The sequence below is a fragment of the Arachis hypogaea genome, chromosome 16, assembly GCF_003086295.3.
Source record: "Arachis hypogaea cultivar Tifrunner chromosome 16, arahy.Tifrunner.gnm2.J5K5, whole genome shotgun sequence".
In the NCBI taxonomy this organism is placed as follows: domain Eukaryota; kingdom Viridiplantae; phylum Streptophyta; class Magnoliopsida; order Fabales; family Fabaceae; genus Arachis; species Arachis hypogaea.
Genome location: NC_092051.1, coordinates 62,735,792 through 62,807,880, shown reverse-complemented (window position 1 = coordinate 62,807,880; position 72,089 = coordinate 62,735,792). Strand labels below are relative to the sequence as shown.

At 36.9% G+C, this 72,089-nt stretch overlaps 1 protein-coding gene across 14 annotated transcripts; it reads left to right on the top strand.

Moving 5' to 3' along the window:
* Positions 1-41,988: 41,988 nt before the first annotated feature.
* On the top strand, positions 41,989-67,472 carry LOC112754296 (protein SHOOT GRAVITROPISM 6). 14 transcript variants are annotated; one of them, XR_011874306.1, is made up of 52 exons: positions 42,022-42,202; positions 42,317-42,407; positions 42,484-42,538; positions 42,681-42,812; positions 45,353-45,424; positions 46,015-46,105; positions 46,229-46,324; positions 46,604-46,682; positions 46,780-46,843; positions 47,342-47,445; positions 47,598-47,703; positions 49,901-49,990; positions 50,101-50,178; positions 50,545-50,612; positions 50,995-51,094; positions 51,199-51,333; positions 51,493-51,582; positions 51,713-51,778; positions 51,891-51,986; positions 52,127-52,201; positions 52,731-52,790; positions 53,057-53,146; positions 53,504-53,625; positions 54,530-54,659; positions 54,753-54,832; positions 55,209-55,344; positions 55,703-55,784; positions 56,545-56,687; positions 56,796-56,876; positions 56,955-57,055; positions 57,414-57,652; positions 57,740-57,849; positions 58,223-58,354; positions 58,467-58,541; positions 58,624-58,757; positions 58,864-58,936; positions 59,117-59,248; positions 59,724-59,899; positions 59,979-60,101; positions 61,148-61,208; positions 61,295-61,390; positions 62,006-62,106; positions 62,826-62,931; positions 63,352-63,465; positions 63,541-63,615; positions 64,388-64,509; positions 65,153-65,251; positions 66,101-66,172; positions 66,270-66,355; positions 66,444-66,537; positions 66,624-66,731; positions 66,819-67,472. XR_011874306.1 is itself a non-coding variant. In XM_025801896.3 (51 exons), the coding sequence occupies exons 1-51, from the start codon at positions 42,172-42,174 to the stop codon at positions 67,017-67,019; spliced, it is 5,151 nt and encodes a 1,716-aa protein (XP_025657681.1). In that variant the 5' UTR covers positions 41,989-42,171; the 3' UTR covers positions 67,020-67,472. The 14 variants fall into 14 exon arrangements, 5 of the variants coding, with proteins under 5 accessions (XP_025657681.1, XP_025657683.1, XP_025657684.1 ...); XM_025801896.3 differs by lacking the exon at positions 64,388-64,509 and having other exon boundaries at positions 41,989-42,202; XR_011874309.1 differs by lacking the exon at positions 64,388-64,509 and having other exon boundaries at positions 62,826-62,920.
* The last annotated feature ends 4,617 nt before the right edge of the window (positions 67,473-72,089 follow it).

Genomic DNA, 72,089 nt, shown 5'->3' with positions numbered 1-72,089 from the left:
CAATGAAATAACATGGTTTTATAACTTCTCCTTTAATTGTGCTTAAGAGTGAAAACATGCTTTTTAGGTCTTAAAATAGCTAAATCTAATTCTCCTTGATTCCATTAGATGCCTTGATATGTTTGTTAAGTGATTTAAGGTTTAGGAGGCAAAGATTGGATCAAGGGAATGAAGAAAGAAAGCATGAAAAGTTGGAGAACTCATGAAGAAATGGAAGAACCGGAAAGCTGTCAAGCCGACCTCTTCGCACTTAATTGACCATAACTTGAGCTACAGAGGTCCAAATGATGCGGTTCTAGTTGGGTTGGAAAGCTAACATCCGGGGCTTCGAAACGATATAAGATTTGCCATAGTTGCTACACGTATGGTGGCGCGCACGCGCAAAGTACGCGCACGCGCCGTTGCTGCCACCTAGTCACTTAAAGCAAAACGTGGCCAACGAATTCTAAAGCCTTGTGGGCCCAATCCAACTCATTTCTGATGCTATTTAACCCAAGGAGTGAAGAGGGAAACATGTGTTAGTTACCAATTAGTTTAGTTTTAGCTTTGTAATTAGTTTCTAGAGAGAGAAGCTCTCACTTCTCTCTAGAATTAGGATTAGGTTTAGTTCTTAGATCTAGATTTTAATTCATCTTCTTCTTCTCAATTCCTTGTTGTTACATTCATTCTTCTTCCATTCTTTTATTGTAATTTTCTTTATGTTGTTCTTATACTTTGTTGTAGATCTACTATTGTTCCTTCCATTTTCTTTCAATTCAATAAGAGGTAATTCATAATAATTGTTCTTCTTTGCTTTTCTATTGTTGATCTCTTGCCTTTGTAGTTAGATCTCTCTTTAATTCTTGCAATTTATGTTGTTTACTTTTATTGCCTTTTATGTGTTTGTTGAAATGCCTCTTCTAGATATAGTATAGATTTTGTTCCTCTTGGCCTAGGTAGAGTAATTAGTGACACTTGAGTTATCTAATTCCTTTGTTGATTGATAATTGGAGAGATTGCTAATTGGTTTGGAGTGCACTAAAGCTAGTCTTTCCTTGGGAGTTGGCTAGGACTTGTGGCTCAAGTCAATTCATCCACTTGACTTTCCTTTAATTAGTAAAGGTTAACTAAGTGGTAGCAATGAACAATTCTCATCACAATTGAGAAGGATAACTAGGATAGGACTTCTAGTTCTCACACCTTTCCAAGAGCCTTTTATAGTTTTTAGTTTATTTTCATTGCCATTTACTTTTCATGTCTCTTATCCCAAAACCCCAAAATACAATCCATAACCAATAACAAGACACTTCATTGTAATTCCTAGGGAGAACGACCCGAGGTTTAAATACTTCGGTTTATAGAATTTAGGGGTTTGTTACTTGTGACAAACAAATTTTTGTATGAAAGGATTATTGTTGGTTTAGAAACTATACTTTACAACGAGATTTCAATTGTGAATTCTAAGCCACACAAAAATCCAATCGTCACTCATCCCATGCAAAACCCCATCCGTCCATCACACAACCACCCCATCAATCCACACCTTTCGTTTACTCATCATTTTCCTATATAAGTGATTCCTAGTCCGTACTTCCCTTCACATTCCAGCAACCACTACTTCAAGCTTCTCACTCTCGAAGTACAATTCTTCAAGCTACATCCTATCCAAACCTAACCAAATTTCGCCACTTATCCACAACCCCTCAACATTTTCACACATCAACTCTTACTCATGGCATCATCAAGCTCTAAAAGAAGAAAGGGGAAGGAGCCTATGGAGCAACGCCCCTTTGATGAAAAGAAGTTTAGAACTTTTTACCATGCACTTCAATTTGGATGGATGGCTGATAAGGAGATCATATATGAGCTAGGCTTTCAAGTCAAGAAAACTGAGTGTCCCGAAATCACAGAGAAGGTAGAAAAAAGAAGATGGGAGCTCCTCACCGATCCAATCACCGCGAGGATAAATGCAATGCTCGTAAGAGAGTTTTACGCAAACGCAGTGAGGTATGATAGGAAAGAGGAATCTTTTATAAGCTTTGTGAGAGGAGTAACTGTGAATTTTAGTCCCATGAGCATCATGAGGGTGTTGAAGTTAAGAACCATACCATTCGAGGAAGAAAGCTATCAATCCTGAATAGATGGTAGTCCTAATTATGACCAAATTGTGAAAGATATCTGCGTACAAAGAGCGGATTGGGTGAGAGATCCCAATGGGAAGCCCAAATTCATAAAAAGAGGTGATCTCACCCCTGAAGCAAAGGGGTGGTTCAAAATTGTAAGGAGATCCATCCTCCCTGCCGGAAATAATTCAGAGGTGAATCTTAAGAGAGCAACAATGGTGCAATGTATACTTTAGGGGGGAGAGATCAAGGTGCATGAACTCATAGCCCAAGGCATTAGAAAGATAGCTGAGAAAAGTGATTCTGGGGGAAAGTTAGGCTATCCCAGCACCATTTTCCGCCTGTGGGACAAGGCAGGGGTGGTGTTCGAAGATGAAAACCCCGAATGGATAAAAGTTGGTATCCCAATTACTGTCCGGCGTATGCATGCTGTTGCATCTCCCCTACCCCAACGAAGGATAAGAAAGAGGCCAGTGCACCAAGTGGTAGAAGGACAGAACCTAGAAGAGCAAGCCCCTTTGGACATGCACCGACTACAGGAAGCCATTGATGGCTTATTTAGACAATACTTGGAAAATTAAGGGGCACAGAAAGAGCTTCACCTACAGTTGATAAACCGTCAAGAAGAATCACTATCTAGATGGATGAATCAACAAGGGGAGTGGCAAAGACAATTGATGGAGCAGCAACTGGAGCAAGGAAAACAATGGGGAGAATCCTTCCACAGGTTGGAAAAAAGGCAGAATCAACAACAAGAAGCCATCCAAAAGCTAATCAACATCCAAGCACATCAAGGTGCACACATACATGAAATGCATCGAAAACAATTAGAACAGGCAGAACTCTTCGACGAACACAGGGCATTTTCAGAAGGAGTTTACATGAGCCAGACTGGACACCAGGTGAACACTCAGGCCAGGCTCAGATACTTAGTCGGACAACTGCCTATACTACATCCGGGAATCATAAGCTATGAAGAAGTGAAGGATGAATTAGCACGAGAAGAAAGAGAGAGGGTAGAAAACAGTCATGAATCAGTAAGGAAGGCACTTGAAGATTGGAAAAAAGCTAGACTGGCACGTATGCAAGGAAGCACAAGTGGACACAAAGAGGACAAACAAGAAGGAGAGCGCGAACAACCCCATGAGTAAAAGGTGGTGGCGTTCCCTCATTGTTCCATCTTTCTTTTTCAAGTTTTTTTAAATAAGAAAAATCATGTATGAAATAGAACATGCTTCCATAGTAGCTTAGGAATTTTCAATTCTGTCTTTAAGTTTGCTTTTGCCTAGGTCTATGCTTGCTAGTCAAATTGCCTGCCTTCATTTTCATCTTGCTTATTGTATGCTTGTCCTTTTAAGTCCAATAAAAAGAGATGTTATGAAAGACCAGAGTGATGTTCAAGTTGTGGAGTAGGTCCTTAAATTTGTGGTGTAGTAATCACTTAGCTAAGTTGGTTCACCAACAAGGTGGGAAGGTAACTATCTGTCCTGAATCATATACTTGAAACACACCCCATGAGACTAGCTAAATAATAAGATCCTAATAAGAAAAAGGAAAAGAACAATAAGGGTCGAAAAAGAAAGAAAAGTTAATAAAGAATAACGCTAGGCACCAAGGGCTTGAAACTTGAGGGATGTGTCTGTGGTGCTCTTGTACTAAGGATCTGCTTGGATGAATAAGTTCTTAGGAGTGCTTCATCACTTGGTAACTTGGGTTAACTAACCCGGGATTATCAACTGAAAATCCACTATCAAGAGCAACCTTGCTATAGAACATCTAGTAACCCAAAGAGGTGCTGGACACCAAGACCTCAAGGAAAGAAAATAACAAACCATGTGCCTGTGGTGTGCATGTATGGGGGAGAGAGACTTGAGGGAGTAAGTCCTTAGGGGTGTTTCAACACCTAGCACCTTGAACCAACTGGTTCGGGAGTGTTGGCTGAAAGCTTATCTTAAAGAGTCGCCCCCTCACAGAACACTTAGCCTAAGGAAGAAATAAACCTTGGAAAGACAAAGGGATCAATAAATAAAATTCTCAAAGGGTGCAATCAAGTGAGTATTCCAAGGAATGATAAAGGTCTGAAAGCCAGTAAAGGAATGAACCTAAGTTGCTATGCATGAAACCCCCATAAAACCAAGAACATGACTTCCATAATAATAATTCATTCCTCTTGTCATTTCATTCATCATTCTCTTGTTCCAGTACTTGCTTAGGGACAAGCAAGCTTTAAGTTTGGTGTTGTGATGCCAGGGCATTTTGGCCAGTTTCACTGACCTTTTCTTTATGGTTTTAAGGTAGTTTCATGTATTTTCTTAAGAAATAAGCAAGTTTTGGGTAAATAATCACTTACATCTTGATTCAAGCAAACATTGTGAATTTTACATGATTTCATGAGAATTATGCATGAATTAAAGGACAAATTGAATGATGCATGTCTCAAAACTTGGATAAGAGTTTTGATGCACTTTATTGCTTGATTTCAGGATAAAGGAAGCAAGGAAGAACCACGTTAGCAGCCACGTTAGTCTAGCTAACGTGACCACTAACGTGGAATGAAGGCTAGTTTGCAACGTTAATGAGAAAAGTGATTGCCAATAACGCCTTCGTGAGCCATCATAGCCCACGTTAGTTGCCACGTTAACTATGTTAACGTGGAAGCTAACGTGGAAGAGAAGAAGAACTCCAACGTTAGTGGTAAAAGTAAGTGCCACTAACATTCCAAAAGGGGCAATTGGCCACGTTAAGAGCCATGTTAACTTAGTTAACGTGAGCTCTAACGTGGAAGAAGAAGATGATGCCAACGTTAGTGACACTCACCTTTGTCACTAACGTTGGACTAAGCCCATATTGGCTACGTTAAAAGCCACGTTAACCTAGTTAACGTGGACTCTAACTTGGAGGGAGCAAGAATCACCAACGTTAGTGACACTCACCTTTGTCACTAACGTTGGATTGAGCCACTATGAGCCACGTTAGTTGCCACGTTAATTACATTAACGTGGAAGCTAACGTGGAGAAGAGGGATGATGAGCCAACGTTAGTGACACTCACCTTTGTCACTAACGTTGAAGATGGCTATCAATACCACGTTAGAAGTCACGTTAACATAGTTAACGTGAACTCTAACGTGGGAAGTAGGGGCATTCTGAAGCGTTAGTGACAAAGGTAAGTGTCACTAACGCTCTCGAAGATTTGGCAAGCCTACATTAAAAGCCACGTTAACTATTCTAACGTGAACTCTAATGTAGGGAGAAAGGGGTACTCTCAACGTTATTGAAAAAGGTAAACCCCAGTAACGTTTGCAAAGGGCCAAGGGTCAAAGTTAGTGGTCACGTTAGTTCCACTAACGTTGAAGTTAACGTGGACCACTTTGGGTTAGGAACGTTAGTGAAAAAGGTGACTATCACTAACGTTCTCAACCCCACATTTTCACTTAACGTTAACACCACTAACGCCCTAAGCTAAATTCCCTGCCTACTTCACACTTTCTCTGCAAGTAAAGCTGAGCCCACTGAAGAAGATAACTGCTTCAACTCAAGATCCAAAGGCCCATATCCAAGACTTGAAGAGCCAACTAGAAGATCAGAAGAGTAGTATAAATAGGGAGAGCTTTGAACTAGAAAAGGAGCTTTTGGGCATTATTAGAATTACTCTCTGTATTTTACTTTCTCTGCACTTCTAGTTTAACTTTGAGAATGTACTCTCCATCTTTGCTTTCCATTCCCAGAGCTATGAACAACTAAACCCCTTTCATTGGGTTAGGGAGCTCTGTTGTAATTTGATGGATCAATAATAGTTTTCATAATCCTTCTTCTTTCTTTTCTCTTGATTTTACTAGAAAGCTTTCAATCTTCATCCAATTGAGTAGTTATCTTGGAAAAGAAGCTATTCATACTTGGATCTCTTCTGAACCTTGGAAAAGGGATGAAGAGATCATGCTAGAAATGTTTTCTCATGTTGGACCAAATTAGGGTTTGGACGGATATGGTGACATATAATTCTCCCAATACTTTGATTTGGAAATACATGTGGTATAATCAGTGACCACACTTCATCTCTTCTCATGAGCAATTAGACCAAGGAATTGGCTATTAATCTGATTTGAGAGATTGAATTACCAAGGAATTGGAATTCAATCACTTAAGATTGCCAAGGAGATCAATGAATGCATTGATTGAGGAAGAGATGAAAACGAACTTGATCCGGAGAATGCAACATCTCCTAAGCCCAATGAATTCCCCATTTCTGATCTTACCCATTCTCTTTACTTATTTCCATTTACTTTCATGCTAAACTTCCCTTCCCTATTTAAGATTCTGCAATTTACTTCCCGTCATTTATTTTCTGCTATTTACTTTCCCGCCATTTAATTTCCTGCAATTCTCAACTCACTTTCTGCTTAGCTCAACTAGAACGTTCTTCCAATTAAAGTTGCTTGACCAATCAATCCCTGTGGGATTCGACCTCACTCTACTGTGAGTTTTTACTTGACGACAATTCGGTATACTTGCCGAAGGAAATTTGTTAAGAGACAAGTTTCCGTTCATCAGAAGCTTCTGAGCAGCTTCAACAGATTGTCAGGCTCCTAGGTTGACGAATGTCAGCATAGATTCTAGGATCCCAAACTTTGCTTTTAAATCTGCTTTCGTCTTGATCTATACTTTTCCATCCGGGCGGTTTAGAAATTAGATTCTCACCAGGATAACCAAACGTTTTCTGAGATCCATCTGATTGATTATGGTGCCAATCCGTGCACTTCGAGTTGAAGCGTGGAACCTTATTGAACCTTGTGCACCAGCTCTGAGTACGAGTCATTTCCCGCTTACTCTTAGAGCCACAGAGAGCTCTAAGCTGGCCATCTGTTTCAAGCAAACCATATTCAAGTGGAAAAATACAGTTAAAGGTTAAGGATTGTACCCACTTGAAGCTTGTATTGGGTGGTAATGGCCTTGGGATAGGTGGTTCCAGTGGTTCTGTGAGTTCTACTCCCTTGTGCTCTTCTGTGAAAGTCTCCACTTCCTTGCAAGATTCTTCTAATGTATCCATGTCCTGATCAAAGCCATCTATGTCTTCCTCATCACTTAAGTCATAGACTGGAGGTTGAGAGAAATCTACCTCCGTATCATCTTCGTATTCACTTGGGGAAGATTCTTCAATCTCAGAGAATTCGCTTGCGGATGCAAGTTCATTCTTAGGAGAACTTGACTTGTGACTATCATCATCAAGGAAATTTGCTTCTTGGGTTATTCTGTCTAGTTCTTCATGAAAGACTTGCTCTGGGGATTGCGCACAATCCTCTTTAGCATCAATTGTAACATCCTTGACAGAATGCTCCACAACTTTGGATTCCCATGGAGGTTCAGCGTCTCCTAAGTCTTCAACCAACTCTTCTTCTTCAATAATGACAGCTTCCTCTACTTGTTCCAATACGAAACCATGCTCTGTCTTATCCATTGGAGTTTCTAGTATCTCCTTCATACTACGCTCTTCGTTAGATTGTCCACATGGGGCTGTGGGATGTCCTTGAATGTTCAAACGTCTAGAAGATAATTGACTTACTGCTTGCTCCAGTTGATGAAGGGTTGTTTTAAGTCGATTTACTGTTTCCTTGAGGCGAACCTCTAATTCTTGGGGTGATAGATTTGGATATGGTACAGGGGGAAGTGGTGGTGTTTGGGAGTGATTGGATTGGAACTGGGGTAAATGAGAATCATACGGTGGTGAATGGTGAAAAGGAGCTTGTGAGTGTGGTGGTTCGAAGTTACGTTGAGAGGATGGCCTATAAGCACAGGGTGGGGCTTGTTGGTGATTACAAGGTTGTCCACCGTGTCTATTTGCTTGGTATGCATTGTAGAATGGTCTTTGTCCATGATATCTTGGAGGGTGTTATTGCCTAAAGGGTTGATCAGATCCTCTTGGCTACATCCATCTTTGGTTGCTCTGACCTTGATGCATGTTCCTATTATAACTTCCATTCCTTTCAATAACATTAGAACCAAACTCAAAGCGGAAGGGGTGAGAATTCATAGTAGCTAAAAAGAAATAAAGAGGGGAAAAATAAAGACAAATAAACAAGTAAAAGAAAAATATTTACAATAACCAATAATAAGGCACACGATTACAGTTCCCCGGCAACGGCGCCATTTTGAAAAAGAGCTAGAAGATTGATGGTTTAGAGGTCATAATAAACTCTCGTTGTAAGTATAGTTACTAAACCAAGAAATCAACCTATCTTACAAACATTTTGGTTGTCACAAGTAACAAACCCCTAAATAAATTGATAACTGAAGTATTCAAACCTCGGGTCGTCTTCTCAAGGAACTGCAGGGAAGTATGTTCTTATTATTGGTTATGGAGATTGTAAATTGGGGTTTTGAGAATGAGGAGTGAATAGTTTAATTAGCAATTAAAGTAAATGAAGAACAAGTAATTTAAATGACAAGTAAAATAAATAAATGACTGTAAATGAACTTTTGGCAAGGTATGAGAAATTAGAGGTCCTATCCTAGTTATCCTTATAATTGATGATGAGAATTGAATCTTAATTCCACTTTGTTAACCTTTACTAAGATAAAGGAAGGTCAAGGGATTAATTGGTTTGATCTTCGAATCCTATTTATTTCCTAAGAAAAGATTGGGATTATTGAAGTTCAATTTAATTAACAAAGATAACAATTATCAATCATGTTTGAGTTTGATAACTCCTGAGTTACTGATTTCTTAACCAAGACCAAAAGGAGAAAAGTAAAGCTACTGGAATAAAAATGTCTTCAGATGGGAATAACAATAATGTAAATAAAATAAAGCAAGATTAAACTGAAATACCTCAAATAACATTAATTCAAAAGAGTAATCTGTAACATGGAAGAATTCATAAATTAAATTGCAAAAGTAAATAAAAGGAAATATTGAACCTGATAAAGAGATAATCCGGAAAGCGAATAAAATCCTAATTCTAAATCCTAATCCTAAAGAGAGAAGAGAGAGGAGAGAGAACCTCTCTCCAAACTAAATCTAAATCATGAAAACTAACTAAAGTGGAGACTCTCCCTTGAATGGATGCATTCCTCCACTTCATAACCTCTGGTCTATGCCTTCTGGACTTGGATTTGGGCCAAAAAGGGCTTCAGAATTTGCTGGGAGCGTTTTCTACAATTTCTGGTGCGTGGCCTCTGTCACACGTCCGCATGGGTCACGCGGTCGCGTCATTCGGAGTTTTCCTTGGTACGCGGTCGCGTCAGTCATGCGACCACGTCATATGTGTTTTGCTTAAGGCGCGCGGTCACGTCGCTACTTCTTTGCGCTTGGCATGCGTCCACGTTGCCCATGTGATCACGTGGCTGCCAGTTTCTTCAAAAACTCCGTTTTGTGTTTTCCTTCCATTTTTGTATGTTTTCTTTCCATCCTTTAAGTCATTCCTGCCTTAAAAGATCTGAAACTACTCAACACACGAATCACAGCATCGAATGGAAATAAAGGTAATTAAAATAATTAATTTTAAAGCTTAGGAAACATGTTTTTCACATACATCACATAATAAGGAAGGAAAAGTAAAACCATGCAATTAATATGAATAAGTGGGTGAAAGATTGAATAAATCACTCAAACTAAGCACAAAAATATATCATAAAATATGGGTTTATCAGTCGCATCTGCTCTTTTGTGACATACAGTCTTTTAGAACTTTTTCTTTATCCTTTTTCTCTACTCTCCTGTGGCAGAGATCTCTTTAGTTAATACATTCTTTTATTTCCGTTCTCTGCTCTCCTGTGGCAGAGATTCTTTAGATTCTTTTAATATTTGTTCTCTACTCTCCTGTGGCAGAGGTTCTTTAATATTTTTCTTTCTTTTTCTCTTTTTCCCTATCATTCGATAATATAATTTATCTTCACATTATTCCCTCGCCTTTTCCTAAGTGTCTTATGGAAAAGAATTATAAAGTACTTTAATTAAATTTACGTTCTCTAAAGCTTTTAAGATTACTGTGCTTGCTTGCTTTATCATTAATAATACACATTAAGATATTCTTACAAGATAATATCTTTGATAAATAATAATTATAATGATAATTTATTTTAATATAAATGAATAATTTTAAGAAGTATTTAAAATAATATTTATAATCTTCTTTTAAAACTTGTTTATAAAACCTTATTTTTAAACTTTTATTAATTACTTTCTAAACCACAAACTTCTTAATATTTTATTTTAACCTCAATATTTTATAAAATTATATTTGAACATCTCTTATTTTCATATTTATAAAAATAATCTTAAACTTTTATAAAATATCCGGTTTACGCCGAAACTTTTACTTTTTACTCAAAATACCCCCCGAAACTTATATAATTACTATTTTTAATCCCGATATTTTATCAAATTACATTTTCAAAAATAATATTTGTGTTGGTGACAAATATTCTTTTCAAAAATAAAACCTTTTCTTGTGATCTTTCAAAATATATACTTGATTCTAAATCCTTTTTCGAGTTTTTTCGGTTACCGATCTTTCACAACTTTTAATTTAATCTTTCTACCACCAAATCTCATTAATTTTTTCAATATTCAAGCTTAACAACAGCCCTCAAATACATCAAAAACAATTCAGTTATTATCATATCTATAATGGCCGAACTCAAGAAAAAGTGGAGTTACGTCATCGTCAACTTCTACCGAACAAAAGTGATGCCAACGTATAAAAAAAAGGTACAAATACTTTTAACATATTGGATTTTTTATTGGAATTATGAATTGCAAAAAATTAGAGTCGAAAACCTCACGGTCATAGAGGTTCTCTCTTCCTCACTCTCAGTTCCTTTCTTTTTTTTCCAAGTTCAGTGACAAATGAAGAGAAGTGAAAATGAATAATAATGATTCTTGATTAAGTGACATTAATTAAATAAAAGGGCATGTGTCATAAGTATATATATAAAAGCATGTAAGTCATGTTTTCATTCTTCCTTTTGTTTTTTTATGGCTTTGGTGGCTTTCTTTCTTTTTTTTTTTTGAATAATAATAATAATAATATTTATTATTATTATTATTATTATTATTATTATTATTATTATTATTATTATTATTATTATTATTTAGAAAGTCTAATGAATTTTAAATTTAAAGTATCATAAAATTTAATTTAATTATTTTTGAGAAAAAATAATTTTTTGAAATAAAATTATCAATAAATATAATAAATCGTAAATTACTCATTATTTAATTTTCAAACAGTCGGGTTGTTATAGTTGCTGCCATTGTACTAGTTAACTTCTGGGCTAGAGAGTACATCGGAAAACCTTCAATGGTTAGCTCCCAAACATCTTTTACAATCTTCTTTATCTCCTCCTTTCTACACCATCTATCCTAGAACTTGAACTTTCTTTTGGTCTTCTAGGTTAGGGGGGTTTGAATCTAGGATTAAAGGAGCATGGTCTGAACCATTTTCTACTTGTCTTCTAACCACAGTCGCCCTATACTACTCTCTCCAAGTCAAACCAGGCAACGATCTAATCTTTTCTTTATTAACTCTTTACTAGCTCGTCTCTTTGACCATGTGAACTCATGACCTATCATTCCAAGGTCTACTAATTGATTGTCATTAATAAAATTATTAAAATTATCAATTGAAAATTAGCAGATCAAAAGATACCTCCCTGTTTCTCTTCATAGCTCTTGATTGCATTGAGGTCTCCAACCACCACCACCCTCCTTTCAAATTGTGACAGACAAGAAGATATTTCATTGAATTGATCAAGTTTTTCTATTTTATTTGTATTGAGATAAACTCCTACTGGTCCCCATTCCACGTTGTAACCCAGGTCTTTAAGGTTATGAATTGTCAGGGGTCTCTCCAAACCTAGGCAGTTCCATGAAAAGACTCTCATGGCGAATTAGGTGCCACTGGACAACTGTTCTATTCAAAGTGCTGCATTCTGATGTGATTTCAACCATGCAGAGAAGAAGTTGAAGAAAATAAAGAAAAAAGGGAAAAAAGAAGTTTGAGTATTTGAGAAAAAGAATTGACAAAAGATCAACGTTGACTTAAACGGTACAGAAATTCTGTTTTAGAAAAAAAATTCTAACAGAAAATGTAACACCCTAATTACCCTAAGCCTTACCTCGCATCGTAAAGCAAAGGTTAATTAAAGGTTACGATAGTTCTAAGCTCATACATATAATATATAGAAGAAATAATATATTCTAGAAGCCCGATGAAGGATATAGCTCAAAAACGGGATTTGAAAAGTGCAAAACGTACTCACGAAGCTACAAACTTAACGCACAAGATATAGATGTAATATAACAAAATAGAAGAGTATAATAATATAAAGATCTAGCCACGGCTCGTGGAGTTTAAGCCGGCTAGCTATAAACAGACCATACAGAAATTTGAATGTTAAAACAGCTTATACAAGTTTTTCTCTCAAAGTAAGCCTCTAGGCCAAAGTAAGATACAAAAGTGAGAGATATAAACAAAATAAGCCTACTAACAACAAAATAGAATAAGATCCTCCACTCCGCTACCATCAAGCAACTCACTGAAGTGGGTTGCGACCTGCATCTGAAAAATAACAATAACGTATGAAATGAGAACGAGAGGTTCTCAGTATGGTAACAGTACCCAGTAATGTAAGATGTAAGATCCCGGGATGCCAGAGGCAATCCTAGAGCTTCATACCAAACAGATATTCAAGCTTAGCGAAAATAAATAACTTAAACCGCAAATAATAAACAAGGTATCTAATCTCAGGGAATTTCTAACTAAAACTAGTCACCGCTGTCCCACAGCCTTCACCGACCTACCCTCCGTGCGATCCCTTCGCCACCGCCTACCTAACCTCCTCAACACTAGAAAAACACAGATAATGCAAGTAAGTAAAACACAGATAGTATTTAGATATATAACAAGTAATTCAAGAAGCAAGTAGGCATGTTATACAATTAGGCAAACTCAAGTAATCAAAGCAAGCAAGCATATAGAAGATGCATATAATGAATGTCTGTCCTATTGGCTATGATATCACAAGTCGGTTATAGTGCCAAACCCAACACAAAATCTGGATGGCAACTCCTGGATTAGTCTCTCTGTTGCGCATACTCAGGAGGAATAATTCCGAGGGATAAGTGCCTTACCACCTTCTCCTTTCAGAGGGAAACGTTCCGAGGAAGAGTACCCTACCACCTTTCTCTGGATGCCTCATGATTCCGTGGGTTAGTGCCCTACCACCTTGCAACCAGAGAGAAACCCATGCTCAGGAGAAAAAATTTCAAGGGATGAGTGCCTTACCACCTTCTCCTTTCAGAGAAAAACATTCCGAGGGAGAGTGCCCTACCAACTTTCTCTTGAGCAAAAAATATGAGTAAGAAGTCCAGCTTCAAGCTTCACATCCGAACGAAGGCGGGAGACTGCCATAGCCCCTCCAACAGAGAACAATACATATCATAATCACATATTCAATCTCAGAGGCCACTCCTCATAGCATATTTCCGCTCATAATCATTCCATTAACCATATTCATTCATTTCAAAGTTCTCATCTCATCACAATCATCATCAATTCATAACTATCCATTCCGAACTCATTAGTTCATCAGTTCTTCAATTCGTTGTCAGTAATCACCAAGCTCACTACTCTTCTTTCTCTCTCAACCCAACTCATCATCAATACATCAGAAACCTAAACCTCTATTCTCTAACTTTTCAAAGTAAAGCCCAACTTAAATCTCCTAGGACCTTTCCATATTTTTGGTACCCGAAAATAAGCCAAAGATTCTTAAATAGGTATCACAGAAGATTACAAGCTTGTTGGAAAGGTGAAACAGTTAAAAACAAGATTTTGGGTGAAAACAGGGCATGTGCGTACGCACAGGGGACTGCGTGCGCACGCCCAAGAAGATTTTAAAAAGTGTGCATACGCATAGAGGTGTGTGTACGTACAAGTGCAAAATTTTGTAATTCTTTTCGCTCACACAAGGCGTGCTAGCGCCCTCTACAGAATGTCCTTCCCAACGTGTGTGTGCGCACAGCTTGCAGAACTTCGTTGGTTATGTGCGTGCATAGAGTGTGCTAACGCTCTCATTGGTAGCCATGTCCCCGAGTATATGTGTGCACAAGTTTAAAAATTCACGGGGTGTGCATGCGCACACAAACCAGAAATCATAAAATTCTGCAACATTGCAGAATTCAGATTTTGACACCAAACTTTGAATAATCATAACTTCCTCTACAAAAATCGAAATTTTACAAACTTTATATCAATTTGAATATTTTTCAATGAACTTTAATTCTAAGCAATTTTCAACAAATTTTGAAAACTGAGGCACAAGTTACGATCTGTCAAAGTTCACTAAAAATATGTTTTTACCAAAAACCTCAAAACCTCTATTTTAACCAATTCTCAATTCAAAACCAAAACAAAACCTGCTCAATCATCATAAAACACTACCACATCCAACATCTTACCATTTCATATCATTCTCCTCAATTTCACACCTAAATTACTCAACCATTACACCATATCTCACAACCAATCCATAATTTTCCATTTAATCATAAGTCCACACTCATAATCATATCAATCAACAACAACCTCAACAACCAAAATAAATCCTCATCAATTTTAATAATCATTACCAAAAAATATCTAACATTAACCAAATCCATCATAAAACTCATCAACACCAATAATACTCAGTAATTATCATCAACCACAATAACAAACAATAAAAAATCATCATCAATATCCATCTTCAAATCTCAACACCCACCAACACAATTCATCAATATTCATCATCTAACAATATGTATATCATCACATTCAAACCCATTCATCCTACATCCAAACCATCATTAAGCATACATTTGTATACAATTAGTCATACAATCACATCTTTCAACCTAACTGAAGGTCAACTAGCCTAAGTGTCCAGTGATATTACATATTACATAGAGGAGACCGAAACCATACTTTGGCCGCTCCCCAAAATGCACCACAAGCTTTCGATTCACCAATAAGCCACCAAAGCTCAAACTAACATCATATGTATATCAAAATCAAAATCTAAAATACACAAAATAACTAAACACAAGGGTTTAGTGAAACCTTACCTTATCCAATGGGAATAGGGGTAAAATCCAATAATTACCCGCTACTAGAGATCACCTAAACAAGCAAAACCACAAAATCTACTCAAAACTATAACCCTAAAAATATAGAATTCTAGGGCTGGAAACGGGAGATTGAGACACTATTTCTTACCAAGTTTGCTTAGATAGAAATGTAGAGCTCGACAAGAGCTTCACGTGATTGCAAACGGTACGTCAATCGGAGTTCCGTAGCTCAAGTTATGGTCAAAAGAAGGAGGAGGTGAATAGTGTCATCCCTCTTCTCCTCTCTTCACCCTATCCGAACTCTCTCTCTCTCTCTCTCTTTGTGCTGAAATGAGCTTCTTTGGCTCATTTACTCACTTATATATGTTGGGCTTTAGGTCTGGTCCAATCTGTTAGCGTTTTTGGTCCGTTTAGCCCACTTTGGGTCAAAACCTCTAAGATTAGTACCCGGTTTTCGATTCTAAATTATTTTTATCCTTTCAAAATAATAAATCAACTTTCAAAATCTTATTTTCCGAAATACACGGTACTGGACAGACTAGAGCCGGTACTGCCAGCTTAAGCAGTACGTATTTTTACAAAAACTTTTCGAAAAAGATACATTTTCCAACTCAGAAAAATTTATTGAAATCAAATTTCACCTTTTTATTTTCAAATTAAAACTTCTAAATTTTGAATCTATTCTGGGCACTAAAATTATTATTTTTATTAAAACGGTTTTACGTAAAAAATCTGGTTCTTACATCCTCCCTGTTCATACCCTAGGTCGAGCTATCCGACTTGGGCTGATTGAAGACAAAGCGATCGACCTCTTCAGATGGGTCTTCCCGACCTCCTCTCAAAAGAGGTCGGCCAAACTGCCACGAGAGGCCCAAACAGGCCCAAACGAAGGGACACAGCCCAATCTAGAGGCAGCTAAAGCCTAAAAAAATAAGGGCGGTTCCCCTTAAAGATAAGATGACTTCACTAGAAGATAAGATAAGATAACTAACTTATCTTATCCAGAAAGGTCAGCTTACACCACTATAAATACACTGGAGCACCCAGGTATAAATCATACTCTGATTCTACAAAAAACCTGCTTAAAGCCCATGCTAACTTAAGTATCGGAGTCTCTTGCAGGTACCACCACCCTTCGGTGATAAAGGATCAGCAGCATCTCCAGCTCCACCAGATCCAACAAGTCGGACACGACAGCTCCGGCCACCACAGCAGATCTCGTCCAAGATCGACCTTTAGTTTCAGGTAACCCTCGGAACATTGGCGCCGTTGCCAGGGATCCTGGAAGTCATCCCATCATCATGGTGGACAACATTGACAACGATCGCGAGTCTGATCTGGAAAACAGGACGCCGCACAAGAACGCGGACATCACCCCGAAGGATATACCTCAACAGAACGGAGAAAAGCACTCTCCAAATATCGAAATTTTAGATGCTCTCCGAGAACAGCAGGATCGCCTCAAACAACTCAAAAAAGATGCCAAGCATCAACGAGAAGCTGAGAGAAACCTCCGGAGAGAAACTAGGCAACGACGAGAGCTAGAGGACAAGCTCCTAAAGCTCGAAGCAGATCTCAAAAACAAAACTACTCATTCCAACCAGGAAGATAACTCCCACAAGGACCAAGATCCCTTCATCAAAGAGATCATGAAAGCTAAAGTTCCAAAAGATTTTAAAGCTCCCAACATGACTTCATATGACGGTACCTCGGATCCAAGCCATCATCTTAGTAATTTTTGAAGCAGAATGTATCTCACCGACGCCTCGGACGCCGTTCATTGCAAAGCCTTCCCAACTACCCTAACAAAGACGGCAATAAAGTGGTTCGACAGTTTACCTCCCAGATCCATCACAAGTTTTGACGACCTAGCCAAAAAATTCCTTGCCAGATTCTCCATCCAGAAGGACAAAGCCAAACACGCCCCGAGCCTACTAGGAATCAAGCAAGAAGATCGGGAGAGTCTTCGCAGCTTCATGAAAAGATTCAACAAAGCATGTCTGGACATACAAAGTCTGCCAACAGAAGCAGCCATCATGGGTCTCATCAATATCCTAAGAGAAGGACCTTTTAGCCACTCCATATCGAAAAAGCATCCAACATCCATGAACGAGGTACAAGAACGGGCAGAGAAGTATATCAACATGGAAGAGAATTCTCGATTAGGGGAAACATCAAAACTTGGACCCTCCTACCCCTCTCGGGACAAGGATAAAGAGTCCAGGAAAAAAGAAGATCAACTCAAGGAGAAGCCCTGAAAATACCACAATTACACCCCTCTTCGGGTGTCTCTTGTAGATGTTTTTTGAGAAATATGTAACACTGAGAAGATCCCACCACCTCGCCCAATCAAAAGCAAAAAAGGAGGGAGAAGTCGGACAGAGTACTGTAAGTACCATCGAATTTATGGACATCCCACCAATAAATGCTTCGACCTAAAAGATGTCATAGAGAAGTTGGCAAGAGAAGGGCGACTAGATCGATACTTAGCCAACAAAATGGAAGAACCAAGGAAAAGAAGAAGGGACGAAGAGGTCGGACGAGCAGAGCGACCACCTCACACTCCTGAGAGACATGTTCACATGATAAATAGAGGATTCGCAGGAGGAGGGATCTCTAAGTCATATCGCAAAAGACACCTTAAAGAAGTATATCATGTAGGGGAAGGAAAGAGGTCATCCGACCTCCCCACTATTACTTTTACACAAGAAAATGCAACAGGCGTCATCCCAGAACATGATGATCCCAGGGTCCTCACCATCATATTAGCTAACGCTAACCCCCACAGAACATTAATCGACCAGGGAAGTTCCGCGGACATCTTATTTAAAACCGCCTTCGACAAACTCATCCTGGAAGAAAAAGAGCTCAGAGCATATCCGAATAGCTTGTTCGGACTAGGAGATACTCTAATCCAACCACTAGGGTATATCTTACTACACATAACCTTTGGAAAGGGAACCCGGTTAAGGACACTTAACATAGACTACATTGTAGTCGACGTGAGCTCAGCTTACAACACTGAACCAGCTTGCCGCAATGGTTTCAACCCACATCTATGCATGAAGTTCCCAACTCCAGAAGGGATCGCCATGATAAAAGGAAACCAAAAAACTGCACGTCGCTGTTATAATGAAATTCTAAACCTTAAAGGCAACCCAAAGGGGGAGGAAGTCCACACTATAGAACTCGAAGGAATCCGAGCTCACAAAGAACTCCGCTCTCAACCAGAAAGTGAGACTCAAGAAGTTTAAATTGGAGACGATCCAAGCAAAACAACAAATATAGGGACACATCTGAGAGAAGACTTAAAGGAAATACTAATAAAGCTCCTAAAGACAACTTCGACCACTTTGCATGGAAGGCCGCCGACATGCCTGGTATCAATCCCGGACTAATGTGCCACAAGTTAGCCATCTACCGAGGGTCTCGGCCAGTACAGCAAAAGCGAAAGAAGCTCGGCCCAGAAAGGTTGCAAGCTGTAGAGGAGCAGGTACAGGCCTTGTTGGAGGCAGGGTTCATAAGGGATGTAAAATACCCATTATGGCTAGCCAATGTGGTGTTGGTCAAAAAATCAAATGGGAAGTGGTGGATGTGCACCGATTACACCGACCTCAATAAAGCCTGCCCAAAAGATCCCTACCCGCTCCCAAATATTGACACACTAGTTGATGCTTCGTCAGGCTATCAGTACCTCTCCTTCATGGACGCTTACTCAGGATACAACCAGATCCCAATGTATCAACCTGACCAAGAGAAGACATCATTCTTGACCCCAAGAGCAAATTATTGCTACATAGTTATGCCCTTCGGACTCAAGAACGCAGGGGCTACATACCAAAGATTGATGAACAAAGTCTTTGCAGACCAAATTGGGAAGTCGATGGAGGTTTACGTAGACGATATGCTGGTAAAAACACAAAGTGAGGAATCCTTGTTGCCCAACCTCGCCAAAGTGTTCGACACCATCAGAAAGCATGGAATGCAACTTAATCCCACAAAATGCACCTTTGCAGTAGAAGCTGGCAAATTTTTGGGCTTCATGCTCACACAAAGAGGAATTGAGGCGAACCCAGATAAGTGTCAGGCCATACTCAACATGAAAAGTCCGACCTACGTTAAAGAAGTACAACAGCTCAACGAAAGACTCGCAGCCCTGTCCAGGTTTCTAACCGGATCAGCCATCAGATTTATCCCCTTTTACGCCACATTAAGGAAAGAAAAGAGGTTTGAATGGACCATAGAGTGCAAGCAAGATTTCCAAGATTTCAAAAAATTCTTGGGGAAACCACCCATTCTTACTCGACCACGGGAAGGAGAAGCGCTCATATTATACCTCGTAGTAGGAAATCGGGCAATAGCCTCCGCACTAGTCAGAAAAGATGAAAGTGGGCAACAACCCATCTACTTCATCAGCAAAGCCTTACAAGGGGACGAAACGGACCTATCAAAAGATAGAAAAGTTTGCCTACGCACTCATACTCACCTCTCGCCGACTTCATCCGTACTTTCAAGCGGACACTATCAAGGTTCGGACCAACCAGCCCATAAAAAGCATTCTACAGAAGACAGACTTAGCGGGAAGAATCCTACAGTGGGCAATTCAGTTATCTAAATTCGATCTTCTATATGAAACTCGGACAGCCATCAAGTCACAGTAAATAGCTCGGACAACTCGGGGAATATGAGATCCAACATATACCTCGGGAACAGAATGCTCAAGCTGATGCACTCTCAAAACTAGCCAGCACCAAACCAGAGGGCAATAATAGAAGTCTCATCCAGGAAACATTGCAAATCTCATCAATCTTAGAGGAAGAAAAAGTCCTAACCATAGCAGGTCAGGATTAAGGGTGGATGACCCCCATAATCAACTACCTCAAGACAGAGGCACTCCCCACAGATAAGAAGGAGGCAAAGAGGTTGATACGAGAAGCACAGCACTATACTATAGTAGGCAACATCTTATAAAGAAGGGGATCTCAACACCCTCCTAAAATGCGTACCGACCTCCAACACCAGGGAAGTCATGGAAGAAGTACACAGTGGCATGTGTGGCAACCACTTGGGGACACGAGCTCTTTCCAAAAAGGTACTACGAGCTGGATTCTTCTGGCCAACCTTACAAAAAGAAGTGACAGAATTCGTTAAAACATGCCCACCATGTCAGAAGCATGCTAACTTCCACATCGCCCCACCAGAAGAGCTCATCAGTGTAACGTCACCCTGGCCGTTCGCAAAATGAGGGCTAGACCTCCTCGGACCCTTTCCCCAAGGATCGGGACAAGTCAAATTCCTTATTGTAGGAGTAGACTATTTCACAAAATGGATTGAGGCAGAGCCCCTAGCCAATGCCACTGCTCAAAGAAGTCAAAAATTTCTATACAGGAATATTATTACAAGGTTTGGAGTCCCTTGCTCCAGTACCACAGATAATGGTACTCAATTTACTGATACAGGCTTTAGGAACTTGGTAGCCGACTTGAAAATAAAGCACCAATTCGCATCCGTAGAACACCCACAAGCTAACGGACAGGCAGAAGCCGCCAACAAAGTCATACTAGCCAGGTTAAAACGGAGACTATAGGACGCAAAGGGAGCTTGGGCAGAAGAGCTTCCACAAGTCCTATGGGTATATCAGACAACTCTGCACTCCACCACAGGAGAATCACCCTTCCGACTTACTTACGGAATGGAGGCAATGATCCCAGTGGAGATAGAGGAAGGATCCCCAAGAATAATCCTCTACCATGAAAAAGCCAACTCCCAAAATCAAAGGGAAGAGCTCGATCTACTACCCGAGGTCCGAGAAAGAGCTCGGATTATAGAGGAAGCGCTAAAATGTGGAATGACTTCAAGGTATAATCAGAGGGTAATCCAGCAAAGCTTCACCAACAACGATCTCGTCCTAATCCAAAATTACATCGGAGCAGGTCGATCAAGAAAGGGAAAGCTAGCAGCAAACTGGAAAGGACCTTACCGAGTTATAGAGGTACTGAGAAAAGGCTACTACAAGGTGTCCGATCTTGAGGGGCGAGAGCTACCAAGGTCATGGCATGCCTGTAACCTAAGAAGGTACTATAGTTAGAAGTGATAAAGATCTTAGGTCAAGGTGCACTCTTTTTCCTGAAAAGGTTTTTTAATGAGGCGCCAAGCCAAGATCTACAAAATTACCCGACAAGGTAAGCACTTATATGTATATATTCTTGTCTATTTTATATATCCTACTTGAATAAAGTTTTTCAGATTTCATAAAAAAGTTACCGACCAAGACGCATTAATCTGAGTGTAAGAATTCATCGCCCGATTACAAAAAGGTCGGCAAGGTGAAAGCAACAAAAACATATTAATGCAAGAAGTTATAAAAAGTAATCCATAAAAAGTGGCATGACGAGGTCTTACTAAAAATGGACTACTAAAAATAACTTAAGAAGGACTGACAAAGAAGAAGTCGGACCAAATCGATCAACGCAAAAAGTTATCAAAAGTAACCCATAAAAAGCGGCCTGACGAGGTCTTACTAAAAATGGATTACTAAAAATAACTTAGGAAAGGACCAACAAGAGAAGTCGAACCAACAAAGCTATAGCTCAGACCGACAAGAGAAGTTGGACCAATGAAAAGCGTGCGCTAAAAGGGACATAGCTTTGCCCAAAAAGCCACGACTCCATAGCAAGGCTATTAAAATTGTTCAAGATAAACTAAAAAAGGTTCCCAAAGAACACTAAAAAGTTGCTGGACAAATTAGCCCCAAATATCACTTCGACCAACCAAGCGGACAAAACGGGAGCTAATCAGAAGAGGTCGAACAACAAAGTACCAACACTCTATAAAACTCCACAAAAGTTGCAAAAGGCATATCAGAAAAAACATATCCATCAAAATAGAAACATTTAAAGACTCAAAAAGGCTACCTAAACGGCAACCTCAAGAGTTCAAAAGTGTTTTGTTTCAAAGTAAAGATGCACAGAGGCAACTAAAAGTCAAGAAGTCCACCACACCAAAAAATTACAAAAGCCAGAGTTTAAAAAACCCACAAGCTGGGCTGAAGAAATAAAACAAAGAAATCATAAGGGGTGCAAAGTGTCCCCAGTAGTAGCATCAGTAGCCGAAGGAGGAGGAATAATATTCACAGGAGTAGCGTCAACAGTTCCGTCCTCCCGATTAAGAATTTCACAATCCAGATCAGGTTGAGAATGGTTGACCTCAGCAGAAGGATTTGAAGAAGTCGTGGCTGCAGAAGCTTTGGCTGGTGGTGCAGGAGGAGGAGGCTCATCATCCTCGTCATCTGGGGCGGGCACTATTTTACCATCCTCCACCACATTGTCCAGGCTAAAGAGAGTCAGGTCGAGTTCAGGAGCAAGAACTTGGACCTGTGCCTTTAAATTCTCATAAGCACCCGTCACACTATCTACCAGATGACCCTGGAGACCGGCGTAATTCACAAGAGTAGATTCAAGCCTCTCCCTCAACTCTAACACCTCGGTATAAGTGCGGGTATAGCTCTCCTTGTATTTTTTGCCGTTTCCCCAACCAGATTGGCAGCAGCCTCAGCAGCAGTAGCCCGCAACTTCTCCTTCTCCAAATCAAGCTCTAATTTGGCCACCCTAGCATCAAGCTCATCCTTCGAACCCTTAATTCTATTGAAATCCAACTTGGCATCCTCAAGAAAAGCTTTCATAGCATGAATTAGGGAGCCCCAAACAGTACGGAATAGAGCTGCTCCCATATGGGCCATCCGAATACTGTTACTGGTGATAAAATTCAAGTGGTGAATGATGGACACATCATCCATTGGAAGTTGACCAAAGGGGGCAATCTGATTATCAACAAATCCCACAGCATCAAAATCTGGGGCATCCAAGTCATAAGGTTCAGCAGTTTTTTGTTTTTTAGGAGGAGGGCCAGCAGTAGGAGAAGTGGCAGCACCAGTAGATGGTCGAACTGGGTCAGAAGGAATAATTCGGACCTGAGGGGTTGGAATAACCTTCCTCGTCCCAGAAGCACTCGATGTTGGTTTCTTTGGAGGAACCTGAGAAGACTCTTTCTCCGCAGTCTTGGCCGAGATATTGGAGGCAGCTGTCGCCTTCTTAGCCCGACGATAGGCCTTCATGGAATCTGCAGACTTCACCATTTCTGAAAAAGAAAAAACAGCAAAATTAAATCACCAATAAGAAAGGTATAGATCGGCAAACAAATACAGAAAAGCTAAAAGGATGTCAACAACTACCCAATTCGGCCTTAAGAAGAGAAGGATCTCCTAGAAACTTTTTCGTGTCAAGGTGGGGAGGCTCTCCCTAATTTTCCTCCAGCACATTCACAAAGGTCTGCTCAACCTCTTCCAGACTTTCCCAAGAGTACCTAGCTACAACTACATTCTTCTGCTAGCAAAGAGGGAAGGTAGGCTCATCATTTTCATCCAAAAAGAAGGGTCGAGCTCCCTCAATAGCTCGGACCTTGAAATAATAGTTTTTAAAGTCCCTAAAGTACTCGTCATACATAGAGAAAACTTTCTTTTCTTGAGTAGCTCGGAAAGAAACCCAGGAGGCTTTCTTCTTCGCTGCCCCAGGCTTCGTCAACACAAAAGGTAAATGAAGAGAGTTTGGGTAGGTCGGATATCCAGTTCTTGGCACAGCAATTGGAAGATCTTTATGAAGCCCCATGAATTCGGATGGAGCTGAGAAGGAGCTACGTTGCAAGACATCAACTCGATCTCAAAAGGGGTAAAAAGAATGGTAATATTCAATTGACTAAAAAAGTAGTCGTAAGCGTAGAAAAAGGGACATTCCCCTTGAGTCAAAGAGGGAAAACTAACCCCCTCCTCAGGGTCAGGTGACACTAACTCATAGTTCCTCTCTTGATCCCTATCACTACAAATCCTATGGTACCTCCTAAGTCCCACACAATACTCAAAGTCAGCAACTGTAACACACATCAACACAATGGAGTCCAGCCAGTCAGACATGCCATACGGGATCTTAGTAGACATCTCAACAATGTTTTTGCGAGAAGACATAGGCCAACTATTCCTACAGGAAGAAAAAGAAAAATGGGTTACTACCAAACAACTCGGACAAATATGAAAACAATTCAGACAATAATATATAGAATTAGACACGGCAGCAGAAGGGAAACCCCGGGATTCACACTAAAATCCAGGGGCACCCTTTGGAGGCAGTAACAAGGTAGGAGCCAGGAAAGAAAGAAATCGACAGTCTATCCCCTAATATTTCTCAACAAGAAAACAAAAATCCTTTTCTGACAATGACACTCCACACAAAACAGTAAGAAAGCCATCATCATCAAACAGACCACGCAAAAATCATCAAAAGCTACAAACCTTCTCTAGCAGCAAGCCACTATCTTTCTCTACCAACAAGATCAAACAAAATAGTGAACCCAGAGATGAGGACATGCAAAGACAAAAGAAACAGAAACAATGATAAAACCCTAAGGAAGCACGCATCGCAGCAAAAGAATGTAGGGATCACCACAAAAAAAGCAAGCTTTTTCAGAAAGACACAATCTTTTTCAAAGAAAGTCAAGATTCTTGGAAAAATCACATGCAACAGTACGATGGAAACATACGAGAAGCGACATAAAAAGGAAAAGAAAAATACTAACCTGTCGAGGAAGAAGAAGCAAGCGTGAAGGAAGAAGTAAACGATCAAAAACTTTCGAGCCGAAGAAAACAGAGAAACTCCAAAGCATGAAAACAACGGACGGAATGAAGAAATTTTCAGGGAAAAACAAAGCAAAGGGAAAAGAAGAAACTGAAAGCAAGTCTTTGAAATTCAAAAATGAAGTAGCAAAGGGGGAAAAAGGAAACGGCAAAGGGATATTTATGAGCTATAAAAAAACACCCTCGCATGTTTCCAAGAAAAGTGCAACGCACGCTACAAATAAAAAGAAGAGAAAACGCTTCGCATTCAAGGAGCCTCAACCAGAGATTGACAAAAGACAAAATGCTCGAGCTCGACTTCACCAAAAGGGTCGAAGTCTGAAAACGCGGCCCCAAAGAGTAAAAAGACGAACTCGAGCAGGGGCACTGTTCATACCCTAGGTCGAGCTATCCGACTTGGGCTGATTGAAGACAAAGCGATCGACCTCTTCAGATGGGTCTTCCCGACCTCCTCTCAAAAGAGGTCAGCCAAACTGCCACGAGAGGCCCAAACAGGCCCAAACGAAGGGACACAGCCCAATCTAAAGGCAGCTAAAGCCTAGAAAGATAACGGCGGTTTCCCTTAAACATAAGATGACTTCACTAGAAGATAAGATAAGATAACTAACTTATCTTATCCAGAAAGGTAAGCTTACACCACTATAAATACACTGGAGCACCCAGGTATAACTCATACTCTGATTCTACGAAAAACCTGCTTAAAGCCCATGCTAACTTAAGCATCGAAGTCTCTTGCAGGTACCACCACCCTCCGGTGACAAAGGATCAGCAGCATCTCTAGCTCCACCAAATCCAACAAGTCGGACACGACAGCTCCGGCCACCACAGCAGATCTCATCCGAGATCAACCTTCAATTTCAGGTAACCCTCGGAACACTCCCCTCCTAATAAAATTTTCACACTCAAAAATTCGAATCACGTGATATACATATATATATATATATATTCTCCACGAAGCATTCTACTATCAACGTTGTCAACCCAACAAGTTGCCAAGGCATCTCATTCACCATCACCCTACCGTGTCAATGTTCTCTCTTGCCTTCCGCTGCGTCACTCTGATTATCGTCATTAAGAATCCAAAAATTTTCTTAAACTAAATACCGATTTTGTAATATTTTTCGAAACCTTTAAAAGAAGTTCAATCTAAATGAGTCCATTGTTAAAACCTTCTCAAAAGAGTCAAAAATCATTTATTTGTAAATCAATCACTTTAAAGCATGATTTTCCTAGATTCATTGAAATCCTTAAATCAGAACCTTTCAATTTGAATCCCTTTCAATAAGTTACATTACAAATCAAATTCACAAGTTAACCAAATCATAGAACTCACTTTTCTTTTTAAATCGTATCATTTAATCAAAAAGTTCCAATCCTAGTTTCAAAACCAATTTATTTAAACCAAAGTTCCAAACCAAAATTAAAAATCATTCTAAGCTTTAAAACTTTTTCAACAAGAATGGCGATAGTCTATACTATGAAAATAAGTTAAGGTTTGGCTACCGGCTTCATAATTACCTCAACCCTGCTGTTGTGATCGACCCGGCTCATGTGTTCCTCGGTGTGGACAATCTCTAACCAAATGTCCCGGTGCACCACACATATAACATAGTTTCATACCCAACCGACATGGCTTATTCAGATGGTAGATCCCACACTCCTGACATTTCATATCAGGGGAGTAAGCTATTGACCGCTTTCCTTCACCATTTCTCTTGAAATTTTGTCCCCTTGGTCCAAGGTAATCGTCATGTTCCCTATTCGCGTTTCCTCTATGAGTGTCCCTTGACGAGTCTACCATCTTTGTATATTCCTCAACCACTCTCGCCTTGTTCACAAGATCGGAGAAGGTCCGAATCTCCAAAGGAGCCACAGCAGTCATGATGTTATCCTTCAAGCCCCTTTGATACTTGATGCACTTCCAACTTTCATAGGTTTCCGGGGCACCCTGACACACCCTAGAGAACCTACAGAGCTCCTCGAATCGGCTAGTATAGTCCGCCACAGACAAGGAACCTTGCTTCAGTTGCATAAGTTCCATCTCCTTTGCTTCCCTTGCAGATTCAGGAAAGTACTTCTTGTAGAAGGCCGTTTGAAACGCATCCTAAGAGATTTCTGCATTTGGAAGTCGCATCAACTGGCACTCTCCTTGCCACCAATGTTGTGCCTCTCCTAACAGTTGATAAGCCGCAAACTCCACGTATTGGTTAGCCGGGACATGTTGAGCCTGTAGGGCGCGCTCCATAGCTCGGAACCAATTTTCGGCTTCAGTTGAGTTGGTCAAACCTCTGAAAGTTGGTAGATGAACCTTTAGAAACGAAGCCAAAGTCATTGGAGCACCTCACAAGTCATTACCGTCTCCTTCCCCATTATCGTTCCCGCTTCCATCTCCGTTTCTGTTTCCAGTCGGTTGGCCTAACCTCTATATAGCTTGCAGAGTTGCAGCAGTATTTACCTCTGTGGAGTTTGCAAGATTCGCCATTGCCGACATGAACTCGGCATGTTATCGGCCGGTTGCTCGTTTCTACTCTCTCCTCGTGAACATGTACGACCTCGTCCGCAAGTAGCCATTAGGGTTTCTGTCTACACCAAACATTCGATATCAAGGTGATCAGTCTCAATATCAAAAGCCTAGTGCTTCAATTATCCCAAAAAGGCACTCACAAACAAGCATGCTATACATATATCAAGCAGATAACCTAAATAGCATGAAAGAAAAAGACACAGAGTATGCATCGAAGCACAATCGGTCCATCCCTCAAGCTCACGAGGACGAACCGCTCTGATACCACTAAATGTAACACCCTAATTACCCTAAGCCTTACCTCGCATCATAAATCAAAGGTTAATTAAATGTTACGACAGTTCTAAGCTCATACATATAATATATAAAAAATACAAAGTATGCATAGAAGCACAATCGGTCCATCCCTCAAGCTCACGAGGACGAACCGCTCTGATACCACTAAATGTAACACCCTAATTACCCTAAGCCTTACCTCGCGTTGTAAAGAAAAGGTTAATTAAATGTTACGATAGTTCTAAGATCATACATATAATATATAGAAGAAATAATATATTCTAGAAGCCCGATGAAGGATATAGCTCAAAAACAGGATTTGAAAAGCGCAAAACGTACTCAAGAAGCTACAAACTTAACGCACAAGATATATATGTAATATAACAAAATAGAAGAGTATAATAATCTAAAGATCTAGCCACAGCTCGCAGAGTTTAAGCCGGCTAGCTAAAAATAGACCATATAAAAATCTGAATATTAAAACAGCTTATACAAATTTTTCTCTCAAAGTAAGCCTCTAGGCCAAAGTAAGATACAAAAGTGAGAGATATAAACAAAATAAGCCTACTAACAACAAAATAGAATAAGATCCTCTGCTCCACTACCATCAAGCAACTCACTGAGGTAGGTTGCGACTTGCATATGAAAAACAACAACAACGTATGGAATGAGAATCGGAGGTTCTCAGTATGGTAACAGTACCCAGTAACGTAAGATGTAAGTACCTGGGACACTAGATAAATAACTTAAACCATAAATAATAAACAAGGTATCTAATCTTAGGAGATTTCTAACTAAAATAAGTCACCGCTGTCTCACAGCCTTCACCGACCTACCCTCCGTGTGATCCCTTCACCACCGCCTACCTAACCTCCTCAGCACCAGACAAACACAGATAATGCAAGCAAGTAAAACACATATAGTATTCAGATATATAACAAGTAATTCAAGAAGCAAGTAGGCATGTTATACAATTAGACAAACTTAAGTAATCAAAGCAAGCAAGCATATAGAAGATGCATATGATGAATGTCTGTCCTATTAGCTGTGATATCACATGTCAGTTATAGTGTCAAACCCGACACAAAATCTGGATGACAACTCCCAGATTAGTCTCTCTGTTGCGCATACTCAAGAGGAATAATTCTCAGGGATAAGTGTCCTACCACATTCTCCTTTCAGAGGGAAACGTTTCGAGGGAGAGTGCCCTACCACCTTCCTCTGGATGCCTCATGATTCCGTGGGTTAGTGCCCTACCACCTTGCAACCAGAGAGAAACCCATGCTCAGGAGAAAAAATTTCGAGGGATGAGTGCCCTACCACCTTCTCCTTTCAGAGGAAAACATTCCGAGGGAGAGTGCCCTACATACTTTCTCTTGAGTGAAAAATATGAGTAAGAAACCCAGCTTCAAGCCTCACATCCGAACGAAGGAGGGAGACTGCCACAACCCCTCCGACGGAGAACAATGCATATCATAATCACATATTCAATCTCAGAGGCCACTCCTCATAGCATATTTCTGCTCATACTCATTCCATTAACCATAATCATTCATTTCAAAGTTCTCATCTCATCACAATCATCATCAATTCATAACTTTCCATTCCGAACTCATTAGTTCATCAGTTCCTCAATTTGTTGTCAGTAATCACCAAGTTCACTACTCTTCCTTCTCTCTCAACCCAACTCATCATCAATACATCAGAAACTTAAACCTCTGTTCTCTAACTTTTTAAAGTAAAACCCAACTTAAATCTCCTAGGACCTTTCTATTGTTTTGGTACCCAAAAATAAGCCAAAGAGTCTTAAATAGGTGTCACAGAAGTTTACAAGCTTGTTGGGAAGCTGAAACAGTTAAAAACAAGATTTTGGTTGAAAACAGGGCATGTGCGTATGCACAGGGGAGTGCGTGTGCACGCCCAAGGAGATTTTAAAAAGTGTGCGTACGCATAGAGGTGTGCGTACGCACAAGTACAAAATTTTACAATTCTGTTCGCTCGCACAAGGCATGCTAGCGCCTTCAACAGAATGCCCTTCCCAACCTGTGCGTGTGCACAGGGCTGTGCGTGCGCACAGCTTGCAGAACTTCATTGGTTATGTGCGCGCACAGAGCGTGCTAGCGCTCTCATCAGTAGCCATGTCCCCAAGTGTGCATGCGCACAAGGCTGTGTGTGAGCACAGGTTTAAAAATTCACGGGGTGTGCGTGCGCACAAGGCTGTGCGTGCGCACACAAACCAAAAATCATAAAATTCTGCAATATTGTAGAATTCTGATTTTGATACCAAACTTTGAATAATCATAACTTTCTCTACAAAAATCCAAATTTTACATACTTTATATCAATTTGAAGATTTTTCAATGAACTTCAATTCTAAACAATTTTCAACAAATTTTGAAAACTGAGGCACAAGTTATAATCCGTCAAAGTTCACCAAAAATCTGTTTTTACCAAAAATCTCAAAACCTCAATTTTAACCAACTCTCAATTCAAAACTAAAACAAAACCTGCTCAATCATTATAAAACACTATCACATTCAACATCTTACCATTTCATATCATTCCCTTTAATTTCACACCTAAATTACTCAACAATTACACCATATCTCACTACCAATGCATAATTTCCCATTCAATCATAAGTCCACACTCATAATCATCATCAATCAACAACAACCTCAACAACCAAAACAAATCATCATCAATTCCAATAATCATTACCAAACAATATCTAACATTAACCAAATCCATCATAAAACTCATCAACACCAATAATACTCAACAATCATCATCAACTACAATAACCAACAATAAAAAATCATCATCAACATACATCTTCAAATCTCAATACCCACCAAAACAATTCATCAATATTCATCATCTAACAATATGTATATCATCACATTCAAACCCATTCATCCTACATCCAAACCATCATTAAGCATACATTTATATACAATTAATCATACAATCACATCTTTCAACCTATTTTAAGGTCAACTAGTCTAAGTGTCTAGTGATATTACATATTACATAGAGGAGGCCGAAACCATACATTGGCTGCTCCCCAAAATGCACACCACACAAAGATTGGAGTCCAACAAGCTTTCGACTCACCAACAAGCCACCAAAGCTCAAACTAACATCATATGTATATCAAATCCAAACCTAAGATACACAAAATAACTAAACACAAGGGTTTAGTGAAACCTTACCTTATCTAACGAGATTAGGGGTAAAATCCAATAATTACCCGCTACTAGAGATCACCTAAACAAGCAAAACCACAAAATCTACTCAAAACTATAACCCCAAAAATACAAAATTCTAGGGCTGAAAACGGGAGATTGAGACGCAATTTTTTACCAAGTTTGCTTTGATATAAATGTAGAGCTTGACGAGAGCTTCGCGTGGCCATAAACGGCTCGTCAATCGGAGTTCCGTAGCTCAAGTTATGGCCAAAAGAAGGAGGAGGTAAATAGAATCATCCTCTCTCTCTCTCTCTCTCTCTCTCTCTCTCTCTCTCTCTCTCTCTCTCTCTCTCTCTCTCTCTCTCTCTGTGTGTGTGTGTGTGTGTGTTGAAATGAACTTCTTTGGCTCATTTACTCACTTATAAATGTTGGGCTTTGGGTCTAACCCGAACCAAACCAATGGCTTTTGTTAGTGATTGGTTCGAGTATCGGTTTTGGGGGTGCGAAACCCGAACCAACCCGCGAACCCGATCATATATTAATTAAATAAAAAAATAAAAAAATATATATGGCTTTTTCATTAGACAATGATTATTCATTATTAATATGTTTGGATTTTAATGAGTTTAGTTTTTAATGTATTTGGTGTTTAATATGTTTGGATTATTTCTATTGATGTTAGATGTTTATTGTACTTGTTGAATTTTTAAGATAAAAATTTGGTTTTTTTATGAATTTCAAAGTCATCGGGTACCCAATTATCCGAACCGAACCAATTCGTTCTTAATCGGTTTGGTTTGGTTCGGGTACATGTACAAAAAAATACAAATTCAAACCAAACCAAACCAATTATATTTTAATCGGTTCGGTTCTAATTTTACCATAAACCCAAACCAAACCGACCCGTGCTCATCCTTAAATTGTATACTACCTTAATCTATAATAAAAAAGTTAATGAAAATATGTAACTAATAATTATGATTTGTATATTAAAATTTAGTTATTAAATTAATTATTCGTATATATTACATGTTACAATGTGAAATATTTATTGAAAAATGAGTTAAATAACACATATATTAATATACAAATTTATAATAACTAATTTGACGTTTAATTTGTAATACGTACGTTGCATTTTTGTTAATTAAAAAATAAAAGAGAAAATAATGGCTTTAATGGATTCTTAAAGTGAACTTCGGGTGTATTTATTTTGTGATTTTACAATTTGAATTTTTATATTCAATTTGATTATTTTAAAAATATTTGTAAACTATGTCAAAGTTAGTCTTTTAGTGAAAAAGTTTTGTTTTTTTTTTTCCCCGAAAACTTAAATAAACACATAGTTTCATTATTATGTTATGCCAGCCAGGACAGTTTTTGAACATAATGTTATGAGATTGAGATTTGAGTTGCACTTTCTCTAGGATAGGTATTTTTGTTGATTCACTTGTTTAATAGACCTTTTTTTATCAAAAGATAGTACCATTTGAGTTATACGTCGTAGATTATTGTAATCAAATATATATAAAAGATCAACTGCCTTTAATTTGGACAAAGAAGATGAACAAGGTTTGGCAGTGAAGCATTATCCATCAATGATGAAACGAACTTGACTCCTCAACCACTTGAATCTGTATTATTGGGATTTCACTGCTTTCAGTGCTGTAAATGATTTGCCAAATATTCAGTCTCATATGTTCGTCGTATTCAATTTGGTTCATACTGTAGCATGGCTACTAATACAAACATAATAGAGAGACCAAAAATGATAAACACGGGCTTGAATCAGCCAAGAGAGTAAAATAAACAAGAACGAGACGAAAGGGAACATGAGATACTATTGAGGATTGATGTACCTAAAGGATAACTTGATATTATTCACCCACACCCCCACCAAAAAAAGTGGGAGGGCCTTTCAAGTTATTTAAATTCTGGAAAAAGTTTTAATATTTTTTTTAAGTTTAACAAATGTATTGAAAAATTAAATTTTTGTAAATTTTTTAGTTGATAACTTTAATATATTAGATAAATTTTCATTCTTTAGCAACGGAAGATGCAGCTCCAGTTGTTTTTTTTTTTTACACCTAATTAATAAATGACCCAACTGAATAAATAATAATTAATTAAATACTTAATTTATGAATAGACCACTAATCTGACGAACAAAAGTTGAAGTTGAGAGTTAGTGGATTCACATACTTTAATCGATATACTTATCAATTATCATAGCCAACCAAATTTCAGATTACCTATCATTGTATGTAATCTTATGTCTTGTAATTATTATCATCCCAATTCTGAGAGTAAATCTTTTCAATTTTTTTAATTGTTTGATAAAATATAATTTATAATTATTTAATATTTTTTTATATATATATTTTTTGGTTCACTTGAAAAATATAGGATAAAATATTATACTTTATTAAATAATTGTTAAAAAAAGATTAAGAGAATCCATTTCCTACAATTCATTATAGACTACATGACTATAATAAATTTTTAGATTATATTAATCAAATTTTTAATAATAAATTCAAATATTTATAAAACACACAAACATTGTTACATCAAGTACTCAAATACTTTTATTCATACCTTACTTTTAAATTTTAAATTTTAAATATATATATATACCAAGTAAAGTAAGTATATTTTTTATATGATTAAACTATTTACCGTGATTAATTTATAACTAATTTGAAATAAAAGTCCAATCATTCACAACCGAGAATAAGTACCTTTCTTGAACCACAACTCATATAATAAATAGGTATATTTTATCAAACATAAAATTCATTTAACAAACTAATGTTTTACATGTTCTTCCTTCTATTCCTTTTTATATTATACAAAATTGCTCTTTTATCTGTTATTACTAGTAATTTAATTGACCAAAAATATAAAAATTTCTTATGGGATGAAACTAAACATTTTAAGAAGATTTATGGTGCGTTTGGTTTATATTTTTATTTTTTAAATTTTGTAAAAGAAAAAATAAAAATAATAAAAATAATAAAATTTTATTTTTTATTTTCATCTCCTATTTTCATTTTTACTTTCACAAAATTTAAAAAATAGAAAACACTAAAAATAAAAATAGAAAATAAAAACACAAACTAAACGCACCCTTATTTACTCAATTGAAAATATGTTAGTAAACCCAAACCTACAGGAAGGTTAGAGCTTAAAAACATATTAAGAATGTTAACCTGAACTTTTGTGATAAAAATTAGATGCATGAGATTTAGTTAAGAAGAAAAACTCTTTGTAGACAAAAGTTCTCATAGCAAAGTACAATTATGGGAGCAATATTCTTCCTCTGGTTGAGAGAAAAGCTATTTTTTTCTAACCTTTGAAAAGAAATCTGATCCACTTGGCCAAGTATTGAGAAAAATGCTAGCATATTGGTAATTGATTTCGTATCAATTTTTGACAGCACAAATGGATGCACAATGCCAAATGCCAATCGTTCGGCTAACTAAACATTTCAAGTAATTTAAGGCAATTGTGCACAACTATTATGAACTTTTTTTCACTTTAGGTGCATGAGATTAGAGGTGGGGGTCCTAAATTTTAGTTTTTCTTTATAAATTATATAAAAAATTTAATTTAGTTTTCTTAAAATATTTAATTTAATCTCTTCTATATTACAAAATTAATTCTTGTCCTTCCCTAAAGTTTAGTCTAATTTTTTTTGTATGGGATGAAGAAAAACTTTAAAAATGGCTGTAGAATTCCATGTCCTCTGAAATTGCTTTTTTGTACCCCAAATTTGGCAAATTTTTCGACCTGTTGATTATATCCAAGGTTTCTTTTCTCTAAATCTTAGGGAATGGTTTGCTAAGAATCTCTCTAATAATGATAATTGGACTTGCTTGTCTGGAGTAGCAATTTCTTCTCTTTTTTCTACTAAACACTTTGGTCTTTGAAAGAAAGCACACTTTCCTTATAACGACTTCTGTGGCTATAAATGTCTGAAGTGAGGATATTCTGAATGCCTTGAAAAATAAGCTTCTTTTGCAAGCACTGAAGACTATGACAAACAGGTTAATCCGGTGACAACCTCCCCTAGAGTCATACATCAAGTTAAATGTTGATGGTTCATTCTTTTCTCTCTACAACAATCTAGCCTGTGGTAGAATATTTCGCAATCACCTAGGACATTTTATTATAGGCTTCTTGTGTAATTTGGGGAGTTGCACGATCATGCATGCTGACGTATGGGGTATGCTAAAGGATATTTGATGCATGAGCATCTTTAGTTGCTTTTAATTATCATTTCTTTGAATAAAGTTTGTGATTTCTTTGTTTCTACCAAGATTTTTATGCCTTAATCAATGTTTTGTGGGGTTGCTATGAACTTTGATGATTGTAGGAAAATATGAGAAAAAGAGAAGCAAAAGCACTATCAAAGGATCAAGAGAAGCAAAGAGGAAGCTTATGACAAAAAGGAATCATGCTTATGCAAAACTGTAGCAGAAAAGGATGTCATGCGTATGCATCTAATGTGCGTACACACGTTTGTAGTTTGGTGTCCAACACCATTATCATGGTGTACAACACCAAAAGGGAACAGAGGCCACATACTCAGCATGAAGGATCTCATGCATACGCATTTCATGCACGTATGCATGTTTTCAGCTAAAAAGGTCTTAATGCGTACGCATCCCACATGTGTACGCACGATACCCAGTTCGCGTCTAACACCATTATTTTGGAATGAAACGCGAAAATGGAACAGAGGCACATTTTTAATTTGGCTCTCCATGCCATTAGTTTGGCATGCAACGCTACAATGGGCCTAACTCCCAGTGTTCCAAATTCTTCACTAATTCTTCAATTCTTTAAGATTCTAAGCAGTTAAATCAGGATTAGCACAAGCCCATGAGATCAAACTCAATTAAGTTCTGAATTTAATATGAATTGAATTTGAATTTGCATTTGAATTTGTAATATGTTATAAATAGGGAGTGAGAGAACACTGTGGGGCGGCACATACACAGACTATAGACGCTTTTCTTTTCACTTTCATTTTTTTTCGTTTTTTGTATTTTAGTTTGTGTTCTCAGTTATGAGGCACTAATTCTCCTTTATTGAGGAGAAGAGCTCTGTTATCTCTAATGGATTAATTGTTCTTTCATCTCTATCTTTGATTTATGCATTATTGCTTCTTAGGGAATAGTTTTCGTTCTTCATTTTAAGGATTCAAATCTATTGAAAAATAGTTTGAATCTGACTTGAATTATATGAGATACTTGAAAAAGTGATCATACTAATTGAGCTTGAAAATTCTCTCCCCCTGTTCTTGTTATTTTAAATTTGGAGTTGATAAGTGACATATAATCACCTAATATCTAGATCCATAGATTTGTGTGTGCTAAGTCAGAGAATGTGCTTCATCTTTTTTCATGAGCAATTGATCAAAAAATTGGTAATTGATTATGTTAAGAGAAATTAAATCACCAAAAAATTGAGATTCAATTACCTATGATTTGTCAGAGATCTATAATTACATGGTTGGAAAAGAGGTGAAACTCATTGATCTGGAGGATTTAACATATTTGATTCTCAACATTCTATCTCATCTTATCTTCTTAGTTGATTATTATTGATTGTCTTTAATTCCTTTATGAACTTTATTCTTATTTCATTTTCATTTTCAGTCATTTACTTTACTACCAAGTCATTTAGTTTTCTGTTTATGTTTCTTGATTAATCATCATCCAAATTTGAATCGTCTAACTAGAATAATTAGTTAATCATTGCTTGCTTAATTTGTTAATCCTCGTGGGAATGATAATCCAATCACCATGGTATTACTTGATGCAATTTGGTGCACATGCCGATAAAATTGATATCAAGTTTTTAGCGCCATTGTCGGGGAGTAATTGTGATTAACAACTACCACATTATTTGATTACCTAGATTAGACACTTTTTGTTTTTGTTATTTACTTGTTTTTCTTATTCTTTTAGTTTTGGTTATCTACCTATTTGTGTTATTGCCTCATTCGAAATTTTTTTCACTGTGACATGGGGAATCCCAATTTCTCTTTCTCTTGGTGTTGTGTTTTTGTAGAATAATCAAAGAATGATGGAGTTTGAATCACCCATAGAACAAGAACACTATATGGGATATTCCTCAGGACCACAAAATGATGCATATTTTTATGAATTGAGGAATTATTCAGATTCTGATTGAAAAACAAGGCCACAGAATGATTCATATTCCCAAGGGTGGAGCAATTATAAGGAATTTGGTTGGGGAAGTTAAGAACAAAGAATGATGAAGTTTGAGCAAGTAAGCTACATGGGATACTTTCCACCACCACAAAATGATTCACATTTCCATGAACTATCTAGATTGTGGTTGAAAAAGTCAAGAACAAGGAAACTTCAGTATTCCATATCTCATCCATAAAGAACCATCATCTCTTGATCTTGCCTGGAAAGACTACAGCAAATAGCTACTACATTTACACAAGAATTTTCACCCTCACCTCCTGATTATTTATATAAAAAACCTTCACCACTTGAGCTTGCCTTAGGACAACTCTCCCAAACCACATCCACATTCATACAACAAACCCAAAATTTTATGCAAGAAACCATGGCCAACTTTAAGAACCAGGAAGCCTCCATTAGGAATCTAAAAGTTCAAATGGGGCAAATTACAAAACAACTTGCTGAGAGATCTACTAATGCTTTTCCAATTCCTAACCCAACAAATGCAAAATCTTTTCTAAGAGAAATAATTCAATATCCTACAAAAGAATATGAGAAAATCAATCAAAGGAGTTCGTCATCTAGTGAATTAGAGAACACTCCACCCTCACATATCGATAAAAAGAGTGCTTATTGGGAGGCAACCCAATATTTGGTAACTTTTTTTCTTACTCTTTTCTTTAATGTTCAACTAATCTTGATGTGTATTGCATGGAATAAGTTTGGTGTTAGCACACAATAACATGAGTTTTTATCCTCACTGGGTGCTTGGCACAAATTCAAGTTGAATGTGCATCACTATGTTTGGTGTCACCACACCAAGTTTGGTGTTGCCACCTTTTCTTCATGCAAAGTATTCCATATTTATGCACTTCTATTCCATACAATCACATTGAGTAGTTGCATCTTTTGTTTTCATTTAATTTTTTTTGGTAGTCTCTAATATGCCATAGCATGCATCATAATTGTTTCTTAAATTTTCATGCATACAAGGCTCTCATAAGCTTGGTGTTTTTATATATATGCATGCATACAAGGCCTGCATTTGTTTTTAGTGTTTATATATGTTCATGCATGCAAGGCTCTCATGATTATTTGCTCTGTTTTTGCATGTATGAATGCATTTACATATTTGCTAAGGCACACTCACTTTGGTGGCATGCATAGATAAATTCTCATCCATTTTCCTATATTCATATATCACATGCACAAAAAGCAATGAGGTTTAGTTAGCAAAATCCCAAAATGAGTAAGGTACTAAGTTTGGTGCACACTCTAAGTCTACTGGGACTTGGCATACTATTGTACACATTCACACTTATGCATGCATCTTAGTCTAGTTTAGTTGTTTCTTTAGCTAATCCACTTCATGCATCTTACTTGCACCATGCACATTGTGACAATAAGTTTGGTTTTTCCGTGCAAAAAAAAATCTTTAGTTTTTTTTTCACATTTAATTAAGCTCTTGAATCATTCAATGACTTTGACTAGATAATCATGACTATTCATAATTTCATTACTACTATTGTTCTTTGTTGCTTGAAGACAAGCAACTACTCTAAGTTTAGTGTTACTAGAAGGACAAAACAGGAGGTAACTTTGTTTTGAGCTTTAATTCTTTATATATGCTTTTGTCTTTGGTTGATAATCATGACTCATTTCTTTTTAGTTCATCCTACTTTTGAGATTTCTTGCACCCACTATTTTTAAGCAAATGCAACAAAGGGTTTTTGAAAGGAAAAAGTTGAAATTTTTTTTTTAAAATTTGGGACAAGTAAGATTAAAAAAAGTGGAGGTTCTGATAGTGTGATTGTGTAATAAGGCTTCATGCTTGTGAAAACTTGCAAGGAAGCTCTGAGACATGAAATGAAGTTTAGAGAAGTATTATGAAGGTTCTCAAAAATCTATAACACTAAGAAGCAGTAAGAAAAGAAAAAGAGATTGAAAAAAAAAATAAAGGACAAGGCCCAAGGTTCTGAGCACCAATGATTAGGAAGATGAAAAAGAAATAAGACTCAAAGAATTATTCTCCTAATTAAGTGCTTGTGATGTTGCTGTGTCAAGGAAAGAGGCTTAAGTAAGTAAATCTTAAGGGTGCTTCAACACCCAATACCTTGAACCAACTGGTTCGGGAGTGTCGATTGAAATCTCATCTTAAAAAGTCACCTTGAGATAGAGCATTTATAGTCAAAGTCAAGTATCCCAAAAAGAGCTGAAGAAAAAAAAATAACGATCACAAAAGGAGAAAGAAAAGAGAATGATGTCTTCAAGGTGACAATCTATAAAAAGACTTCCATAATATTATCCGAATAAAATTTCTAAGTTCAAAGACTTCCAAATGTAAGGACTAATAAGCACTGGAATCCTTACATGAGTATACAATTTGGAGTTCACCCCACTATCACTTGATCACTTCATCCACTGAGATACCACGAGCAAGTCTTCAACCCATTCCAATCAAGGGAATCTTTTATGCATAGTTTTTTTCCTTACTTGGGGATAAGCAAGATCTTAAGTTTGGTGTTGTGATGCATGAACATCTTTGATAAAGTTAGTGATTTCCTTATTTCTACCAAGATTCTTATGATTTTATCGGCAAGTGCACCGAATCGAATCAAGTAATACCACGGTGAGTGGGTTATCATTTCCATGATGATTAACGGATTAAGCAAGCAATGATTAATTGATTATTATAGTTAGACAATTCATAATTAAGTGATGATTAATCAAGAAACATAAACAGAAAATTAAATGACTTGGCAATAAAGTAAATGAACTTAAAGTAAATTACTGAAAATGAAAATGAAATAACAATTAAAGCTCATAATACAGTACGGCTCTGAAATCACATATTGTTTCGGGACAACAACCCTACAATGCTTGGAGCAACCTCGACACTTTATTGTATGACTCTTTCCAATCTCTGTATATTTGCACAATTGCCTTTTGCTTCACCATCTAGACCTTTCTATACGAGGGTTTAAAGTGATAGCTTTGCCTAACTGCACCTTGTAGAATAGAGATACTGACGGATGGGCTGGACTGTAGTAAGGCCGTGATGACACTACAGATGAGATTGCTGTCCAACTGTCGATGGTGTTGAGACATGGTGGGTGCTAGACACGTATGCGCACCTCCAAACTTACGCACCTTCCTAACGAAATAAAATATACATGGTAGGCATTTATAACAAATATAATCATGATAAATAAGAAACTACACCCAATTAAATTTGAACTCACCAATAACCGAGATTCTGTTAGAGAACAACACGGAGACTCCAAGGACATCCTGCTGCAAATTGCCGACAATGCACATGGTACTTTAATTGATCCAACTCCACGACTCGGTACTCAACACTTTTACGAATGCTGTAATTCTTCACACCATACATTACTACCTCTTTGTTTTTGAATCTGTGGCCAATCCTAAACTCCACACCACCGTCTAGGTTGTAGTAATCTCTACCCATGTTGGAAAATGGAATTTTCTCATGCATCACATTCAGATCCATTATATGATAGTGTCTGGGTACGGCTAATAAGGCCAGAATTAGGTGAGGAGCAGGTAGAAGATACCGAACTGATGCGTCAACTGGCGTCTCTGGTAGAAACTCTTCCTCCCCATCTTCTTCAGAAGAACAACTATCATTGTTATTGGCAACATATTCCTTATCGGACTCCTCACCATCCACGTCCATGTCTTCCACTGGACTAGTACAGTGTAGCGGTGGTGGTGCAAGAGGTGGGTCATCCTATATGAAATTCGAGTAGCCAAATCCACCACCGCCGACGTCACAAACCTCCATAGAAAGCTCTATCACTTGTTCCGCCATGATTCTTCCACGGATGTCAAACATGAGGCACATATGTTTGTCGCCATGAAGCCAAAACAAACGAAACCAAGAAACTCTATTTTCCATCGGTGCTAGCAACCTATGTCCAACCTATTTGCTTCTGCTAGCACAAACGCTCCTCAATATCAGACTCTTTAGCTCGGACAAAGAACTTACTCGCCGAGTGCGCAACAGAATGGAATTATCACACTCAAATATCACCTAGTGTCACTGTTTCTCATATGACAATTGGGATACACACTTACAACTATAAATCCACTATTACTAGACATTTTTTCTTAATTTTTGGAAGAAAAATGGAAGAGAAAAAGAAGTGAAATGTTTGTGGAAAATACAAATAGTTGCAGTTAATTTGTCGTACTGTATCTCGTTTACACTATAACATTGTGTATATCTCTTTTACATTGTAAACAAGATATATATGTTTCACATAGCGTATCCTATCTCGTTTATAGTGTAAACGAAATACACATAATCTTATTTCATTTACACTATAAATGAGATAGGACATAGAATTCAAATCGGTAAAAACGTTAAAAATTACATATTTTCATAATTAAAAAATTTATTTTATTTATTTAAAAAAATCCGTGTTAACCCTTCTTTTTTCACAAAAAAAATTGATTTTTTTCAACTATACTAAAAATATATTAAAATTAACTACTAAAATTTGTAATTAATATAAATTATATATTGAGATATGAAATACTCATTAAATATAAATTAAATTATATATATATTTATCTATAAATACATAAATATATAATAACAAATTTAATAATTGAATTTTTGTGTGCTCATTTATTTCACGGTATTTAACTTACTAATAATAATTATTAATTAATAATAATATGAAAACAATTCCGTTATGTCTAGTAGTCTATAACTCTATATCATTCATACTAGACATTTTTTATATTAGTATTTTTAATAATTAACATACTTTTTTTTTTGTTTTATTAAGTGAAAAATAATTTATTACTGTATTTCTATAAAGAATGTTAAAAGTTTGGCGTACAAATCATATTTAAGTGTTGTTAAAAAAAAGGAGCCTTTTCCCTGGCAATTGTACACAAAACCAGCGCAGCAAGGTGGTGAAAGTCCCAACCGAAAGGGGGCTCGGAGTTGCTTCCTCCTTTTATATAAATTCACATTGGTCACTTTCTTTTCCTATCAATTCTTCTTCTGATAATAATAATAATTCCAATGGCCTCTTCAGCCTCTATTCCCGCTCCTGGTAACAATAAGCTCCTGCTGCGATCTTTTCATTCATTTTCGCTCTCGATCTCTCACACTCTCACTCTCTATCTTCTTTTCGCGATTGTTCCTTTCTTTCTTATCGTTGTTACAGAGGCCGTTCAGGTTCTGGTCTCCTTGCTCGCCGATGATTCCTCCGCCGTCAGAACCGCCTCCATGTCCTCTCTCAAGGACATTGCTGCACTGTAATTCTCTCTCACTGTTCTTCCTTGAATATCCGGTTGAATTTCGGAACTCATGGATGCTTGAACTGTTCTGTAGGAATCCTCTTCTTGTACTCGAGTCTTGCGCCACTGTTTCGCGCGGAGGACGGAGGGTACTCGCCGTTGCTGAGCTCGAATTTACTTATTGAGTTATTAATTTATTCTTTGACAGTGGTGTTTTTGTAACTCTTCCTCTTTATTGTATTCTTTCTTTTTTGCTTGCTTAATTTCTTATTTATATATATATTTTTTCAGCGATTTGGTAACATGGCGGGAGTTTTTAAGGTGATGGCGTTTGGTGTTCATGCTCTTGACAAGGACGACATTGATCCTGCCTTCATGGCTAAGCTTGCTAAGATTGCTACCGCAGAGTTGATTTCTTCTAAGGTGATTTTGTTTTATTTTTTTGTTTGTGTTTTACTTTGGACCTGCAGTAATAGTTGTGTAGCTTGATTTCACTTTGCATCGAATGGTAGTTAATGCTTTCATAGGATGTTCAGCTGCTGCTTAGTTCATCGGAATTAAATGACTTCGGTAAGGTCGGTCCGCATCTACTTAGTAGTTAGTACTAGCTACTAGAAATGAAGTGAGCACATGGATTTGCCTCATGGTCATTTGGAATAAATCTATCAGTTGGTGGATTGCTCTTAATCGTGTCAAGACTCTTAATTGCGGGGAGATACTCCCCCTCCCCCACTCCTTTCTTGAGCTTTCACTAAAACATAAGTACACAACTTCAACAACATTTTACTTTTTAGTAGAGAAGTGTAAGGAGTAAACATGAGCCTATAGCCCAATTAATTAATTCTCACTAGGAGTAGAATTTATTATAAATAGAATAGTAGTAATAGAGTCATGTAACCATGAATTGAGTAATTTGTATCTTTTCTTCTTTGGAATTCCATCAATAGAATTATCTTCTCTCTATTCTCTCCCTCTTCATTCTTCCTAATTTCCCTCTAATTGATTAATTCTTTCCTTATTCAAATTCTTCCCCTTACAAGAAGTTCGATTTATATGATGATAAGACCTATAGAAGTCTCGGTACCATACAGACATAGCAATGTTGGAACACGATAATCTTGTTTGATTTATTGTTTTGCAACTGACTTATATAAGTGGGCAAGATACTGTGTTGTTTGTAAGAGCAATGCTTAACAACATATTACATGATGAAATACAAAAAAAGAAACTAGTCACCATGCTACTATGAATAAGGTAACTAAGAGACTAGGGAAATCAAAAAAGCAAAGCTCATCCATCATGCTGCATTTCGCTAGAAGAGAGCCATAAAGACATCAAGCGGGAAACTTTATCCCATGAATATGGTAGTGGCCAGAATTAAATCCATATATGTATTTACATGTGATTACCATGTAAAATTGATGTATTTTCTTATTTTGAGTCAAATTAATTGCCAAACCAGAGGGTTTGAGAGTTTGGAAGGTATAATAATTTTACCTTGATGCTTTAGTTTATCAAATTTCTTTAATTGCTGTATTAGAAAAGGTAAAGAAGATAAAGGTTTTTCACAATCATTTGTTGATGAAAATTTGAATTTTGGAAGATTATTTCCTGATAAGTAACCATCTAACTCAGGCAATAGTGATTTTAGGTCTCAATTTGGTTGTTCCGTATATATGAGAAAACTGCTTACAGGTATTTCTTTCATTTCCTATTTAAGAAAATAGTGCTGGGGAATCAAGGGGGTAGTAAGTGTGCAAAGGAAGAAATACAAAGACTTGCTTTAAAATGACAGAAGGATTTTTGGGGTCAAACTGAGGTTAAAAGTTACAGGTTTAGGGAAATTTGTGTTACATGCAGGGAATGTTATTGATGGTTTAGGGCTGGTCATGGGTAGATTATTATAATATACATAGGTGGTTAAATAACCCAGAGTTTAGTCACCATGAAATTCACAGAATATGTTACTGAATTTAACATTGGAACTTGCATGGATGGACAAAGGAGTTGTTCTTGGTCTCTGATTACTCATACATACCTTTGAATATGTTTGCATCATTGGTAATGACATTGGACATTAAATATTGTATGTATCAAAGGAATGGGTGTATGCCTAGGCTTGTTAGGATCTAGCTTGACAGCTTTTTGTTGTGAGTGAAACTAATTAAATTGCTCAAGAAGAAGGATGGGGAAAATTTTAAGATACTTCCATTTATGAGTTTGTATTAACGTTTGAGAAAGTGAGATAAGACAGAGGAAATCAGAGAGTGTAACGTGAACATTGTTCATTCTGAATTTTTTGTTTCAGCAAAGCCCTGAATCTGTGCTTATATACCTAGAGGAGAAGCTTGTTCAGCAAGCTAGTGTAAAGGGTCGAAGAGTCCTTACATGCATAAGTTAGTTAGGGGAATATAAAATGTATCCTAGCTGGCACCTGCTCTAACTGCTTGACAGATCAGCTTAACTGTTTATAACTGTTTCTAACTCTTCTAGACTCTTACTCAGCTAACTCTCTAATTGACTAATGCATCAAAGCATATAAGGTATCTAGATCATGAGCATTTGGTTTATGATTGTGTATGGACTAATATGGTGAATTGTGTGGCCCAAATGCATTTTAGCTGTTTCTTATAGTGTGACTCATGACTACGTTGCTTGTTATGATAAATTTAATTTTGAAGACATGAAATTTGGATGTTGAATAAGTAAATGTCGAAGTTGAATTTCCTTCCGAATAGCTGTAAATCCTTATGAGCATTTCCCACCAATTACTGTAATGTCTGTTACATTTAGTAAAATCAGCATACAGGCTGATGGAGGGTAGGTCCACTATAATTGATGAATTTCTGTCTTCCGGGTCATTATTGGTACTTTTTCTGTTCATCTTGAGATATAGTTGATAAGATGTTGTTTCTTACTTTATTGCTTATGCTTTATTGATTCACAGTGATTGCCTTCTGCAGGAATTCAATTCAGATTGGCAACGAGCAGCAACAAGCTTACTTGTTGCAATAGGCTCACATTTACCTGATCTTGTGAGTTATATTTTTCTTTCGAACTTTGACAGTAATTTTATATTATAAAATTGTTAAGTTCAATAAAGAAAGGAAAAGTGAAGTTACATGGTTAAAATGGAGTCCTACTGCCTCTTTGATTGCCTACCAACAAGATAAATTAAGCAGAAAACCTTTTCTTTTTGTTCTATAATTTTTTTATGTTTTGATTTTATTTTTTTAGATTGCCATTGCATAATTTATCAAGTGTTGATTCTTGAAATATTCCAAACTTGGAATATAGCGATATTTTTCTATCTTGCCAAAGTATTATCTCCAAAAAAAATCCTTGGGGTAATGGTTGTGATTTCTTGAGGTCACAGGTTCAACCTATGGAATTAGCCACCGATGCATTTATTATTTTAGGCTACTTACATTATACAGCTTGTGCACCAGGCTGCCAAAGTATTATCACCATTTCTTTTCAACTTCATTTAGCATGCTGCCCTGCATCATGATGATTATTATTATTATTATTATTATTATTATTATTTGCACTGTAGCTAGTTTTCCTGGATGCTGAGCTCAGTTCACAGCCTTCTACCTTAATCTCTTTTAATTTGGTGTTACAGATGATGGAAGAAATCTTTCTTCATTTATCTGGCACAAATTCAGCATTACCAGCTATGGTTCAAATACTTGCAGAATTTGCTTCAACTGATCGTTAGTAATCAAATTTTACTATGTGCTTCAGCTTTTGTTATGAAATTTTCATTAGCTTCTTTCCAGGGGAAGGATCTTGTGGGAAAAAACTGATGTATTTTCTTTCTTTTAAATCTTACACAGCCTTGCAGTTCATTCCACGTTGGAAAGGTGTACTTTCACGAATTTTGCCAATTCTTGGAAATGTGCGCGATACGCAGAGGCCAATTTTCGCAAATGGTGTGGTGATTTTTCGGTTCCTTTGTTTATGATTTCATTATATGTGGTTTCAACGTTGATATCTTTTGATGATTTATCTAAAATTGTTCAATGTTGCACACATAGCACTTGTCTTAATTTTGTGGCCAATTCAATTGCATTTGCAATTACTGCATAGCACTTGTCTTAATTTTGTGGCCAATTCAATTGCATTTGCAATTACTGACTGATGTAAAATTGGTTATCTGTATATAATATATTATATTCTCTAATCTAACCAATAATTTGTATTCTTTACAGCATTTAAGTGTTGGTGTCAAGCTGCTTGGCAACATAGTATAGATTCTCCTTCACATTTTCCCTTGGGTGGTGATGTCATGTGAGATCAATACATAATCTTCCAGTTTGTTTTTAGTCTCTACGTATGCTTATCTTATTTCTTGTCTAAAGGTGAGGGATGTGTCCATGTAGTGCAGGTCATATCTAAATTCCGCTTTTGAACTTCTATTGAGAGTTTGGGCAGCTTCACGGGACTTAAAGGTTTGCTCCTAATCTTTTGTTCTTTTGTTTGTGTCTTTTGCAATGCATGTACAGATTTCTGTATTGATCATGGAAAAGTTTTTATTTGGTTTGCTTGTGATATCTAACTCCGTGTTTATACTAAGTAAATGTTTAATCTGGTCTTTTGATTTAGAAAATTATCCTTAGTAGAAGAAAATTATATATACTTTTTCAATATATTTTCTTGCTTGGATGACAGTGGCATGTTGTATGCCTTTCCCCCTAAAATTGATTGGATCCATTATGGATGTTCCTATTGCATTGCATAATATCCAAAAACAAATTTTGAAAATAATGTGATTTTAACTGTTGATATGTAGTATTGCCTCAGACCACTGTAAATTTTGCATTTCGGAACACATATTATGTTCTGCAGATGAGTTGACCGTACATAAGTAATTTAATGCATCATTTACATGGTCTGATTGTAATGTATCGTTTTCTTATGTGTTTGCTTATTTCAATATTTAAATTTAGGTTCGTGTGGCGTCTGTGGAAGCACTGGGCCAGATGGTTGGTCTCATAACACGGACACAATTAAAGGCAGCTTTACCAAGGCTTGTTCCTACGATATTGGACTTGTAAGATTGATCTGCATAGTACTTTTCAGCCAACGGCCTTATTATTACTGTTCTCTATGGAAAAAACGTTAAGCATTCTATAATATATAAAGAAGGCTCATAATGTCAACATATGTATAGTATAGATTCATGTTCATCTTTTCTGCTATCAGGTACAAAAAGGATCAAGAAATCGCTTTTCTAGCAACGTGTAGTCTCCACAATCTCTTGAATGCCTCTTTGCTGTCAGAAACTGGCCCTCCTATGCTTGATTTTGAGGTAATGATAACATAATGCCATTGTCTATGTCTACAATGCCTACTAATTTTTGTATAGCAATCTGTAATTAGTAGTCACAACTTACCATTTGAACCTGATTTCTTTTTGTATCATTTCATTGTTGGGACTGTAAAGTGCTGAGGTTAATCACGTAGCTCTTACAGATTCTTAAAGGAGTGCAACTTCTTAGTGCTTCTTGTTCTACTAAGAAGTAGGCAAGTGTTGAAGCACAATTTTTTGTCTACATCCCATTAGGGAGAGTGGACAGTTTATAGGCATAGAATATACTACGTCTGTTTGTTTACAGTTGCTTGTCATTCTATAGTTGCCCCTGGATGCCACACTGAAGTCAATGTGTCACATTGGTTTTTACTGGTGTAGCTGTCACTAATTATAGCTGTTGTAGTCAGTAGAATCAATGGTGCAGTATCCCCTTCCCATTCATAGGTTCTGTTCTGGCCAAATTTCAGTAGCCCGAGATCTTCCAGCCATATTCCGTTATCCACTATTGTTCTAGCCAGGTCCTGCTGTGGTTGTTCTGATTTGTTTGGGCATTGCAACCTCTTTTTCTTTGATAAAACTTTTAATTTAAGAGTATGTTTGGTTGGGATTGAATTGGATGGAGTTTTATTTATATATTTGTACTGTAATTGGGGTGGAAATTTTCATCAATGAGATATATGTTTAAACACACACACACACACACACACACACAGAGCATGCACCAGTTGTGGTTTCTTTTAAGTTGCTGCTCTATTCTCCACAAGTGAAATGTGAGAACTAGGTCCTATGAGAAAGATACTTTTTGTGTTGTGCCTTAAACTCTGATGTCCCCATCTTGTTTCTTCCCCCCAAACTAGACTAAGACCTATGCGATATGCGGGGGCTAAATTAATTATGCTATATAGTATAAATTATAATGTGCTATATTGTTTTTTAATAGGTAAAGTGTTATGTTGTCTAGAGATTGATTAGATAGTATGTAAATTAACTTGAACTTGAAGGCTGGTTTGTAAAAAATATTGTACAGAGCATTGATTTAGCAATTTGTATATAATCCAATATAATTATACAACAAAATTTAAATGAGAGGAAATATATTTTATCTTTTAGGGATGTAAATTTATTAATTTTTAAGAAGACATTTTTCTTTTTATATTGTATTTGTACAAAGCTACATCTTTGTTTCTTGTTTCCATCTTTACCTTTTGTTTTGTTTACAGACTTAGTCTTATGTTGTTTTTTTCTCCTTTTTTTATTTTGGCTTCCTGTTGGAGTAGTTTCTTTTCCTTCCTTTGATATGTTCCAATATGGTCTTGTTTGTGTTTTGTAGTGTCTTTTTTGCTCTACATTAAATGCAAGTTCTTCATCTGAAAATGTCTCTTGGATTTGTTTATACTTCTTTCTCCTTCAAGTTTTGATTGGTGTGTTATCTTTGTCTGATGATATTAGTATCGGTGAAGTTGGTTCTTATACTTTTCTAAAGAAAATGTTAGTAATATAGGAACTTTATTTTAAATCAACAATATAAATAATGTTTTGAGGAAGAGGTAGTATGCATTCTTAACATTTGTAACTGAAAATTGTTAGTATTATCAAAGTTTTAATGTAGATGTTAATTGCAGTTAACCGTTACTTTTTAATTCAATTGAGTAATGATTCATATTCTTTGTATTGTTAATATGTAGAAATCCAATTCTCTTTTTATTGCATTGATTCTTAGTTAATTGTTGCCACCTATGCAAAATTGCTGACATAGCACAACTACAAAAGCAATATGGCAGAAGCTTATTTTGTAATAAGTTGGTATCGACTTTTATATAATATAAATAGATAGATAAATAGATTTGCATGCTTGTAGATTGCAATAGATTTGTTCTGTATATATGTGTGTGTTGTGTGCACCGGTGCACGCATGTGCAGAAACATATCCTGTGTTTTTTTTTTTTTTTGTGTTTAGTTGATTCTGCATCGTTTTACTGTATTGTTATAGGTTATATGTTCCTCTTCTGTTAGTTGGATTAGTTATATTTACTGCAACTTTTGGCATTTGTAAATGTTTCTAATTTAAATTGTATGCTTTTCTTTCTGTCGGTGGGTTTGTTATCTGTATTTATTGTTTCTAATTACTTCAGAGATTTAAAACAAAACACCCTTTTCATAAATAAAGTTAAAAATAAACACTCGTTATTTGCAGGATTTGACGCTTACTCTGTCAACACTTCTACCTGTAGTTTCTATAAATAATGACAGCAAAGATCAATCAGATTTCTCAATTGGACTTAAGGTAACACTATCTGTTCTTACTGTAAGATTCCAACCTTATTGAATATTTATGACACTGATTGTTGATGAAAAAGGTTAAATGTTCTTTTTTAATTCAATAATGTTTGGCAGATGTATAATGAGGTGCAACGTTGCTTTCTCACAGTTGGCTTGGTGTATCCAGATGATTTGTTTCTGTTTCTTGTAACTGTAAGTTGTTGAAAATCTAGTTGAAGTGAATTTTCTATTCTGTTGACTTGATAAAAAAGGAAAAGAATAGTAAGCTGAAGGGAGATTAAGTTATACCATGTAAAGCTAAATAACTTGCTAGAAGAAGTTAGACCCAGACTAAATATTAGATGAAGGAAGGCGATCAGTTGAACTAGTTTCTGGTTTGATTTATAGTTGAATCATGTCCTATTTCTTTTACGTATTTTTGTTAGCCTGTGTGTTATGTTGAGGAAGGTGCCTTATTTGCACTGATGTTTCTTCCTTTTCCAAGGAGAAAATTATTTTGTTTCTCCTAATATGATATAAAAGTGTTGCCTTTTTGGCCTACTTTTCTTTTTCTTTCAGAAATGCAGGGTGAAGGAAGAACCATTGACCTTTGGTGGACTTTGTGTTTTGAAGCATCTTTTACCAAGGTTCTTGCTTTTCTGTTGCTGGTGATAATTGTCATGAATCATATTTTCAGAAAGCTTAATTTGTTCGGTAGATACATGAATAGCTTTATACCTTCAAATCGCATCAGGCAATAACATTTTTTTGGGGCTGCAGCCCTGACAATGCTTGGGCCCACTGTATCTTCTACTGAAATTCAGCTTTTATTTGGAAGATTGAGTCGTAAACAAGGATTGAACTCTTGGCCGCATTTGGTTATAGGAACTCTAATACCACCAGGCCATGAACTACCTTACCAAAAAGCTTAGACTATATTTGGGTTGAGGGATATGACTAATTTGGTACCTTTAACAGTTACTGTGTGTAATTATCTTGTGTAAACTGACCTACAATTCTTATCTGAAGGTTATTTGAAGCTTGGCATAGTAAAATACCTCTACTTGTTGAAGCTGTAAAGTCCTTGCTAGAGGAGCCGAGTTTAGGTGTTCGGAAAGCACTTTCTGAGGTAATCCATTATGAACCATGTTCATGTAATTTACTTCTGAACTAACACAGTTTCTTACCCTTCACTTTCTTTTGGTTTTTTCTGCCTTCCTTCTTTTCTTGTAGTTAATTGTGGTTATGGCTTCACATTGTTACTTGGTTGGTTCATCTGGAGAGTTGTTCATTGAGTATCTTGTACGGCACTGTGCTTTAACTGACAATAATCGCAGTGATCTTGACATCCTGAGTAAGAGAGTGGAGGTAAAATTTCTCCCCAATCCTTGCTTCTCAATAAACAAGTGCCACTTGTGTACATATAGCCAACTTTACCTAGTCGGCCAAGGCTTAGTTGTTCTTAATTTTTAGTTTGTGTCATGTTTTTATCTTCTGTCATACCCATAAATTTTGGATTTTTGACAGATGAAAATTAGGGTTGTCACTCCAGGGGAGTTAAGGACAGTATGTGAAAAAGGCCTCCTTCTAGTAACTATCACAATTCCTGAAATGGAGGTTTTTCATTCATTCCTTATCTATCCATTTTGTGCTAGTGATTTCACTTATTTCCTGGGCCTACTGTTTCTGTCAGTTATTTTACGTTGTTGCCTTAGAAAACCTTCTGAATCCATATTGGCTTTCACAGCACGTTCTTTGGCCTTTTTTGTTGCGAATGATTATTCCACGGAGCTACACTGGCGCTGTTGCCACGGTAAAAATTCTTTTACGACTTTTTGTAGGGATATGTGCATATGGGGTGAAAATGAAGGTTAACTGTCGCACGCTTTTCTCAGAATCAGAAGCCATTATCATTATTATTACAGGTTTGCAGGTGTATCTCAGAATTGTGGCGGCACAGATCTTATGGCAATGATATGTTGAGTGAGTGTAAAACACATCCTGATATACCAACTGCTGAGGTAGGATCTCTGGTTGATCTTATTCAAACCCCCTCCCCCCCAAACACAACACACACACCTCCTTCTATATTTATAATTTCATGTAATCTTGGTGAAAATTGTTCACTATATTCAGATCATATTGGTTGACATGTGTATAGGAACTTCTTGCTCGTTTGGTGGTGCTTTTGCATGATCCTCTAGCAAGGGAGCAGTTGCCTACCCAGATTTTAACGGTTAGTATATCAAGTCCATGTGCATCACGCATTTTTCCGTGTGGATTATTCTTTGATGCAAACTAAAACGCAAACTTTTAGCGTGTCATGTGACTAGAGAAATTCTGGTGGTATTGGGAAGGTGATTGTTTTACAATGTTCTAAGCTGTGAACATCAACATTTATCAATCCTGTTTGAGTTTTCAGATGAAACTAAATATATTTACTTGTTTGTTCAGTTTCCTTCCTGGTTTCCAGTACTTTTTTTCTTTCCTTTTTTCCTTTGTTTTTTCAGAACAAATACTAAAACCAAGTGAGAAAGTTGAGGTTTTTTGTAGGATAAGAGGTAACATGTACTTAAAAAGGTTAAAAGATCTGACTAGGTAGGTTCAACTTTAAGATGTATATAAACTATCCTTTTCATAATACTTCCGATATGATCTGATATATTTACTCATCTTACACTCAATATTGTACAATATATTTACTCTTCTTATCACTTGATCTAAAATTCTTGCATTTCCTTGTATGACATACTTTTTGTTTGTAGGTTCTGTGTCTTCTAGCACCCCTGTTTCCGAAAAATGTCAATTTGTTTTGGCAAGATGAGGTAATATTTTATGCGAAACTTGTTGATAGATTGGAACTTAGCTCTTCTTTTGTTTGTTTGTTTTCTTTTAAAAGCCTTAACACGGCAAAGAACAATTTAACATCCCCAGAACAACAACTTTATAAATCAGCAAAAATCCTAAGAAACCATTTTTCATTCTGTATCTTTTTGTAACATAATTTGTCATGGTACTTGTTAAAACTTGCAATTCTTAGATAGCCATTATAGATTAAAGTGCAATTAATTGTGTTTTTGGTAAGCTCTAGATTCCGAAGATGAAGGCCTATGTTAGTGATACAGAAGACTTGAAACAGGATCCATCTTGTCAAGACACTTGGGATGACATGATAATAAATGTGAGTGTCAATCTACTCAGACCCGTTATTATTATGTTACAGTTTTACAATTTGAAAGAAGTGTAAGCAATGTAGTGAAACTTTTGGTTCATTGTATGAGTCTTATAATTTGGGGGACTTGGATCCTTTCATTTGTTCCATATCTCCTCAATTAGTTAAAAGCAAGCAACAAAATAATTTTGTTCTTGAAATGGTCAAACAAGCTTCTGAAATTAACCTGGTTGTAAAAAATTCGCACTGGCTGATAAGTATATTTGATAAGGTTATGTTATGTAAAGCTAATTCAGCTCAATATGATGTCCTAGACTTTCCTTTCGTTATGAAATTTTAATATCATTTATTTAATTTGGATGGCAGTTTCTTGCAGAATCATTGGATTTCATTCAAGATGCAGATTGGGTTATGTCTCTTGGAAATGTGTTCGCTAAGCATTATGAGCTCTACACTTCTGATGATGAACATGCTGCTCTTCTTCACCGGTATAAATGCCCCAGAAACATGCCATGCAAAATATTGCTTTTTATTTGTATTAAAAATTGGTTTCTCCTTATAACAAAGCAAAACAGAAATGGAATCATGTGGTAGTAGATTTTCAACAAAACCTCATGTTATATAACTTAAGGTTCAAATTTTCTATAGTAATAGAATATTATATCCCATTAGTCTTGTTTAGGCAGTTTTTAACCCTTTACTCAAGTCTCAAGGGCATTTCCCGTTCAAGAAAAGGATATTTGTTAGAATCTATGTCTAGTTTAGTTAAACCAGAGAGAACTCGGAAGGTTGGTAGTTCATGGTTGAACTCAGGCCAGTTCTACTGGTTGAAGTTTTCCAGTTTTGGGGTGAGTATTTCTAGTTTGACCCATACGCTTGTAGGGCTCTGGATGCAATTGTGTCAGTTCAATTGTCGTGTACTGGTTTTGGAACACTGAAATCTGTTGCTTTTGATTTATTTACAACTGAAAAGAAGAAATCTGTTGCTTTTGATTTATTTACAACTGAAAAGTAATCTAGTGGATCCTAATTGGTGAGACAAGGTTTTGTTGTTGTTGAAAGCCAATCTAAAGTTGGCATTCAGTCCTTACTGTTTACTTCATTTTCCCTCTTTGTATTCCACTTCCCTCTTTTTGTATAGGAACCTCTGCTGTGTGTCTGTTAGTCATCATGATAAGATTTGGGTTTATGTCAATTGCCAACAATAAGCTGAATTTGCATCAGAAATGGTTGATTCTCTTGCTTATTCTGATGCCACCATTATTTTAGTGTGCATTTATTGGCACTATGGATTTTCCAATCTGGTTCCCTCTATATCTGTGCTGTGAAAAATCTTAGTTGGCATTATCCAGCACTTAAGGGGGTGAAAAATGACATTGATCTTGACCACAGGTGCTTGGGGATTCTGCTTCAAAAGGTTAATGACAGAGCTTATGTCAGTGATAAAATAGATTTGATGTATAAGAAAGCAAACATCGCAATTCCTACAAATAGGCTAGGGTTGGCCAAAGCAATGGGTCTGGTAATTCATTTTTTTTTTTTTCCATTCTTTTGGATTTGTTTCTTTTCCCATTTCCTGTTGTTTCTAAGCTGATTTTCTTTTCTATGTTTTAAGGTTGCTGCTTCTCACTTGGATACAGTGTTGGAGAAGCTAAAGGATATTCTAGACAATGTTGGACAAAGCATATTTCAGAGGTTTATGTCAGACTTATAGGATTGAGTGTATACACTTTCTTTATAGGCTTGCACTAACCTGTTCTTCTGCAGACGAATATAATTTCTTGACCTTCTACAATTCTACCGTGTGTCATGCAAAATGTTCATTGATGGTGTTATAAAATTTTTGTTTCTTACTGGATACAAATATAATCCACTTTTACAACTCTTTTATGTTGTCCCTTCCCAAATCTGTAAGTAATCACTCAGTAGTCTGCATCTGAAAAAATAACAACAGTGCATTATTAACATTTGACATGCTTTTAGAATATTTCTTCTTTTCTCTTCCTTTTAAAATGATTAATTAATTTGAGAATTTGTCTGACCTGACCTGTTTGAAGCTTTCATATTGCAGGATTATGGCATTGTTCTCAGATAGTTTCAGAACAGAAGATTCGGATGATATACATGCTGCTTTGGCTCTAATGTATGGATATGCTGCGAAGTATGCACCATCAACTGTCATTGAAGCTAGAATAAATGCCCTTGTTGTAGGTCATCTTTTCTCTCTGCTTCAGATTTGGTATTCGTTTGAGTAGATCCTTTGTTTCCTTTATTTTTGACCATTCAAAGTGGAAAGAATGTCTTAAGAACCATTCTGGATTTTGTTTTTTGAAGTCAGTTTTAATAATAATGCAGTAAAATAGATTTTAAGACACAAAAAACAAAGAAACATATCTCTTTTGAAATTAAGATGGGAAAAACTAGGGTTTTCTCATGTCCCCCTGAGAAAGTATGTTAATAAAAAATAAAATTACTTAACAGAGTGAAATGCTATGCTTTAGTGTGTTTGTGCTATTATTACAATCAGATAAAGTTGATTTGATTGTACTGTACATTTGTGGACAGGGCACCAACATGCTTTCAAGGCTTCTTAACGTCCATCATCCCAGAGCAAAGCAAGCTGTAATAACTGCAATTGATTTACTAGGTCTGTAATGATCTCATCTGAACTTGAGTATTATTGGATATCATTATCCTTCTTGTCGCTGTAAGCCTGTAACTGTGTCCTTACTACTCTTTTCCTTTTTCTTTTTTATTTATTGTTTTTCAATTATTATTTTTACCTAAAATTGTTGCTTATGGGTTTTCAAAAATCTTCAGAAAGTAAAATTTGGGAAAGTTGCATTTATTTTCCCCTACAGAGGTCTGTAACTCTTCAGAACTTAATTGTTATCAGATCTCATTATCCTTCTTGTTGCTGCAGCTGTGTTATTAGAACTCCTTTTTTTATTTTTTACTTTTTATTTCTTATCTTATCTAACATTGTTGGTTATAATGGCTTTCCAAAAGGATCTTATTTAATGCCCAGTTTTCATGTATAAAGAAACTGGGACGCTTTGTTTCATTTCTTAGCTATTTTTGCTGCCTATTTCATTTTTGTTTTTAATAATTTTTTGGCTGACAAGTATTGCCATCAGAGTGTCATTTCAAGATGTATCTGTGTAATATTTGAGTTGCTTTCAAATTATCTAGTCCTTTCACGGTTTTAAAATTAAAGAAAAGCCCTCGGACAATCATTCATCGCAAGGAACATTTCCAGTATGTTAATGCTCTCTCATTGTCTGTTGAATAGAAGCTGATTTCCAGATCTGTACAACGTTTACTTGAAGTTCAACAGTCAATAATCAAATATCAATTTGATATTGCCTGATATGTTTGTGAGCATGATGTGATTTTCGATGATATAGGTAGTGCTGTCATTAATGCTGCTGAAACTGGTGCACCATTTCCACTGAAAAGGAGGGATGTATTGCTTGATTATATCTTAACTTTAATGGGACGGGATGATAACGATGGCTTTGCTGATTACAATGAACTTCTGCGTACTCAGGTCTATAAAATGATGTTCAGTGATTTCTCCTAAGGTGAAGTCACTTGTGAATTTAACCTGGGAATGTTTTCTTTTTTTAATTTATGTTTTCTATTATATTTTATTTAGGCCATCGCAATAAGTGCCTGCACTACGTTGGTGTCTGTAGAGCCAAAACTTACAGTTGAAACTAGAAACCATGTATTGAAGGTATGGACTTTCATTTGATTTTGTGAACGTACTGTTGGCAATTTTGCTGCCATCTGAGTTTGATGATGAATTTGGCAGGCTACGTTAGGGTTTTTTGCAGTACCAAATGATCCAGTTGATGTTGTCAATCCCCTGATAGAAAACCTGATAACACTCTTATGTGCAATTCTTCTTACTAGGTAATTTAAGTTAAAAACCCTATTTGATATAATTTTCTGGTCTTCTTGTCATTGTTTGATATCCTCTGCTTCATTTTATTTTCATCGTTCCCATAGTTTTCTTTTTCAAAAAAAATAAAAAATAAGAACTTCAGCAGTACTTATTCTTAGATCTGTTTAATTGTACTGTGAGCACTTTTGTCTTGCATTTTAACAAAATGATCTCGGTTGCCTCTCACTCTGTGTCTCTATATGTCATATGACACATGCTCATTCAATGAATCATTGAAAAGTTGATGTTTGCCCATGATATCTCTTTTGTGTAAACTTGTTTTTCGTTTGTGCAAATTAATAATAACAACAAAATCCATATTTTTAGTGGAGAAGATGGAAGAAGTCGAGCAGAGCTGCTACTTCTTATGTTGAGGCAAATTGATCAATTCGTCTCTTCTCCTATTGAGTACCAAAGGAAAAGAGGTTGTCTTGCAGTCCATGAGATGCTTCTCAAGTTTCGGATGATTTGTGTTAGCGGGCATTGTGCACTGGGATGCCAGGGGAGTTGTGCACATAACAAGCAAATTGACCGAATTGTATTTGGGAATTTTTCAAAGCTACCATGTAAATATATTCCTTTAAACCACTTTGAAGTGTTTCATTGATATGCACTCTAGTATATACTTAATTGTATCGCTTCTGAACTGGCAGCTGCATTTGTATTGCCAAGTCGTGAAGCTTTATGTTTGGGAGATAGGGTAATTGTGTATCTTCCACGATGTGCAGACGTGAATTCTGAAGTCAGAAAAATATCTGCAGAAGTAAGCAACTGAGGCTTTTGTCTCTTATGTGAAAAGGCACAGCCTCTCATTAAATTTTTGTGTAGCTTCTGGATTAATATAATATTTATATGAAATATAAAACCTTGCTTTCTAGTGTTTGCCTTCTGTATTAATAAGGTAGCTGAATGTAGCTGAATCAGTTTTCATCTTATATACAAGATGAGAGTAGCTTATTGGAAATACAATGATAAGTTAGTTACTGATCTGTCCTAGCCGGCGGAGGTGGTTACACTGCCCTAGTTTTACTCTACTTGGACTTACAGTCACTACAGCTGCTTCTAAATTGCTCTATTATGCACAGTGCATTGTTATATTGTTCTTGAATAATCTCATTAATTGTTCTGTTGTGCAGATTCTTGATCAACTCTTTAGCATCTCTCTTTCACTTCCGAGACCTGCTGGTTCATTGATATCTTCTGAAGATATAGAATTGTCATATAGTTCTTTGTCCTCTCTTGAGGATGTAATAGCCATATTGAGGAATGTAAGCTCATTAGCTACCTGGTGTATTGCCTCGCTTCTCCTCATTTTTCTTATATAAATGCTGATGGGCAATATTGCTACTAATGATTTTCATGGTTCTCATTAATATACAGGATACTTCTATTGATCCATCAGAAGTTTTCAATAGGATTGTTTCCTCGCTTTGCATTCTGCTGACAAAAGATGAGGCAATTGTTGTATTCTCTTGTCATATGTCTGTCTCTCTGTTTATAAGGTATAACTAAAAATTGTCTTTATGTTCTCTTACAGCTGGTAGCTACACTGCATGGTTGCTCAGTAGCCTTAAATGATAAGATCAAGCAGTCAGCTGAAGGGGCTATTCAAGCCGTTGTTGAGTTTGTTTCGAGAAGAGGGAGGGAGCTTTCTGAGTTTGATATCTCAAGGTTTGAAGCAGACCTTGTATACAAGTTATGTTATGGAACAATCTTAAACTCATTTTCTTGTGAGGTTGATTGTGAGCATAAGTTGTGGACATATATGTATTTACAGGACGACACAATCATTGATCTCTGCCACTGTGCATGCAAGTGATAAACACTTGCGTGTGGAGACCCTGGGAGCTGTATCCTTGAAATTTTTAATTTGATAAATCTCAGTCTTGAAAGGGGTAAATTTTTTTATTACTAGTTTATATTATTTGAATCATAGTTTTTTTTATTTTATTTTTTGTGAAAAAAGGTTTCTTATGGATGTCCTTTTCAAGTTGTTTGCCTCTGGCAGATTTTTCCTTTACTGTAGAAAGATTTCTTCTTTGGCTGAAAACACTAGTCCAAGTACTGTTTTTGATGAAGTTCTGGCTACGGCTGGCAAGGATATAGTCTCGAAGGATATATCTAGGCTACGCGGTGGTTGGCCTATGCAGGATGCTTTCTATGTAAGTCTGCTGATCTGCTTTCATGTGGCGTAAGAACACTTAGTTCAAACAGAAGACCATGCTGTGGGTGACAATATTTTTGATAGAACTCAAAAGCATCAATTTATTCATGTAACGAGAACCATTCTAACCCAGTCAGATTGTAGAACACTCTTGGTTCCTATTGCTTAGGATTTCATGTTCTTGCTTAAATTGTGACTGAGCATTGCTGATTCATTATATCTCTGTTCCTACTTTTCCTTTTGTCTTTCTCAGTATATTATTCTTTCAAATGCCATTGGTTTTGTTTTGCTTTTGTATAGGGGAACCCTTATCCCCAATTTGTATTACCCTTCTCCTCATCTTAATATAATTCTTTTTTTGTCAAAAAATAAAAAAATAAAAAAACAAAGAAAAAAGATTAGAAGAAGAAATGTGATCTTGTTTGAAGGATATGTTTGACATAGTAATTTGTTTGGGGAATTGTTTCTTGCAGGCATTTTCTCAGCACATGGTACTCTCAGTTACATTTCTAGAACATGTAATGTCTGCCCTTAGTCAGACTCCTATCGTTAAAGGTGATGCATATAGAGTTGAGGATAGCCAGGTTGACAATAATATAGAGAATGGCAATCTTCAAGCTGCAATTTTTGCCCTTACTGCTTTCTTCAGGTTTGTATTATCACCTACATCTGTTGGATTGAGTATATATAGATGACCCAACAGCTTCGCAAACCTTTATTTGATTTAGAGGAGGTGGAAAAATTGGGAAGAGGGCTGCTGAGCAAAATTATGCTTCTGTTCTTTCTGAGCTTACGCTGCAACTTGGAAGCTGCCATGGTTTAGCTAACTCTGGCCAGCAGGAGCCATTGCGGTGAGAATCTAGTATTATTATTTGCATGCTGGCGTCGACATTGTGCTGCATGTCAGCTATTCTCTTATATTTAGGATTAGCTAAAAGGTGCCCTAAGGACACTTGTTAAAAAAGACAATAATGTAAACTTTTAAAATTTGTTATGTCTTTAATGCATTGGAAATATACAAAACTTTTCATTTCCATAAGTTTTAATGAGATTTTTCCGTGTTGTGTAACGAGCTTATTTCCTTTATAGTGTAAACGAAATACGTGTAATATTATTTCGTTTATACTGTAAACGAAATAAAACATAGAGTGCATTTTCATAAAAAAGCTTAAAAATGTTTATTTCGGTAAATAAAACATTTATTTAATTTACTTAAAAAAAAATCCATTTAAATGACAGAGATAATAAAATATACAGAAGTAAAGAAAATTATTTTAGTAGATGGTTGAATTATCTCTAGGGGTGACTCTACCAAGGATCCTTAGCATGAATAAGCATAAACTCTTGGATATGTTAAGTGAATCATTATATATTTTAGTATGCCCCCGTATCGAAGAGTGGCTTTGGCTTGAGCTTTTAACAATACACAGCCCACCTAAATCGTGCTGAAAGTCAACTTATTCTATTTAGAGAAAATGAGGTGTTAACTCTAGACCACTACACTCTAGAGATTCTGATATGTTATGAACCATATTAATAGAGTGAGCTGAGCCTTAGTTCTAGAAGACTCTAGAAAGTGTAGGAGGGTCAGAATCTGTTAGACTAGTTAGGAAACTTAACTAAAGAGCAGTTAGAGATATTGTAACTAAAGATTAGAATGACTTCACACCTCTATATATAGTGAACTGAGCACAAACTCAGTAACAATAACAGAATTTAGTTTCTCTCTCTCCCTCCCTCTCTCTCTCTCTCTCTCTCTCTCTCTCTCTCTCTCTCTCTGTGACGACTAGTAAACATAGAATTTGTATTTAAAAGTTATGTTGCCACTCTTATATAACTATGAGTGCTATTCCACTTGTGAATCCTGTGTTTGATTCCCTTTTCTCCTCTTGTGCAGGAATCTTCTAACTGCATTCCAAGCATTTTGTGAATGTGTTGGTGACCTCGAGATGGGCAAGGTATACGTTTTCAAATTGCTCCTTTTTAGGGATTTAAGATATGGTCTTGGAAGTGAAAGAATATGACAAACTATTTCTTTGTTCAGATTTTAGCGAGAGATGGTGAATTATCTGAAAATGAGAGGTGGATTAATCTCATTGGAGATATAGCTGGCTGCATATCTATAAAACGACCAAAAGAGGTTATGCCATATATCTAATTACATTCCTCTTTATAATAGTCAGATACGTTGCACAGTGAAAAAGAAATTTCTGATGTTTAGTATTAGAATTTTTTTACTTAGCTTTATCAGTTGATAGTTTTGGAAATATAAATCAAAACCATTCTAGATGTTCTCTGACAGCTGAAGCTTTTAGGTGGATTTAGGATTTTGAATTGTATGATAAACTATTCTGTCTTTTGGTAAGTTATTAGGAGTTCAATCCTAACTTCCTTTTTAATTCTGGGTGAACTTATATTGTTCTGTGTTTTCTTATCATCTTCCTTAGAAGGGTACCTGACTTTCACTATAATCATCTTTTCCTATAATAGTCCAAAATTGACTGAAGTTTCAAGTAATGAGTAGGAAGACATCCTTGGAACATTCTTACCACCAGAAGTGATTATGGTGTTTTATTTTTTGAATTTAGTCCCACCTTCTGTTTTGTGCCTGCAATGTTATTAACCTTTTTCTTCGTTCTCCTCCTATTTTTAATAACTTGTGTGGTTGTCTTATCACCTTTTGTTGCCTTTAAAAATTTCCTTCTATAAAATAGTGGAAAATTTTGACAAATTTCTTTTCTGGATGAAAACATAGGTGCAAAATATTTGTCTAGTTTTGACGAAATCATTGGATCGACCACTGAAATACCAAAGAGAAGCTGCCGCAGCTGCATTGTCAGAATTCGTTCGTTATAGGTGCATATATAATGATAGTTTTAATAAGTTTCCTCATGGTGGTGCTGGAATATTTTACTTGTCGATGTTTTCCAGAACATTACATGTGTCTTTTATTTATAAACTTCTTTTTAGACAATGGGTTCATCATCTCAGCATGCAATAGAGCGTGGAGGTACAATAAGATCATAACAAAAACAAATAAGAGTTGTAATTGTAATGCATGAGCTATTTACCCCCAAGGCCAGTCGTGACAAATTTGTCATCAATAAGAAAACTCAAAGATATTTTAGTTACTCAAGAAAAACCACGCAATCCTTCACTTATACTATTGCATGCATAGCAACATAAATATACTGAGAATGATTGAATTTCAGGAAAGGATTATTGTCCCTATATTGGATTGTGATGGCTATTTCTGTGTGTGCATAAACAATTGCTTTTGATCGTTGAAGATATTAAGGAGTGCTATTGATGCCAGACGTGATCTTTTTTTGGTTTCTGTTAACATATCAATATCATTTGTGGTGCTCAGAATAGTCAAAGCTTTTGACAGGGTTGGTTGTTGACATGGTATTGATGTATCATGTGCTTAGGAGTTTTGATCCTTCCCATCCCCTATCTTTCATAACTTAGGACTATTAGTTATTGCAATTTATGGTCTTAAAATTACTGCTACTTATTCACATTTTAAAGTTGTTACGTGGATGTTCTTATTGTTCTCATTATCAATTGTACAGCGGAGGACTTGGTTCTTGTCTGGAGCAAATGGTTGAGGTTTTATGTCGACATGTATCGGACGAGTCCTCAACTGTTAGGCGTTTATGTTTGAGAGGTTTAGTGCAGGTCTCATCTTTCAACATATGATATAGTGTTTACAGTTATAATGTTGTTCACATAGATTGGCTACTTTTAAATTGTTGTTTGTTTGCTAATTATAGTGGGTTTCATATTGATAGATTCTTTTTAGATGTTTGATTGCTTGCTAATTATATGCTCTTTTTCCAAGAGCTGGGTGTCCTATCCAAGGGAATCTGCATATACTGGCCACATTTTCCTGTTTGTCAATTTTGGAAGATTCACATTTATTTGAAGAGTATAATAAATAAAAACTGTATATACTGTTTTAAACAACAAGCCCCGGCTTTATTGTCATTATTGATAAGCTTATTGTAGGGCAATCTTAATAATCTACACATCTGACCCGTAAACGTGTCTTCATTTGGTCGTTGGTCATGTCTAACTCCCCAAGTGTTTATGTTGCAGATTCCATCTATTCATATCCTGAAGTATACATCTCAAGTCTTGGGTGTTATACTAGCTTTGCTTGATGATTCTGATGAATCTGTACAACTGACTGCAGTATCATGCTTACTGATGGTATAGTTCTCGTCCTGTTACTTGTCCATCCTATCTAAATTCTGTTGCTTACTTTTGCTTTTTGGCTTATTGCAGATTCTTGAATCTTCACCTGATGATGCAGTTGAGCCCATTTTGCTTAATCTTTCAGTACGGTTGAGGAATCTTCAAGTGGGTCAATTTACTATCCTCAGTACTACCATCTTCCTCTCCCCTCCTCCCCCCCCACCCCCCTTTTTCCCTCTTTCTCCTCCTAGCTCCCTCTTCTCTTTTTTTTTTTTTTGTGTGTGTGTAGGTTTCTCGTAATTACCATGATGTAAGGAACCTAAACACTAATAGAGTGTATGGAAATGAAGCGTAATAGGGGAAATGGACTTATAAAGAGAATTAGAGAGTAGGGGGTATCAAGTGCAACCAGTTCTGAGAAAAAGGGAGCTCTTCATTTTGGGAACCATCTTAACAGAGTGGGAGCTGCTATAGTGCTCAATTTGGGTTTCTTTCAATTTCTGCATACATATAGTCATATCTTCTTCCTCATAAACTGATATTACACTGATAATGTACATACTGTATCACCCTTGGTGTAGTTTCTAGTAGATTCATTAATCATTTCCCCCCTCTTGTGCATGTTCACTTAAGATTTTCTCTTAGTCTTCATGTCTAGTTGTAGCATTAAGCAGACTGGATTGGTTTATTACTTTGTTTTAAATATCTTTATTGGTTTCGTTTATTTTATATATATTCAGGTTGTATTTGGGTGATGGATTCTCAAATTTAAGGAAATTTAGAACTTGGAATTCAAATGCATCAATTTAATTCCCATCATTTTGAGAAATATGTTCTCAGAAAAACAAGACATTCACTCCATTTAAAAATATACTTTGATTGGATAATGAAAATAACTCCATAACTTTGGACAATGGTCGCCGTGGACAATTGTCAGGGAACGGGTGGTGAGCAGCGGCAGGGAGCATTGACGGACTGCATCAAGTGTCGGCAATGGGCAGGCAGAAGCTAGTGTGAAAGAGTCATGAGAGTCTTAAGGCATGGAAGAGAGGAAGTAATGTTAGAATTCCCTTCATGATGGTGGAGTTTGAAATCCACTATTTTAGGGGTACATAAAATAGCTCATAGAAATCCTTGGGATTCGTAAATTCCTTTGGAATAAGTATCCAATAAAGGATTTCTCTCCAAATCAATTTAAATGATAAATATCCTAAAAATTGCACTCCCTCTAGAATACTCATCCAAACACAACCTCAGAGTGTAGTCTGTTTCCCCAAAATTTAATTATTAGTACAAGATTCCTAAGATAATTTAATCTTTCAGGTTGTAGTATTTAATTTGGTTTTATACTCATCCAAACACAACCTCAGAGTGTAGTCTGTTTCCCCAAAATTTAATTATTAGTACAAGATTCCTAAGATAATTTAATCTTTCAGGTTGTAGTATTTAATTTGGTTTTAGTTTAGAAACCACTGACCACTCTCTCTTGTCGAGTTGTTTAGTTTGTACCTCTCTTATGTCAGGATATGAGGCAATCCTGTTGTTTCTGGATATCTTATCTTCTCCAGTTTTTTTTGTTATCCGTCAATCTAATTCTTCTTTTATAAAAGGGGAAAACTTATAACACTGTTAATTTGTTTAGGAAATAATAGCCACTTCTAGACAGCTTTAACCAACTTGGTTAAGAAATTGTTAAAAACAGGCAAGCATGAACGTCAAGATGCGAGCAAATTCTTTTGCGGCATTTGGAGCTCTTAGCAGCTATGGCATTGGGGCACTAAAGGATGCCTTTGTTGAGCAGGTATATTTCTAACTCTTGTTGTTTTGTGTTTTATTCTTTTCTTTCCCTGACTCTAAATCTAGTTCCACCTGTTCAATAGAGAATTAGTATATCTATAGTTTCAGGAATGGGTATCGTAGCTGTGGAACAGCAAATGGCATTTACCTTTCATAATAAGATCTTGTTCTGTCTGGTTTTTCTGGCTTTGATGTGATTTCCCATTCTGTTATGTTTCTTTATTTCCACGAACTATTTGGTGACAACTAGGATATTGCACTCTCCATGATCTGTGGTTAACTTAGCATAGTGATATAACCAAAAAAAAAAAAAAAAAAGAAAAGTAAAGAAAAAAAAAACGAGAATAAATAAAAAAGGAACTTATAGCATAGGAATAACTGCAGTTTGTTCACTTAAATCATTGGTAAAAAGTTTACCAGGTGGCCATACCACTGTTAAACAACAATCCTTTTCTTTCACACGTTGAAGCCCTAGCAATGCCAGCACTTTTCTCCTTCATCTTGACAAATAAACCATAGTTTAGTTTCTACTTCTATTAGAAGGTTTGCTCAAATCTGACAGTATTTGACTCCTTTTGGATTTTTGGCCTTCAAGACCTTTATGACAGTATTTGACTCATTATGGTTTTGGACATTCTTTGATAAGTACATGCGTCTCTTACAAATATAACGTCACCATGTGTCAAATCTTTTTGGGATAAAATAAGAAGGAAGAAAGTTTCACATATTTTGACTTCATATGCCTCGTCATTTGAAGATTTTGGTTGCGTAATTCCCCCCTGAAATGATGTCATATAATTATCTTTCCAATATGTCAGAGCGCTTATTCATTGCCATTGATGGTCTTTTCAAGGTACATGCTGCTCTCCCTCGTCTGGTTTTGCATCTTCATGATGAAGATGCTGGTGTTCGATTGGCCTGTCGGGTAATCAGCTACTATCTTGGAATTTCTTGAATTGGAGACTTGCAAAGAAGCTTGTAATGGAATTAATTATTTCTTTTTGAAACATGCTGACTTTCAGAATACACTGAAACGAGTTTTCCCTTTGATGGAAATTGAAGGATTGCTTGCCTTGCTCAACACACAGAGCTTTCTTTCTGATCACCGGTAGGTTTTGACAGATCTTAAATTTGCTTTGTTTTTGTTGAAAGAATTTTCTTTTTAGAATTTATCAAACCCATGTTTGTGACTTCAGAAGTGACTATGAGGACTTTCTCCGCGACATTGCAAAACAATTTATTCAGCATCTTCCCTCCAGAGTTGATACTTATATGGCAGCAACAGTGCAGGTTCATAAAAGCTCATATCTCTGTTGGACTTAGGTTATCTTATGCTGCTGCTATACGCCATAACTTACTTATCCTGGATGACGCAGGCTTTTGATGCACCGTGGCCCGCAATTCAAGCAAATGCTATATACTTCTCCAGCAGCATTCTTTCTTTATCAGACAATCATCATATTTTAGCTATCTACCATGCACAGGTCTTTCCTGTATATCTTATACCATTTTCAGGCTCTTAATTATTAACTAAATCTGAAGTTTGACAAAGATGCGCCCATTGTTTTTAGGTATTTGGTATGCTAGTGGGAGACCTGAGTCGATCACCTGATGCAATTGTTAGAGCAACGTGCTCTTCTGCTTTGGGCTTGTTGCTGAAATCCTCCAACACATTATCATGGAGAGCAGTTTCCCCTGATCGGTCAGACTCAACTTCCAGGAACCACGATTTGGAGTCTACACCGAACCAGCAAATACAAACTGAAACTTAAGAATACCGGATTCATGAATTGGCTATGGCCTATGAGCTTGAAGCGATGTGATTGAAAGTCATGTGTCTTGGTCTCGCTATGGGTAGATACCGTTCTCCTTCATAATATGTACAGCCTTTCTGTCAAATTTTCCCGTGGCCTTAGTTGTAAAGTTTGAAGAGCTCTTCTTTTCTTTTTGGTGCGTCTGAAGTAAAAGAAAACAAGCCAAGGCAAGACTAGAAGCCCTAGGGAAGCCAATACCTACGGCAACTGCAAGAAACACTGGTGTTCATTAATGGTGTTCATTGTGCAGCCAGCAGATTCTAATGTACATTAGCTATCCAGTCGTCGTAATTTGTGTATATTGTTCTATATTGATTACATTTTCATGTAATATAACTGATACACTATTTGGAGGCGCTATCTTGTCATTGATTACATCAAGCAGCTTTTCTAAATTTAAGCATTTTCCAATTTTGACGGTGTTCTGTGATTTGTTTATAACTTTTTTACATGTATATTATGTAAAGAAATGTTTCTAATTTCTAAACTTAACCAGTTAATTATGTTTCTAAACTATTTTCTCTTTCAGAGAAAGGGCATGGCTAAATCATATTTATATGGACACTAATTCGGCTTAGAGTCGATTGGATTATATCAAGGTTTTGAAAATTGGACTGGTCATTGGTGCGTGAAATTGAACTCCGCAATATTCGCACAGAACGACCGGCAAGTACACCGGGTCGTCCAAGTAATACCTTAGGTGAGTGAGGGTCGAATTCCACGGAGATTGTCGGATTGAGCAAGTAATGGTTATCTTGTAAATCTTAGTCAGGCGATTAGAAAATATGGTTGTTGGTTGAAAGCATAAACGAAAAGTAAAGCAAACGAAATACCAGATTAGTGTAAGCAATAAGAGGTTTAGTTAAGGCTTCGGAGATGCGTATTCTTTCTGGATTAACTTTTTTCATTGTCTACTTCAATAACGAATGATTCATTCAATGGCAGTCGTAATTGACTAACTCATGTAGCATCCTCATCAAATTAGTCTCTTCTAAACCATAGCAGTCCACCATATCCGAGCAACTCATGTAGCATCCTCATCAAGTTAACTCATGACTTCCCACTATAGCCGAAGGTGAAGACCTAAGCAATCCACTCCCCTTCATGATCCTACTCAAAACGCCACAGACAAGGTCGGATCTTCTGGATCAGGGAACGCTGTTTCTCAGACTCTAGCCTTAACGCCACAGAGACCGCGGTAACCCACGGTCAACGGAATTTTATGTCACTTATTCAAAGTCGCCCAGGCACGCTCTTGGAATCTGCAGTGCACTCTTTAGTTGTGGTTCAATGCTATTTGGGTCTGGACTCACACGGAACCCATGTAGAACAAGGATGATTGTCACGGGTCATCCTTAATTCATGAGATGGAGAACGAAAGTGCACAAGAGAATGGAATCAAACGTGTATTGAAATAGAAACAGTAATATTATTAATCCAATAGACTTAGCAAAGCTCCTAACCCTAACTTAGGAGGTTATCGACCCATAGCTTACAGAAAATAGTAGTTAATTTCAAAAAGTGGTGGGAGAAGATCCTAAACAAGGGTGATCTTCTCCTATATATAATAACCTAATGACTCCGAAGTACAAAAAGTATGATAGACTAGACTAAAGGTACGTAAGTCCACTCTTAGGCCCACTTTGGTTGAGTACTTGGGCTGAGCTTGGCATCCAACTTGAGGAATAGGTGTTAAGCCACGCTACCTTGTGCTTGGGATGGTGTTGAACTCCCCAAAGGGGGTGCTTCTTGGGCGTTCAATGCTGGCTTGTCTCCTTGGGGCATTGAACGCCAGAAAGGGGGTAGGTCTTAGGCGTTCAACGCCCAGTATGGGCAGACTCCGTCCAAGAAAAGTATAGACCATCATATATTGCTAAAAAGCTCTAAAAGTTAACTTTCCAACGTCGTTGAGAACGCATCATTTGGACCTCTGTAGCTCCAAAAATGCTTGTTTGAGTGCATGGAGATCAGAATCAGACAACATCTGCTACGCTTTCCTTGTCTCTAAATTGGACTTTGCCAAAGCTCCTTAATTTCAGCCAGAAATCACCTGAAATCATCATAAAACACAACAACTCAAAGTAGAATCCAAAAATGTGAATTTTGCACTAAAACCTATGAAAATGTAATGAAACTTAAACAAAATATAACTAAAACAATATGAATATGATGCCAAAATGCGTATAAAATATCCGCTCATCAGAACTCCAAACTTAAACTATTGCTTATCCCCAAGCAACCAAAAATAATCTAGGATTAAAAAGAAGAGAAAGGCACAATAAATCTCAGAGTTTCCAATGAAGCTCGGTTCTAATTGATGAGCGGGGCTAGCAACCATTTACTTCTAAACAGTTTTGGCATCTCACTATCCTTTGAAGCTCAGAAGTGTTAGCACCCTTAGGAACTCAGAATCCGGATGATATTATTGACTCTCTTAGTTAGTTCTTCTTGATTCTTGAACACAACTTTCATTTTGAGTCTTGGCCGTGACCCTAAGCGCTTTGTTTTCCAGTATTACCATCGGATACATAAACACCACAGACACTTAACTGGGTGAACCCCTTAGGATTGTGATTCAGCTTTGCTAGAATCCCCATTCAGTGGTGTCCAGAGTTCTTAAGCACACTCTTTTGCTTTGGATCCTAACTTTAACTACTCAGTCTCAAGCTTTTCACTTGACACTTTCACACTACATGCATTTGGTTAGGGGGAGGAGCTCATTTGAACTTTTTAGGCCAAGATTTTGTTTCTTTTAGGCCTTCCTAACCATTGATACTCAAAGCCTTGGGTCGTTGCTCTTGCCTTTTGGTTTAAAGAGCTATTAGCTTTTTCTTTTTCTTTCTTTCTTTTTTTGTTTTTTTTTTTTTGCTTTTTCTACCTTCAAGAATAATTTTTTTTTGGATTTTTCAGATCACCAATAATACTTCTCCTTTTTCATCATTCTTTCAAGAGCCAACATTCTTAATCCAAGATCAAATATGCATTGTTAATTCATGCATTCAGAAAGATAAAAGTAATACTACCACATCAAATAATTGGACTATTCTTATTATATAACTCGAGTTCATGCATCTTCTCTTTTTCAAATAAAATTTTATTTTTAAGCATGGTGAGAGATATATGGAATATTTTATAACTTTAAGATATAGACAAAGATGATCATGCACTAAAAACAGGAAACAAATAATGAAATACAATGGAAAATAGAAAATAACATAAAAATAACATAAGTAAAGGGGTAATGGAACGTGACCACCTTAGTGACGGCGGCTACTACTTCTTCTAGTGGGTCCAATGGAGCGTTTAAGGTCCTCTATGTCTCGTCCATGCTTCTGTTTCTCCTCCCTCATAGCTCTTTGATCTTCTCTTATTTCATGGAGGATGGTGGACTGCTCTTGGTATTCCATCCTCAACTGATCCATATTGGAGCTTAATTCTGCTAGAGAAATATGCAATTGGTCTCAAAAATTTGGGGAGGAAAACGTATCTCTTGAGGCATCTTAGGAATTTCTTGTTGAGGCGGCTCCACATGCTCTTGCTGTGGTTCATGTGCCGGCTCTCTAACATGCTCCGTCCTTCTTTTAGTGATGGGCTTGTCCTCCTCAATGGGAATGTCTCATTCTATGACAATTCTAGCTGAATTGCAAAAGTGACAGATAAGGTGGGGAAAAGCCAGCCTTGCTAAGGTGGAGGGCTTCTCAGCTATCTTGTACAATTCTTGAGGTATTACCTCATGTACCTCTACCTCATTCCCAAGCTTGATGTAATGAATCATGATGGCTCTGTCAATAGTCACTTCTGACCGATTGCTAGTAGGGATGATAGAGCGTTGGATGAATTCCAACCATCCTCTAGCTACAGGCTTGAGATCAAGCCTTCTTAGTTGGATAGGCTTGCCTTGAGCATCCCTCTTCCACTGAGCTCCTTCCACACAAATGTCTGAAAGGACTTGGTCCAGCCTCTAATCAAAATTGACTCTTCTAGTGTAAGGTGTGGGTCTCCTTTCATTAATGGTGGTTGGAGCACCAACCTTACACTTTCCGTGCTGAAATCTAAGAGATGCCCTTGGACCATGGTGCGCCAATTTTTGGGATGTGGGTTCACACTAGTGTCATGATTTTTAGTGACCCAAGCATTAGCATAAAACTCTTGCACCATTAAGATCCCAACTTCCGGGATAGGGTTGGTCAGAACTTGCCAACCTCTTCTCCGGATCTCTTGTTGGATCTCCGGGTACTCATTCTTTTTTAGCCTAAAAGGGACCTCGGGGATCACCTTTTTTTTGCCACTACTTCATAGAAGTGGTCTTGATAAACTTTGGTGATGAATCTCTCCATCTCCCAGGGTTCAGTGGCAGAAGCAACTGTTTTTCCTTTCCTCTTTCTTGAGGATTCTCAGACTTTGGGTGCCATAAGTGTGAATGGAGAGAAAAAAGCAAGGCTTTTCCAATATCAAACTTAGAAGCTTTTCTCGTCCTCGAGTAAATATGCACAAAAGGGAAGAAAAGAGTAGAAGAAGAGAATAGGTAGAGAAAGAGGAAGATAGAATTCGGCCAAGTGGGAGAAATTGTGTTTGAGGTGTGTGTTTGAAGGGTGGTATAAGGGGGTATTTATAGGGTGGGATAGGGTTAGGTTCGAAAATGGAGGGTGGAATGGGTGGGAAAGTTTGAATTTAAAGTGGGTGTGGTTAGTGGGACTTGATGGATGAGAGTGATGAAGGGTTTTAGGAAGAGAAAAAGGTGATGTGGATGTGATTGGTTGAGGGTGTATGGGAAAGGGTGTTTGTGAAAAAGAGAGAAAGTAAGAGAGAGAAGAAGGTGGGGTAGGTGGATATTCTATAGGACCCACTGATCCTGAGAGGCTAGGAAATTTGAATTTCCTGCCCCCTTGTGGGCGTTGAACGCCTAGCCTCTGCCTCCTGGCTTAGAGTTGATTGTATTATATCAAGGTTTTAAAAATTGGACTGGTCATTGGTGCACAAAATAGAACTCTGCAATATTCGCACAGATCGACCGGCAAGTGCACCGGG

What these genes read in the sequence shown, in the direction of transcription:
- LOC112754296 (XM_025801896.3), top strand. Translation starts at nt 42,172, where the DNA reads ATGGCCTCTTCAGCCTCTATTCCCGCTCCTG. An exon ending in CAGTATCATGCTTACTGATG is followed by an intron (nt 63,466 to 63,540) that starts GTATAGTTCTCG and finishes GGCTTATTGCAG; the next exon opens with ATTCTTGAATCTTCACCTGA. An exon ending in AGGATGCCTTTGTTGAGCAG is followed by an intron (nt 65,252 to 66,100) that starts GTATATTTCTAA and finishes GGTCTTTTCAAG; the next exon opens with GTACATGCTGCTCTCCCTCG.